We start from the raw sequence: 72089 nt of genomic DNA, 5'->3' as shown, positions 1-72089 counted from the left end.
CATCCATCCATTTATTTATTTATTTATTTATTTATTTATTTATTTATTCGATGTCTATGCTGCCCAATCCCAAAAGGCTCAGGGCCACTTACAACAGTATAAAATACAAAAATATAAAAAAGAAGTCAAATATAAAACTGAGTTATAAAACCATTAATTAAAACACTAATAACATAAAAACTAACGCAACAAGCATACCAAACATTCATACAATTTGGCCATTGTTGTTGTTGGTTCATGGCTCCCAGGCCTGTCAGCAAAGCCAGGTCTTCATGGCCTTAAGGAAGGCCAATAGGATGGGAGCAATACAGACATCAGGGGGGGGGTTTTGATTCCATAGAGCCTGGGCAGCAACAGAGAAGGTCCTCCCCCGCGGTCCCGCCAGCACGCATTGCTTGGCTGACGGGACCTGGAGGAGACCAACTCTGTGTGATGGTCTCTGGGTAAGAGATGGCCCTGAGCCATGTAGGGCTTTATAGGTAATAACCAACACCTTGAATTGTGCTCGGAGACTAATAGGAAGCCAGTGCAGCTCGTGGAGTGTAGGTGTTATATGGGTGTAGCGAGGTATACCCATGACAGCTCACACAGCTGCATTCTGGACTATTTGCAGTCTCTGAACACTCTTCAAGGGTAGCCCCATGTAGAGCACATTGCAATAATCGAGAAGGGAGGTGATGAGAGCCTGAGTGACTGTGTGTAGAGCCTCATGGTCCAAGTAGGCTGCAGCTGGTGCACCAGGCAAACCTGGGCAAAGGTCCCCCTGGCCACATCAGAGAGGTGGTGATCAAGGTTCAGCTGTGGATCCAGGAGGACACCCAAGTTGCAGACCCTATCTGAGGGGTAGCTTTTCCTGACTTTTCATAGAAATACCATACTATATAAACATCTTGAACCTGTTGCTTTCAGATATTTTGGAATTCAATGATTATTTTTCCCATTTTATTTACGTTTGACTCTTAAAAAATGAAACATGAGTATATGGTTGATGAAAAGACTACCAAAACTCAGGAATCAGGGAATGTGTCTTGATCAATAGCTGTTGAAAACATGTCATAACCTATTGATTGAGTCTGTAAAACTTACTCTAAGCATTTCACAGCTTAGTAGTTTAGCACTTAAAATTGTTCTGTTAGCAAGCTTCATTTTAGCGACACAGGTCAGGCAGTTCATCATCCAGACTAATGTTTTTCAGACTTGGCAACTTTTAAGATGTGTAAATGTCAATTCCCAGAATTCCCCAGCCAGCCCCATTCTCAGCTACATTTGCTATTTAGTGACTGGCTTTGTATCTTTAACTAGATTAGTTTAAAACTTAATGGCAGCATTCCTATTACATGCTATTGCAAGATTTGGCATTGAAGAAATGCTCATTATGATTTAATAGACTGGGCAATCTTGCAAAAACGAATTAAAGGCATTGGATGAACCTACTCATAGAAATAATCTATGTTTAGCATCAAAATATTTCTTCTGACTGCTACGGGAATTTATTTACAACATTTCAAATGTCAAATAATGAGGGGAAAACAGAAGACCGCATTACTAATTTATTTCTCCAAATTTTCCAAGGGCATTTTGGGCAGTTTTCTCTGGAGAGATTGGTAATTCTTCGAAGAAGAAAGTAAACTGCATTCCTATCATTCCTATCACCCATTTCTATCCCATTTATGACTGTATGACTATAACCTGGTGCTTGTATCCTTAAGATTTTTTATTAATATTGTTTCCTCCTTGCTTATTTGACCCATATGAAAATCATTAAGTGTTGTACCTCATGATTTTTGACAAATGTATATTTTCTTTTATGTACACTGAGAGCATATCCACCAAGACAAATTCCTTGTATGTCCAATCACACATGGCCAATAAAGAATTCTAATTCTAAATTCTAAAAATCTTTGAATTGTCTGTTCATGTTTGAAGGCAAGGTTATCAGCGGAAGTTATTATTATTATTATTATTATTATTATTATTATTATTATTATTATTAATTAGATTTGTATGCCGCCCCTCTCCGAAGACTTGGGGCGGCTCACAAACAGTTGTGTGATTGCTTCAAATTGTTCTTAATAGAACCTAAATGAGGCTCAGAGAAAGTTACTTGTTTGTTGTTCTTATCCATTCCTAATAGCTGGTAAGGTTATTTATTTATTTATTTGTTTTATTTGTTTGTCAAACATGTACAAGATAGCAGATATAGGTTATAAATATAAACATAAGCAAAGTTAAGTGCAGATAAATGAGGACAAAGGACAGTAAAACAAGGATGTTATGCACAATGGTGCGCTTATGCATGCCATTTGAGCCTCCGTTGTTTTGCTATTCTTTTTGTTCTTTCTTCAAAAGCAGGTTTGATCCAAATATTGAATTAATTAAGCAACTTCTGAAAAGGAAGGACTGGAGCACATCAATTAATTGAGTTTACAGATACTGTTTTCAACAGTTTTCAGAGGCTGACCAGATAACCAGTGATGGTGAAAATATGACTGTTATCACTTACATCAGTGATAAATTAATGGAAAGGTGATTTGCTAATTGTTGAAGCTGGTAAGAGCATGATTTCAGAAAGAAAGTCTCCATGCATTAATACGTGACTTTTTATAATTTGATGAAATAACAAAGGAGAAGATCAAAAAATCTCCTGAATTTTTCCTATTGGGTATTTCAAATATAAAGTATGATTTTTTTTTTTACTATTTAATAATACATATATTGGTGGCGGCACGAATAACATTTGCACAGAAATGGAAAGAAAAGACGATACCGAAAGATACGGAGGTATTTAAAAAAATTATAGAATGTGCAGAATTAGACATGATGACTAAACGTTTGAATAACCAAACTGAAACAGAATTTTACAAAATATGGGATAAAGTATATGATTGGTGGAATGTTAAAAATAGTACAAAAAATTAAATATATAAGAATAAATGACTATTTGAAAATTATAAGATAGAATTAAATAGTTTATATGATAACTAACTTAGAAGTGTTTATTTTATTTTCTTCTTGTATTACTAATAATTTGTTTATTGTTCTTCATATATATGTATATATATACAAGTATATTATCTTTTAAAAAAACATAAAGAAATTTAATTAACGATTTTAATCTTAAAAACACAAAATTAAATTTAATGATAAAGTAATCTGCTAAGATTTGGTAATAGTTAGAGTTTTTATATTCTGTATTAGGTAGACTTCTACGATAAGCGGAGCAATGGTAGCTCCTTAAATGTTCAATGTTGTATGTTTTTGTTTGTCTTTTTTGAAAATAATAAAAAAAATAGAAAAAAAAATTGATCTCATTTATTGAACTCACATTTTCACTCAAGACGAGTAATGCATTTTATTCCTACGAATGTTTTCTTTTGCAAACCAGCAGTAAAAATGAAGTGCTAGACATATTTAAAATGAGCAATGGGTAAGATTTTCTTTATAATCAGAACAAAAATACTCTTTTTTTTTGCTTCCTATGTGCATTTTGACAATTTAATTGCAGAAACATTAAACAAATATATTATTTAACTACAAATGATGTGTATGATTATTGTTCCAAAAATATTGTTATTTTGACTTGAGTATACAGTACTTTGTAAGTTAATTACTCTAGTGGCAATCACATACAGAGACAAATGAGAACATTTGCAATGATGTAGAAAACTGTGTGTAACACATTGGATGTGATAGATATATACTGCATTACAGTGTTTCCCAACCTTTTTTGAGCCGCGTCACATTATTCATATTTTCAAAATCCTGGGGAACACTGAACGGGGGGATGGGGGGGGTGCTAAAGAAAAATTTGGACAAAAAAAATCTCTCTTCCTACATTTCGCTCTATTTCTCCCTCCCTCTTTCTCTCTCTTCCTTCCTTCCCTTCTTTCTCTCCATCCCTCTTTCTTCCTCTCTTTTTTGCTCTCTTTCTCTCTCCCTCCCTCTATGTCTTTCTCTCTCCCTTGCTCTCTCTGCCTCTCTTGCTATCTCTCTTTCTCTCTCTCTCTTTCTCTCTCTCTTGCTATCTCTTTCTCTCTCTGTCTCTATTGCTATGTCTCTTTCTCTGTCTCTCTCTCTCTCTGCCACTCTTGCTATGTCTCTTTCTCTCTCTTGCTATGTCTTTCTTTCTCTCTCTGTCTCTCTTGCTATCTCTTTCTTTCTTTCTCTCTCTCTGTCTCTCTTGCTATCTCTTTCTCTCTCTCTTGCTATGTCTCTTTCTCTTTCTCTATCTCTCTCTCTTTCTTTCTCTCTCTCTTTCTCTGTCTCTATCTCTTTCTTTCTCTCTGTGTCTCTCTTGCTATCTCTCTTTCTTTCTCTCTCTGTCTCTCTCTCTGTCTCTCTTGCTATGTCCCTCTCTCTCTCTCTTGCTATCTCTCTTTTTTCTTTCTCTCTCTCTCTTGCTATCTCTCTTTCTTTCTTTCCCTCTCTCTCTCTCTTTCTACCACGCCGACAACAGCGGCATCAGGCAGTAGCCAAGGGTGGTGGCAGAGCGGCTGACTGCGAGCGGGAGTCCTGACGGTGGCAGGTGGACGTGCTGCTGGATGCCGTATATCCTTTTCCCCGCCTTCCTTCTTTGGGGCCCAGCAGGAGAGCGCCAAAAACAGCGGCATCAGGCAGTAGCCGGGGGACAGCTGTGAGTGGGAGCTCCAGGTCAGAGGCACCGGCAGCGCCCTGCCCAGCTGGAGCTTCCCTAGGAGCTTCGCGGCACACCTGACCGTGTCTCGCGGCACACTAACGTGCAGCGGCATACCGGTTGGGAAACGCTGCTGTATTATATACATAAAGCTATATTTTATTTTTGAAACACGTTGTTTAATTTCATGCTGCGTCATTATTTTTTCTACATTTCTATGTAGAAATGTTTCACTGTTTTACATATACAATTACATTCACATTTTTGCACACATTTATACACAATGACATTATTTTACAAGAGTCATAATATATATATATACATATTTTGAAGCAGAAAATTTATTATTTAAATACATGGCATAAAATCAAATTGGGTGAATATATTTCTTTAAAACTGAAGTACTGTCATATATTTCATTGCCCAAATGTTGGCACTGTACAGATATTGACAACAATATTTATAGAACTGGCTATCACTAGCCACTTTTGCTACAAAATGCAAGATTAATGTGAATTACTGCTCCTCGCTATTGTTCATATGTCATCTGTTTGAAAAAGAATATTTACATAACCTGATACCTCTAGTAATATAGGAATTGTACCTGGCTGGGGAAGATGGTTCACACTATTTTTCCACATGTAACGAAGGACTCTTTTTTTTTTTGGTGTTGAAGGAAATACAGACAATTCAGATAAAAGTTTCAATTATAACGAAAGGGTGACCTTCAGTTGATGTAGATTGTACAATATCTCAGAGATCGCATCAACCTATTTTATCATTGTAGTTAGTTTGTACTCCCCCCTTGTCCCACAAAGGATTAGATGCTAAGAATATTTTCATTAAAAAAAAATCTTTTCAATTGTTTATACATAAAGGCATTTGTTTCAAACTTCTATATACAAATGCACTTCATATGTTGATAGTCGTTATCATACACTTGTTTTCCATCCCACGCACTAATTTAAGGGGTGAGATGGAAGTGGAATTAGCTTGTGTTGCATGCAGTTTAGACTTGGTTTAAAATAGTAATCTCTAAACGATTTTTCCAGAAAGAAGGTTGCCAGCTCCAAGACTAAAATACCTCTCCAGAGTTATATTAAAATACACTTGCTTCTTAGCTTTCAAAGAATTAGCAGCAGAACACCAACCTTTGTTATCGCCCTCAAATCAGCTCTGATTCTTAGAATCAAGCTGTAACTCTTACTACCCTCATTACTCATCTGCTCCCTTCATGTTCAAGAGTCTTTGAGATCTCTTCAGCAATGTTTCAAACTTTTGTTTCTCTTCTAACAAATTATCCCGCACAGATTTTGAACTTCAAGAGTTCCATGTATGACTGGTGATGCAAGAAGAGTCTTTGAAAAATGGTTCATGTTTACTTAGAGCAGTGATGGCAAACCTAAGGCACAGGTGCCACAGGTGGCATGGAGAGCCATATCTTATGGCATGAGAGTCGTTGCCCTAGCTCAGCTCAGATGTGCATGTGTGTGCTGGCTAGCTGATTTTTTTGGTCACACAGAGGCTCTGGGAGGATGTTTTTGGCTTCCAGGCAGCCTCCGGGGGGATGCGGGAGGGCGTTTTTACCCTTGTTCACCTCCAGGGAAGCCTTTGGAGCCTGGGGAAGGCAAAATATGAGCCTACTGGGCCCATCAGAGGTTGTTTCTGGCCTCCAGGTGGCAGGGGCTGTTTTCGCCATTGAATTATGGGTGTGGGCACTTGCGTATGTGCGACAGGGTACACACACACTCTTTTCACCCGAGGAAAAAAAGGTTCACCATCACTGACCTAGAGAGTTCTGCCATTAAGGTTATATTATACCTCCAAACATTTCAAGATTCTCTGTAATAAATATCAGCAGCAGTAATGGGACTGTCTACCAGAGATATCTTAAGAGGTCAGGTAGAGCCTCATTTTTTAAAAAGAATTTTTAATTTTCTCACCAACTTTACATAAACGTCCATGTACTTTTATTTCCTGTCTGTTTTCCTTCTATATTTCATGCTAACCCACCCTTCTATTTTCCTCTTTTCCCTCTACCTTCTTTCTCTCTCTCTCCCTCTCCCCTACTTCCTTCCTCCTTCTTCCTTTCCTTTCTATTTCCTCTTCCTTGCTCTTGTCCTTCCCTGACTACCTCTAATTACAATCCATTCTATAGTTAACAGATGAACAATTCAAAACCCTGACTACATTCCAACATTGATACTACTCTTATATCTTTTCCTTTATCCGTTTATATAGTATGTTCTAGGTATATCTACTGTAATTCTAATGGGGCTTCCTTGCCTCCTAATTTGGTTGCCAGGGTCTACCAGATTTAATTTTTGATTTTCTTCCAAATTAATCGCTATAGTTTATCATCCAGAATATTCATTGTCTCTTGTACCTCTTAATTTTAGGCCATACTACTCCCTTTCCCCAATTTATATCTTTCATTTTTAAAATTCTATCATTTAATTAATTTAATTTAATTTAATTTATTTGACTTCTATGCCATGCAATCCCGTAGGACTCAGGTCCTTCTAAATGCTCTAAATTTCTGATCTCTTTTCCCATTTCATATCTCATTTTCATATCTCCTTTTCAACTTTATTACTCAATTTTTTTATTTTAACTGATTCTCCATATTTAAACAAATTATAATCTTGTCACTCACTTCCATACATTGGTTAATAACATTACCAACTTTCCAATATACAATAATAAAGAAAAAAAAACCCCTAATTATCTAAACTCTGTACCAGAAAAAATCCAATTTATAAATGCTATAATCTTATACAAAGGCATTTGTATAATTATACAGGTCTTAAAACATTCCACCTGCCACCTGCTAGACTTGCAAAAATGTATCCAAATTTATCACCATTATGTTGGAAATGCAGGGAAAAACCAGGTACATATTACCACATCTGGTGGACATGTGAAACCACCCAAAAATATTGGGGAAAAATTAAAACTATGCTAGAACAAATTACTTCTCAGATCATCCATGCGAAACCCGAACTATTTTTACTAGGAATCATAAGACAAAATTTTAGTAAAGAAAACAGATATATTATAATCCATATCATTACAGCCGCACGGATTTTATATGCACAATTTTGGAAGCAAGAAAAAAATCCAACTGCTCTATCACTCTTGATTAAAATAATGGAATGCGCAGAAATGTCCAAACTAACAATGGAACTGCAAAACAAGGATGAGACAGATTTCTACAAAGCTTGGGATAAATGGTACCTCTGGTTAAAAAAAAGGAATTATCTAAAAATTATTCATCAAGAAAAATATCCAACAAAAACAACTTGAAAAATTAGCAATCTACATCACAAATCATAACATCAAATTGAAACAACAAACTGTAAACATCGATCAACACGGACTACAATTTTACAAAGAAAATAAACCCCTAAATCACTTATACATATTGGCACTAAAAACTACATTCAAAACATATCGATAAAACTTTAGGGTAAAACACACCAACTACGAGCTCAAACTACAGGCCGCAAATCATGAAAGACCCAGCTCTAACGCTGGTTTTCGCTTCTTTATCCCCCCCTCCTTCTTTGCCCCTTTTTCCTATCCCCCTTCCTTCTATATCTACTTCCCTCCCTTCCCAACCACCCAACCTTCTCCCACTCCCCAATTACTACATAAGTAGATTGTAAATGTTAAAATGTACAGTATGCATATCCCTTTTGTCTTTCTGTATTTTGTTTTTATTGTATATATATTCAATAAATTTATTTTCAAAAAAACCCCATTCCAACAATTTCAGTAATTATCTAAATCCTTTACAACATTAAATCAAATTTATAAGTTATACAAATAGTTTATAAAAATAAATCTTATAAAGAAAAGTAGTAATTATTGAAATGTTATAATCTTCCAACAATTAACTTACTATAGACTAATTTCTTTCTCGTCTTTTCTTTATTCTTTTTCCCTTTCATCATCAAAATTTAATTCAAGCCATTATGTACCAATCTAATATAGAATTATTAATTTATAAAAAAACCCTTCTCCCTATTACTCCCCTTATTTTTTAATTGCTTCTGATACCCATGCTCCTCTCTTACTCTTTTCCTTTCACTGTAAATCCCAGTGTAATCATCAATCTGTTTTTTTTTATTTTCAGTCCCTTTTTAATCTGTGTAATGATAGTAAACTACCCATAGTTTACATCCTATTCATTCAAAACCTGCCATAGTGAATAGAGATAAATCTTTGACAATCATATACACCAGATTTCAAACTGCTTCTATAAACACATTGGTAGAAACATGATCCTATATTTCTTTCTGCTTTGAGCCCTGGGTGAAAAGCTATTGTGCTTGCCTCAATATAACCCTTGTATGCTGAGCACATTGAGTAATTCCAATAATGTCTTTAAAAATCATCACCTCACCTAAGCTTTGAGGATGCTCACCCTATTACAGTTCTTGGGAGGAAAAGTCAGATCTCCAGTGCTTTTGAGAAGGCTAGGTGGATAGTAGGCTTGTTGAAATTCAAGAGGAAGGATATTTCACAGGGCAGAGGTTGCCACAGAAAAGGCATGTTCCCTAGCTTCCAACAATGGCAATATTTACAAGAACAAGCCCACCAGAAGTGAATTGGGCCCTGCCCTTGCCATGCTTTCATTCAGTCTATTCCTGAAGATATGGATGAATATGTCATTTCTTAAGGATAGCTGGCCAGAGATTCAGACCGATTCTATAGAACCGCTAGCAGGAATTACTCCCTGCTCGCTGAACCGGCAGCGATAGCCAGCTCGACACATCCCTGAAAAAGCATCTTGTTTTTTTCTTTCCGTGCATGTACAGAAGCTGGGAATTCGCACGAATCCCAGCAACCGATAAGGTCCCACAGAGTTGGCCTTCTCCGGATCCCATCGACTAAACAATGTCGTTTGGCAGGCCCCAGGAGAAGAGCCTTCTCTGTGGTGGCCCCGGCCCTCTGGAACAAACTCCCCCCGGAGATTAGAACTGCCCTCACCCTCCCTGTCTTTGTAACCTACTCAAGACTCACTTATACCTCCAGGCATGGGGGAGTTGAGATATTCCTTCCTCCTAGGCCATTACAATTTATGCATGGTATGTTTGCGTGTATGTTTGGTTTTATAATAAGGGTTTTTTAGTTGTTTTAGTATTGGATTGTTACATGCTGTTTTTATCATTGTTGTTAGCCGCCCCGAGTCTATGGAGAGGGGCGGCATACAAATCCAATAAATTATTATTATTATTTATTAATTTAACACTGCACATGCGCAGCACTTGAGGAAGTGAACTGGCACTGAGCTAAGCCAGAACCCAGCCCTGTAACTGGCATGTATCCAATCCAAATTCAATCCAAATTCCGATAATGTTTATTACTGGAGGCTTTTCTACAGGTTACAATAGAGCATTATATTGAGTGGTGTGGTGGCCTAGATGTGGAATTCCCGCCTCACAACCTCACAGGAGGCTGTGAGTTCAATCCTAGATAGTGGCAGATATGTCTCTCTTTGGGAGAGTAATAGTCTGCTGTCTCCAAATAGGCATCAGGAAGGCCATCTGGTCTGTAAACGCTCAGCTCCAATAAGTCGCCTTGACCACCGCACCGAAGCAAAGGGTTGCAGGGTCATTCAATACAGAAGATCTAGTGCAGTGTTTCCCAACCTTGGGGCAACTTGAAGATATTTGGACTTCAACTCCCAGAATTCCCCAGCCAGCGAATGCTGGCTGGGGAATTCTGGGAGTTGAAGTCCAGATATCTTCAAGTTGCCAAGGTTGGGAAACACTGATCTAGTACATGCTCTTTCAAAGCCCTCCGAACTGGGGAGAATCTGCAAACTTGATTTTGCCATGAATGAACAATCAACTACTTCAGAGCTGCACATAGTTTTTCCCACTCATTGCTTTCCATTTTTTTAACAGGGTTTCTCAAGTAAAAACACAAAATATTGTGATGCTTGTTTTCTGTAGGGATCTTGTATAATAAAGAGATCAGCTTTAATTGATTCTCCCCACTCTCTGTTAAGAAGATGCAGAGAAAGGATCAGCACCATTTACCAATCAAACCCACAAAGCGCCTTCTTAACAGTCTTGGTTAGAAATTTAATGGCAGAAACGCTCACAAGGGACAGTTTTTGTGAGTTGTTAAATAACTTAAGCCTGAGTCTTTCAGTAGATTTAAAGAGTGTTAGGTGATAGAAATAAACAATGCCAGGAAAACAAAAGGGTGAAAAACCATCTTTGGATTTTAGCAAGTCACCCTAATGCCTTTTTGTTTATCTGTAAGAATAACATTAGGAGTAAGATATATTTCCTGCCTTAAATCCTGGCTTGAGAGCAGAATATAAAAGTAATCAGTAAAATAATGTGTTAATTTATAGAAATATATTGTGTATATACTTTTATGTCTAGTTATCTCTTCTTATGGGAGAATCCTATATTGTATATGATTAATATCAGAAAATATTATTAAAATATTAATGATAGACATAGTAATAATAGCTATACTATTAATAATAATTGCCATACCGCATTCAAAAGACATTATGATTTGAAATGTGGGTCCAAATATATGTGAGTGCGTTGAACACTACACAATAGCAATCAAAGATAATCTAATGTATTGATATTTGCCTTAATTTGACACACTATCTTATTTCTTCAGCTGCATGAAAATATATTGTGGGACGACACAATGACTAATTTAAAGACAAATATACAATAATTGTTATAGGAGCTGCAACATGGTTTAAAAGTTGCTGCCATCTTCTTAGCAAATTATATACAATTGAAATTTCCATTATGTTGGTTGGTCCAAAGAACAAGAAGGTAAATCCAAGGAATTTACTGATCTTAAAGAATAATTTATATTATAAAATTAATTATCAAATCTGACAATTATTAAGAGCAGATTTGAGAAATAAAATGATGAATTTAGCAGATCCTTATTAATCTAGAGTAGTGATGGTGAACCTATGGCATGTGTGCCACAGGTAGCATGTAGAGCCATATCTGCCAGCACGTGAGTCATTGCCCTAACTCAGCTACAGCAGTGTTTCCCAACCTTGGCCACTTGAAGATATCTGGACTTAACTCCCAAAATTCCCCAGCCAGCATTTGCTGGCTGGGGAATTCTGGGAGTTGAAGTCCAAATATCTTCAAGGGGCCAAGGTTGGGAAACACTGAACTACAGTGGGCATGCCAGCCACTTTTTGGCTTGCATGGAGGCTCTGGGAGGGTGTTTTTCACCTCCAGAGGGCCTCCAGTGGTGAGGAAAGCCATTTTTGCCCTCCCCAGGTTCCAAGAAAACCTCTGGAGGCTGGGGAGGCTGAAAATGGACCTAGCGGGCCCACCCAAAATCAGAAAATGGGGGCGTGTGCATGAGTAGGAGTGGGGCAGCACTGGGGGAATCAACCTCTACCCCTGCCCTTCCCCCCTCCCCGCCCCCTCCCTGAGTGTGTATATGGATCTGTGTTTGTGTGAATGAGTTTGTGTACATCATTGTATCGTATGGGTATATAGATAGTAGGGTTGCATGTATCCAGTAATGGGCAGCCAAAATGTTTACTGCTACACTGTGGGTGTGGCTTATTTTGTAGGTCATGTGACTGGGTAGGAGTGGCTTGCCGGCAATGTGATCAAGTGGGAGTGGCTTGAATGATCATCATTGTTCAAGTGAACTGTAAAGTCTTCGACTTACAACCTTACCATGTTGCTTGCTGGGGTGACAATTTGCTTCGAGTTTCCCCTGCTCTCCTTCCTGGGTGCCCCCCCCGACTCAGGCTGGGTAGCAAGGCGAAAGGGTTCTGCCAGTAGCATAAATGCTGCCAGCGCTGCTTCCATCCATGCCTTCTGCTTGCACCTCAGGTGGGAAGTGGCCATGTGAGGCTGGAGGGGAGCCAGGCAGGAGAGAGGGAAGCTCATCTGAGGACAGGAAGGAGGAAAGAGGAAAAAAGCAAGGAGCACAGATGCAGCAGCAGCAGGGAAAAAAAGGAGAGCCGAGCAGACACCAGTAATCCAGGAAGTGACAGCTGCCGATCACCTGGAGCTGCACATATCCTGCCTGCTGCCCACCCCTGGATGTATCCCCGAAGATCCAAAGGTGCTTTTGAACAAACAAGCCCTGGATGATTGAGAATCTCCATAGACATGTATCCCTGAAAATGATCTGAAGCATTCCTTTAAAGCGACCCACTTTTATTCACAGAATGAGCCACTTGATTTGTGAGACAAGTGAGTGAAATTCAGGGACTTGGCAACCAACATTTATTTATGATAGTTGCAGCATCCTGGGTCACGTGACATCCATTGGTGACTTTCCATGATGGCTTCTGAAGCCAGATTCGCTTAACAAACATGGTATTCACTTAACAATTGCAATGATTTGCTTAACAATCATAGCAAAAAAAGTGTATGAAATTGGACTTGACTCGTTTAACAACTACCTTGCTTAGCTGTTCTGCCTGGCGTGTCAACCACAACACTTAGCAATGGAAAGTCTGATCCCAATTGCAGTCATAAGTCAGCAATTGACTATATATATTTACAGGTAGTCTTTAGTAAAGGTAGTCCTCAACGTATGGTCACAACTGAGCCCAAAATGCCTATGGCTAAATTGAATAGTTCTCAAATAAAATTTTGACCCATTTTATGTCTTTTCTTGTCATACTTGTTAAGTGAATTACTGCAGTTGTTAAGGTAAGCCACAAGGTTAAGTGAATCTGGCTTCCACATCGACTTTGTTTGTCAAAAGGTTGCAAAAGGGGATGCCGTGACTTTGAGACATAGCAATGATTATAAGTATGAACCAGTTGCCAAACATCTGAATTTTGACCACGGGATCATGGGGATGGTGCAAAAATTGTAACTGGGAAAAATGGTCATAAGTCCCTTTTTTCCCCTTGGACTTTGAACAGGCACTAAATGAACTTTTGTAAGTGGAGGACTACCTGTAATTTTGCAGGGCTATTAAATATTGGAGAACTGGTTATGAGGAAGCTGCTATTTCACATAAGGTCACATAGCCCAGTGCTCTGATTTGGTATAAGAAGTTTCTGAATATACAAAATTCTAGAATGCTGAAATAACAAGCATTCAGTAAGCCAAGACAATCAAAGAAGCATCTCTTCTGTTTTCAGCATATTGAAATTAAAACACAATGATACCCATGCAAGAAGCAACTTGAGGAGTTCTCTAGCTCCCCATCATCATAGTCGGACTGGCAAAAAAAACCCTTCCTAGTGCATCTGGATAAGTCTTTTCATCTTTGTGTATCACTTCAGCCAGGGAAAATAAATCGGAAGAATTGTATAAAACTTCCAGAAGCTACAATTCGGTCAAGACCGTGACTTCAGAATTCATGTCATCTCCAGGAGGAATTCTTGTTTCCAAGGTCGACATCTCCACTTCTAGTCATACCTGTTGGTTAGTCCTGTCCATTGTATGGGCACTGGAGGCACGCTCCCGGGTGTTCTGACGGATGCGGGTGGAGTTTTGCTGGTCGATGGTTGAAGTTGTTGGGATACAGAATTCTCTGAAACATCTTTTGAAGTTTTCATCTAGGAAGGCATAAAGGATGGGATTGAGACAGCTATTGGTGTATCCTAATGCAATGCAGAAGTGCCAGGAGATGGTTTGAAAAGTAGTTTCTGGAATATGGACCAAGGCTTTGATGATGACGTAAATATGGATTGGAGTCCAGCAGACAATGAAAACAGCCACCACCACGAGGACCATCCTGGTGATCCTCCGAAGATTTCGGTCCTTTTCCTTGGAACCAGAGAGCATTCGTACACTCTTCAGACGTAAAATCATCAATCCATAGCAGACCGTTATGATTAAGATGGGCATGATGAAGGCAAAGATGAAAACACAGATTTTCAGTAGGTTCTCCCAATACCAGGTTGGATGCGAAAACTTAAGCGTGCAATCAATAGATCCTATGGAAATTTAAAAAAAGAACAACACACAAATAAATTTAAGCAAATCATGGCAATTTCTTTCACTGTTATTGTCTCTCCATCCCCTCACAAGCACAAGCGATAAGAAACAATTGCTTTTATGTAACGTAAAAGATAAACTGTTAAAATAGAATATCTTCTTTAACTTTGACTCTTGGAGACTTCCTGGATATCAATATAGAAATGCTTTCTCTTTTGCAATATTCTTCTGCAATGTTTTGTGTGATTTTATTTCCCAGTGTAATGTATAATTGTATTATTTTCTGACAAGTCTACCATTCAAAAACTACCAGGCCAAATGATGGTTAGTTTTTTTTAAAAGTCAGTGTTGTTTAAATGCTGCCATGTAACTGGAGTAAAATGTGGTTTCTTTTTTCAAATTTTGCATTATATTTCTTAGTCTAAAATGGCCTAATGAGCTTAAAAATTTCCATATGAAAAGTTCTTTACGTATGGCTACATTTATATAAACATAAAAATAAATGCATAATGTGTGGAAACCCCACACATTATCTAAAATACTTGTTATATTAATTGTGCAACTCTGAATGCATGAATGTAAGATAGCATCATTTTATCCATGAATGGATAAATTGAGAGAAGCACAAAAAGCCTGGTTTATCTATTAGTATTTTTAAAATATCTGACATTTAGACGATTGTCTTATGTACAGTTAGTCCAAAGTAGAGCCTCATTAAACACAATGGAATTTACATCCAATGCTTGAGTAGTCCTTTGCACCGTTACATTTTGATACGTAGTTAAGCACTTGGGAGTATTTTCATTAATCTCAATAGTCTAATTGAGGAGACAGAGATGGATTTGCACCCCTTAGTTTAAGCGAAAATGCCAAATCTGAGACTTTTTCTAGTAATCAATGCTTATTTTAGGTAGTGTTAGCATTTCTGCATATTTGTGAAACTCTTGGTTCTCTTCCTTTCCTTCTTTCTGGGTCTTTCGAATTATAATTTTGGTCTCAGATTGAAGGGTCATTCTGAAATAAATTTTGAACCAAAGTTAAGAGAGAGTTTGAAGGAATGCTTAGGAATATCTTTCTGAGAGATGGGGGAGAAAACTCAAAAATTGAAAAAGAGACCCATCAGCCCAGGAAAGGTGGGAAGCATGCAAAAACAACTTAATGTAACTCTGCCTTAATTAGGCGTAAATTGATCTGCCTTTCAAGATTAATGCCAAGATTTGTAAGGCAGATAGTTTTGGAAATCAGAACCACTTGAATTTCTGGAAGTATTTTTACTGCTAGTAAAGCAATGTACAGTATACAATCAGAAAGAAAGAGAGAGAGAGAGGGAGGGAGGGAGAGAGAAAGAGAGAGGGAGGGCGAGAGAAAGACACAGAGAGAGAAACATTTTCAAAAGGCACATTCATTCTTTATTTAAAATCTGATAAGCTGTATCACCGTAGACCAAGTACAGTACCTGATTAAAATTTAGCAATAGCAATACCACTTAAACTTATACACCACCTCACAGTGCTTTACAGCCCTCTCTAAGTGGTTTACAAAGGCAGCAAATTGCTCCCAACAGTCTGGGCTCTCCTTTTATCAACCTCAGAAGGATGGAAGGCAGAGTCAACTCTGAGCCGGAGAAGATCAAATCCCATGCTGTCAGCAGAATTATCCTGCATTCTAACCACTGATCCACCACGGCTCTTCCAATTCATTTTGGAACTACCTTAGGAATTTGTTTCTTCGTAAACCTACCCCAAACTCAGTTACAGAGGTTCAGATAAAGAAACATTTAGTGTCCATTTGTGTTCTGCTGAATTCTCTGGTAGAATCCTCCCAAAAAGGCACAGATACAATTTCAGACACACACGCGTTTGAAAATTCAAAACAATGTTCTTTATACTGAAAATGCAAATAAACAGAGCACTCTTTTTTTATAGCAAAGAGCACTCGTCTCCAAACAAACTGGTAATTTGTACAAGTCCCTTATCAGTTCTGTGATACTTAGCTTGCAGCTGTGAGGTAATTCACAGTCCTTCTTCTTTCACAAAGTGAAACACACTTTGCTCTGGTTTAGTTTCAAAATGGGGAAAAATCAGCACACAAAGGTCAAAGTCAGCAAGGCAGGCACGAAACACAACAATCAGATAATCCTCCACATGACCAAACCCACAGGCTGCTCTTTATAGCAGCCTCATTAATTACCACAGCCCCACCCAACCACAGGTGGCCTCATTTTCTTTGATAATAATCTCTCAGTTGTTGTTGCTGCCTATGCATCGCTCTCCCGCATGCGTGGCTGTATCATTAACTCTTGTTCCGAATCCAAGGAGGAGAGAGATAATTGATCTCCTTCTGAGCTGTCTGCCACACTCTCCTCCTCCCTGTCACTCATGTCTTCTTGGTCAGAGGAGCCTTCATCATCAGATTCCACCGGGAGCAAAACAGGCCTGCAGCATGTGGATGTCTCCCCCACATCCACAATCCTTGGGGCAGGAGCTGGGCCAGAGCTAACCACAACAATTTGTAGGCAGGAAAAGAAATTCTAACTCACCATTGCTCTCTTTGGTGGTTGCCATCACCATCACTGGAATGCCGATTGCTGAAGAAATGATCCAGTTACAGACATTGACAATCTTGGCATTTCGAGGGGTGCGGAAATCCAAAGCCTTGACCGGGTGGCAAACTGCTATGTAGCGGTCCACGCTCATGGTGCAGAGGGTGAAAATACTTGTGAACATGTTATAATAATCTATGGATATTACAATCTTACAAATAGTGGTACCGAATGGCCATGTTCCCAGAAGATAATTCACGCTTTGAAATGGCAGCGTACTTGTTGCTAAGGCATCGGCCAAGGCAAGGTTGAAAATGTAAATGTTGGTGGCAGTCTTCATTTTGGTATATCTAAAAAATATATATCAACAAAGTTGAGGCATGAGACTGTGAACAGAGATCACATGAAATTGCTACAATAGAAAAGCTATAAGCAATTTTTTTTAACCTTAATATGTATAATTACTGTTGGATAAAAAAACAATTATTTGTATGAACACAATTTAACTTGCAGTAAATTGTAAATTACAATTTCTGTTGAGTTTGATTTTTGAGCTTTTGTATAGTTAATTAGGCATGCTGGTTTCAAAACTGTAGTTAGTTTTCTTCTACCACATCAAGTTTTTCTCTACACCTTACACATATAATATAGTTAATTAGGCAACATGAGCATCGAATTGCATTTTTTACATAGCCATCTTGCTAACTTCCCAGAAAATCTTGGTGCAGTCAGTGATGAGCAGGGTGAGCGATTCCACCAAGATTTGAAGGTCATGGAGGCAGGGTATCAAGTTAGATGGGATGTACATATCATGGGTGACTATTGTTGAAGCATCATGCGAGAATGTCCACAAATTAAACACTCCAGAAAAAGCTATAAGCAAATTTTTTTACCTTAATATGTATAATTACTGTTGGATAAAAAAACAATTATTTGTATGAACACAATTTAACTTGCAGTAACTATTATAGCCTTTGTATGAATAAAGTTATTCTTTGTAAACAGTATATTTGGTAAGTTTTTACTTTCCTTTCCTTTATATGCACAATTTGTATGACTTTTGAGGGTATCCTGCAGCTTAAAAACTTGATGTGATAGACAAAAACTGTGGTTATTTTTTGATCCAGAGGCCAAAGGTTAGTGGAAAACAACTCACAGATATAAGACAACTAAATTGCTGTTCCCCAGTGAATTAACCCAGCTGCAAAAGACAAAGCTTCCCTTGAATTACGCGTCTTTGTATGAAGTATCGACAACATGGTTTTTAATTAACACACAAAGTTGACAAGAAGGATCTTTCCACCATGAAAATATGTCAGCTCCTTCTCTATCTCAGGGGAAAAAAATAGAAATGCTTTCATTTTTTCCCTTTGTCTAGCAAGGTATCTAAAATGCACAGTATTTTAACATTAAATCATCTCTTAAGGCAAAAAAGGTTTTTGTATCTTTATATTAAAACCCAGATCTTCAATAGGATGTGTGGCAAACAAAACTAGTATCAAAAGATTATAAAAATTGGTTTAGCTCAGCACAGCATTTGCACAAAGAATTAAGCACATTTATATACAAAACCCCCTGTAAAATAATTCACAATTACTGCCTAAACGAATAAGAAACTGAATTGCCTATTTCTTACAGTTGAAGTGGCTTTATAGCAACACAAGTCTAGGCATCTTCATATAAAAGGACCTTAATATAGGCATATAGAGTCAGGGCTTTGCCGCACCAGACAGAATAATATTAATGTTATATTAAGGTGCTTATAATATTAAGGACCTTAATGTAGGGATGTAGAAGCAGGGCTTTACCACACCAGACAGTATCTGGAGCAGACTGTGCAGAAAGGCCTCAGAGACGGTCTAACTAGTAGTGGCAGGGTGTAATATGCAAGCAGGTAGACCATAAGTTGAACGGTACCACCAAATAGCTGGCATTGTGTACAGGAACATGTACCCAGTGACTAGACATTCTCAGGTCCAGATGGAAGATTCTGCAGACGTTCATGGAGAATAACAAGGCAATGTAGGGCTTCCAGATACAAGTGTACAGGCAGATATATTGTGGTAGAAGCAAGGTGTTACTACACAAGAAAAATATCATGGTAGTAGATAAGGACCAGAAGACAGTGCTGGTGATGGATGTAGTGATGCCAAGCTCAGGAAGAAGTGGGAGAAGCTGGAGAAGTACAAGACCTGAAAGAAGAACCAGAAAGCTTATGGAAAGTAAGGGCCAAAGTGGTCCCAGTGTACTCAAGATTGTGACTCTTAAGGTGAGAGAGTAGCTCCAATAGATCCAACAAGCAACATCAGGCCTCTCTATGCAAAAGATTGCAGTGCTAGGAACAGCTAAGATGAACCAAGTGTTGGTTATGACCTATAAAGCCCTACATGGCATTGGACCAAATTACTTATGGGACAGCCTCCTGCCGCATGAGTCCCAGCACCCAGTTAGGACCCACAGAGTTGGCCTTCTCCAGGTTCCATCAACTAGACAATGTTGCCTGGCAGGACCTAGGGGAAGCGCCTTCTCTGTGGGGCTCTGGACCTCTGGAATCAGCTCCTCTCAGAGATCTGCACTCGCCCCACACTCCTTGCCTTCCGCAAGAGTTTGAAGACTCATCTGTGCCCTGGCTGATGAATGAAATGTATGTTCATTTGTTTGTATGGGAATTATTGATTTTTTTAAAGTAACTTGGGTTTTAGATTAGCTATTTTTAAATTTAATTGGATTTAGGATATTTTTTATTGTTTTTATATGTTGTAAGCCACCTCAAGTTCTCAGAGAGGGGCGGCATATAAATCAAATAAGTAATAAGTAAGTAAGTAAGCAAGCAAGTAAGTAAATAAATAAAGATACTACAGAGAACTTTCAAGCTCCCAGGTCTCTGGCAGAGGACATGAGATTAATGAAGGCATATACCAGTCATAGGGATGAGAATGGTTTGGTTTTATGATTGACACATATTTTAAAATACACAAATGGAGATAACACCATATTCTACTAGCAACAAACTTTTAAAATCAATGCATATATTCCCGAGTTAGATTTACATAGGTAAGATCTTATTCCAAAATCTGAATATTTATGAAGCCCTCCTTAATAGCATTTTTGTCAGTTTCCTGAGGTTTTCTAATCTAAGAATAAATTTATGGTTGGAACATTTCATCCTTCCTAGCTGTAAGATCCACAGATATGGTTTCACTGCATTATAATAAAGGAATTAAGGTCAGCAGTATAGAATGCATCTTGACAACTTAGTCGTTGGTCCTCTTCCCTGAATCCTTCGTTTCTATGCTTTGTCTCGAATCATTAATATTCTTATTCAAATTAAATTGTGCAGGTGTTGACTCATCTTGACCCAATGCAAATTAATTTGACTGAATCCTTCAGTTCTTCAGTCCTTAAGAGAGAGAGAAAACTAATTTCAATTTGGAGCAATAAGAAATTAACTGCTTTAAAGTCTAAGGTTATTTTTTTTCCCACTAGCGTAGGAAAAGTACACCTTGTTTTAATTTATTTTGTTTGCTTTTCAAGAGAAAAGCAAGTACACCTTGTTTTAATTTATTTTGTTTGCTTTTCAAGAGAATAACAACATTCAGATGTAGATCACCCCACTTTAGAGAAAAAAGTAGGTTGGCTTGCACAGGAGACTTTTATCATCATCATCATCATCATCATCATCATCATTTTATACCCATTCCACTCCTCCTCCTCCTCTTCTTCTTCCTCCTCCTTTCTTGTTTTATGATAGAGTTAGATAATAGTTGCAGGCAATTTTTCCTCTACTGTAGAAATGCACAGTGTTTTTAGAAATATCAAATAGTTAAGCACAGCAAAAAAGTGGGAGAAATTCCCACTTTTCAGGCATTCAGAAATTCTCTACTGGACTGTGTTAGAATCATAGAATGGATCATTGGAAGGGACCTTGGAGATTTCTTAAACACCTCTAGTGAAGGGAATACTTCATTTTCCAATACCATCATATCCACTATTGAATAGCTTTTACCATTAGAAGAATATTCCTGTTCTCCAACCAAAATCTATTTTCTTGAAATTCAAACTTTTTGTTTCTCATTCTGTAGATGAATTATTATGGTAAAGTAGATTGGATTGGACAAGGCTTTCTACTTTCCTAGGAATCCTGCCTGAAATTAGTGGGTTGAAGAGCAATACATTATGTCTGCAATTGGGGAAATCTTTATTTAACAAGCTTTCCATTATTCCATTACTTGCCATATCCATTTCCAGGTTACTTGGGTCTCTGCAAAGCTATGAGGCCCTGTATTTATCCTTAACTGCATCAATTGACTCAAGATTATACATTTCCCCTTAGCCCTTTCTCAAGTCATAAAACTGAATTCATTACATGTCTAAGACAAAGAAGCAAGCAAATCTATTTTGCAAAAATTAATTCCATTTCATATAAAAGGAATAGCATCTATCACAATTCACTAGCCAAAGTAGCTGATTATACCTATGATGGTATAACCTATGATAGTATAACTGAGTTAGGAATATATAATGTAACTGACTCATCTCTATTTATTCTAATAATACTTTTGATTTTTGAGTTAGTGTGTTGCACTAGAAAGAAATCCATTTTAAGATATAAAAGTTGTCTTGGTGACTTGGGGCCAATCAGCTCTTTTTCAGTTGAACCTACCTATTAGATGGGGGTCTTTTGAGGGGAGAGTGAAATGTAGGATGAAGCTGCTGGAGGAAAATGTAGAATATAAATCTAACAAATTTATGGATGAATACCATTTTAATGCTCTTCCCCATTTTCTCTATATTGCATTTTATATAATTGGTTCGGACGTATTCCATTTGTCCTGTTTTATATTAGTAAACTGTCTGCTTCTTTCCTCCTAGAAAGAATTGTGGTAGTCTGTTAAAATAGATACGACTTCCTCTTTGTAAAGCAATGGATATATTTTTTTATTGCTACCAGGTTGGAATAGGAAAAGATAAGGTAGCCAAGTGCTGCATTTGAAAATGGGTTTCCTTTGAGCAGAGTTTTTATGTAAAGAAACACATTTTTCCCCATTAATTGCTCACAATTTTGTTTCATGGGTCTTGTTGTGTACTCATGACAGGAGCTAAATGACAGGCAATACTTCCTCAATGTATTTCTTCATTGCAATTCTAGCAGCGCAGTCGTGCACTGAGGGAAATCTGGCAAGATCCTGGAGAAGATAAATCAAGCAATGGATCTGCAAAACACCTGTGGTAGAAACCGTGACTTCATCAAAAACATTATCATGTTAGACCAGTGATGGTGAACCTTTACTTCCTCAGGTGCCGAAACTGCATGCGTGCGTTCTATCGCACATGCGCGAGTGCCCACACAGATAATTCAATGTTTGGGGAGGGCAAAAACAGCTTCCCATGCCCTCAAAGGCCCTCTGCAGGCCAAAAAACTGCCTGTTTCCCAACTTCTGGTGGGCCCAGTAGGCTTGTGTTTTGCCCTCCCCTAGCTTACCCTGGCTTCCCTGGTAAAAATGCCCTCCCCCATCTACCCGGAGGCTCCCTGGAAGCCAAATATGCCCTCCCAGAGCCTCTGTGTGAGCCAAAAATCAGCTGGCCAACACACAAATGTACGTTGGAGCTGAACTAGGGCAACAACTCGGGTGCCAGCAGATACGACTCTGCATGCCACCTGTGGCACCCGTGCCATAGGTTCGCCATCACTGTATTAGACCAACCTTATTAAGGTCTTTGACAAAATGACTAAATTAGTGAATCCCAGCCTACTTTGGAATAAGAGTTTTTTAAAAATGTACTGGTGGTATCATTACCAAAAAGATTCATAACTGCTGACCAACAAAACGTAACGTGTATTCCTCAGTTGGACTACATCTACATGGAGGGTGGCCAATGCCACTTTTGGTCATCGTGGTACAAAAAAAGATGTTGAGGCTATAGAATGAGTGTATAGAGAGAATAACAATAATGACTGGAGGACAAAACACATGATGAAAGGTTGCAAGAGCTTGGTATATCTAAATGGACTAGGAATTACTTGACATCAGTCTTCCAATATTTAAAGGGATGCCAGAGAGGAGGGTTTGCTCTATTGTCTGAAGCATCTGAGAGAAGGGCAAGAGTATCATTTGGGAACTTATCAAAGAGAGTTAAAACCGAGATGAAATGCTACTGGTTCGGCCCAGTTCGAGCCTACCAGTAGCAGTGGCGGCCAGTGGTTGGAGAACTGGTAGTGGCAGCAGCATGAGGCTTCACCACCCACTGCCATTTTATTTTTTAACCCTCTGCACATGTGCAGAGGGTGAAAAATCATGCTTCCGAACCAGTATGGAAGATAAATAGATTTCATTACCAGATCCAACCTAGATTTAAGGAGAAATTTCCTGACAGTTAGAACAACTAATTAATTAATAATTAGTCAGTGGACAACTTGCCTCCAGAAGCTTTTATGGTAGGTAAAGCATAAGAACTTTGTTAGGCTTATCCAATAAGTTGTACAATGAATTTTATGTGTGACTTTCACTGAAGATGACTAAAAAGAAAAATAAACTGAGGCAGAAAGCTTTGATGCTGGTCTCCCAGTCCCAGGAAATGACAAGATGTCAAACCATATTTGAAATCTGCGCTTGGAAATGTTTATTTTTATAGTGCTTTATGTTTTAGGAATGACCTGCTATGGAGAACCTTCCTGTACAATTTTAAACAGTATATCTGCTGTATAAAGGCTCATTCAGTTTAACTAGTCAGTATTTCAGATCCTCTTTTTTAAAATCTCACAATGTAAACCTTTGCATACACCTTGCCATAAATAGCCTTTCAAAGGCCTATTTATTTTGGAATACTTTGTGTGTTGAGGCAATTAGTAGATGGTTCTTAATTTAAGTGGATTAAGTTTTTGTTCCTGAAATGGACAGTAGAGTCATGAGAGAGAGAGAGAGAGAGAGAGAGAGAGAGAGAGAGAGAGAGAGAGAGAGAGAGAGAGGCAGAGGCAGAGGCAGAGACAGAGACACACAGAGAGAGGCAGAGACAGAGAGACAGAGACAGAGAGAAAGACAGACAGACAGAGACAGAGACAGAAAGACAGATACATGTCAGTAATTATTTGAGTTTCAAGATTGTGTTAAACCGGATTTTGTTGAACTCTGTTTTCTGAAATAAATTGCAATCCTACAATAAATTGTGGAATCCTACAGCACTTTAAATCGTAAACATCATTTAGAAACTATAGTTGCTCTGCCAACAGCGTAGCAGTTTAACATGATACATGAATCCAGCCATCAAAATTGTAACTACAAGATATGGTTATAGCAGCTGCCTTGAAAGGCTTTAAAAAGGTCTGATGTAAATTGATGGAAGATGAGTCCATGATTTCCTGTTCCTATCTGGAAATTTTTATACTCAAAATTACCCTCTTATCATTTGGGAATAAAATCAGTCATGTGGGTCATAAACATCATGCTTTACTTGTGAGATTTCAAGAGACATTAACATGTCCTTGCAAACAGAAGATTGGATGAAATGGCCTATGTAACTCATCAATATATCTTCCTGTTTTGTAAAATGTTAGACGGTAATGGAAAGCCAAGAACTAAACTTCACTTAGATCCAGATTATCTTTTCGTGACTCATAGAACTTCTATGAATAAAGAACTGAGTTGCAATGGAGCCTTTAACAAAGAAAGATTATTTTCCCCAATCCTTCCTTTCTCTATAGTACTGCACCAGTATGGTTCCAAAAGCTTCTTCATTCAACAAGAACAATGTGTGAGGAAGCACAAATCTGTGAAATTCCCTTTCTCTCGTTTGAATGGGTGTGTCCCATGAGTAAAATTTCATTCATTGGAACTCTGGATGCAATCCATATAATTTGCACTCTCTGTCCTTAGCTGAACCCGTCTTCCAAGTTACATGCTTCAGTTTGAACCAAGGCTTGTACATGCAAACCAAGAGGTGTGTGTGTGTGTGACATTTTAGCCATGGTGTTTGTGTATTTGAAACCTATATTCTCTGCAATTTATAATGGGAAATCAAGTTCAGAATTCTCAGCAGGCTGTAGTAGCCTTTAAAACCTAACATTTAAACATCATTGGAATTATTTGAAATCTGAGTTTTGCTAACAAAACTGCCTTTAAATATAACCATGAATTACATTTTTTTAAAATAAAGCCAATCCAAATTGTGAGCTACTGCTTCCACAGAAATAATATCCAACTCCTGCCCTTTTAAATCTATGTATTACTAAAGAAATATATATTTAAAATATATATGATCAACTAGCCTCGTGGTGCAACCAGAACAATCTGGAACGGAACACTCTCAAAACCGTAGCAATGGTGGTAGACTTTAGGAGAAACCCTCCCATTCTACCACCTCTTACAATAAATTATCAACAGTAGAGACCTTCAAATTTCTAGGTTCTATCATATCTCAAGACCTAAAATGGTCACCTAACATCAAAAATGTCATCAAAAAAGCACAACAAAGAATGTTCTTTCTGAGCCAACTCAGGAAGCTCAAACTGCCCAAGGAGCTGCTGATACAGTTCTATAGAGGAATCATTGAGTCTGTCATCTGCACCTCTATAACTGTCTGCTTTAGTTCTACAACCAAACAAGACTGACAGTCTTCAGAGGATAATCAGAACTGCAGAAAAAGAATTGCTGCCAATCTGCCTTTCACTGAGTCTGCACGAGTCAAAAAGAGGGCTGTGAAAATATTTACTGACCTCTTGCATCTTGGACATAAACTGTTTCAACTCCTATCCTCAAAACGTCACTATAGAGCACTGCACACCAAGACAACTAGACACAAGAACAGTTTTTTCTCAAATGCCCTCACTATGCTAAACAAATAATTCTCAATATTGTCAAACTATTAAGTCTGCACTACTATTCCTACCAGTTTTTTTCTCACCATTCCTATCCCCCATCTCCTCCCACGTATGATTGTATGACTGTAACTTGTTGCTTGTATCCTTAAGATTTTTATCAATATTGATTATTTCCTGATTGCTTATTTGATCCCTATGACAATCATTAAGTGTTGTACCTCATGGTTCTTGACAAATACGTATTTCCTCTTATGTACACTGAAAGCATATGCACCAAAGACACTTGGCCAATAAAGAATTCTATTCTATTCTTGTAGGCAGTGTTGGAGACTAATTCTCAAAGTACAGTATATGAGTCTGTTCCCAAAATGATGAGGTCAAAATAATAAAAAGTGTATGTCATGATTCAAGCTCCATCCTTTCATATTTGCATTACAATACCCACCAATATACCATGGACACAGTCTTTATTGTGACATTGCAACAACAACACACCACTTCCCCACCTCCTACGTGTCTCAAAAGCATCCCCCCCCACATGACAAAGTTTTCCTAAAATTAATTGGTATCTTCTAGAGCAGTGTTTCCCAACCTTGGCCACTTGAAGATATCTGGACTTCAACTCCCAGAATTCCCCAGCCAGCATTCGCTGGCTGGGAAATTCTGGGAGTTGAAGTCCAAATATCTTCAAGTGGCCAAGGTTGGGAAACACTGCTCTAGAGATACCTTAAGATGGAGCCTTTGAGACACACAGGAAGAAGGCAAGTGGTGAAATATGTGTTTCAATATCATAACGGAAACTGCCATAAGACTGTATTCCTGACTGAGGAAATGATGTGGGCTTTTATGTCTTATGTATTTCTTATGTCCTTTGGCCAGATGGTAACTTTGAGTTCTGGAAGAAATAACATTAGCTACAGCCATATGGATGTCTCTTGAGGAAATAGAAGTAAAATGAGGGATTGAAGGCATGTGAAATGGTGTTTCTGTGTTAGGTAACAGAGTAGGTTTTCAACTTTATAGTGGCACAGCAAAATACATAAATGCACAGCATCCTCCCTGTGTATAGGATTTAAAAGTCACCAGAGAATCTGATCAGGCTTCTAGCAGAGATACTTTTAACTAAATCAGACATAGGCAATATATAGCCCATGGGTTGGGTGCTTTTAAAAAAATACCACTATTAACTCACTATGGTAAAAATAAATGATGAAAAAAAGGGGGGGTCGTCATGTAAACCTTTGCCTAAATTTAACAGATATTGTCTAATAAATCTAGAGATCTCATTATTCCCTTCAAAGATGAAATGAAGGAAGCCCTACCCCTTTCCACTTCAGTGACTTAACCTGCCATCTCATTTAAGATACTTCATTAGATCTTGGTTTTTGAAATGTTTTGATCTAGATTACCAAGACATAAGAAATGGAAAGGAATAGGAATCCCTTTATTTCAATAGGAATTCCCTTTATTGCCTTTGAAGGGAATAAGGAGATGTCTAGATTTGTCACAAGATAGCTGTTAAATTTAGGCAAAGGTTTACAGTACATGACCCCCCCCCCTCTTTTAGTTTAGTTCTCCTAGATTAGATGAAAGGTGTATGCAGTCTGGTCTGGCATCGTGTTCAGTAGTGGGTTGCCCCCAGTTTGGCTCTGTTCAGTAGCTCTAGTGGTGGGAGGCTCTGCCCACCCACCTGGGATGCTTCTGTTCATGCGCAGAAGTGTTGTGCATGTGAAACAGTAGTAAAAGTTTTCAGAACTCACTACTTTATCCTGTTTTTGTTAATGCAATCTAGTTGCCTTTGGGAAGTTCTTAAATAGGGTATCAATACAACTGATCTTCTTATCTATATTTTTATCTACAGTGATACCTCTACCTAAGAACGCCTCTACTTACGAAATTTTCTAGATAAGAACCAGGTGTTCAAGATTTTATTGCCTCTTCTCGAGAACCATTTTCCACTTACAATCCCGAGCCTCCGAAACTGTAAGTGGAAAAGGCAGGGAGAAGCCTCTGTGGGGCCTCTCTAGGAATCTTCTGGGAGTAAACAGGGCTGGAAAAGGTGGGAAGAAGCCTCCGTGGGGCCTCTCTAGGAATCTCCTGGGAGGAAACAGGGCCTCCACCCCCCCTTGTGGTTTCCCCAATCGCACACATTATTTGCTTTTACATTGATTCCTATGGGAAAAATTGCTTCTTCTTACAAATTTTTCTACTTAAAAACCTGGTCATGAACAAATTAATTTTGTAAGTAGAGGTACCACTCTATCTATCTATCTATCTATCTATCTATCTATCTATCTATCTATCTATCTATCTATCTATCTATCTATCTATCTATCTATTTCAATTGGTATGATGCCTAACTCCCTAAGAACTCTGGGTGGCTTACAACCAAAAATAATAAGACATCAGTCATTAATATTAGAACATCAAAAAGAAAAACAATTTAAAAACAGTTTAAAACCCACAATATAACCATACGTATCGCTTATGGGCAGATCTCGATGGTGTATCCTCTAATCAATGGCCCCAGGCCTGCCAGAAAAGCCAGGTCTTTACAGCTTTCCAGAAGGCCAGTAGGGTGGGGGGAGTACAGATCTCAGGAGGTAGCTCTTTTCAAAGAGTTGGAGCCACCACAGAGAAGGGCTCTCCTCCACAGCCCCACCAGGTTTCACTGATAGGACCCGTAGAAGACCAAACCTGTGGGACCTTATTGGTCGCTGGGAGCTATGTGGCAGTAGGTAATCTCAAAAATAGTCTGACCCTAAGCCATGTAGTGCCTTAACACCTTGGGGAGGGAGGGCTTTAACCCCCCAGCATCTTGGGGAGAGTTGATGTAATGTGGGTGTATCTAGGTGCACCCACAACAATTCACACAGCTAAGTTCTGGATCAACTGGACCACTCTTCATGGGTAGCCCCATGTAGAATGCATTGCAATAATCTAACCGTGAGGTGATAAGGGCATGAGTGACCATAAGAAGAGCCTCCTGATCCAAATAGGGTTGCAATTGGTGCACCAGGCGAACCTGTGCAAAGGTCTCCCTAGCTACAGCTCAGAAGATGTTGGTCCAATCTCAACTGAGAGTCTAGGAGGACACCCAGATTGCGAACCCATTATGAGAAGGATAATTTTTCCCCTCCCAGAACTAAGGACCGACAGTTAGCATAGTCCTTCTGGGGCAGTGCTCATAGCCACTTGGTCTTGTCAGGGTTAAGCTTGAGCCTGCTATTTATTTATTCCCGTATATTGATGTCTAGGGGGAACATTGTGACTAATGGCATTGTTATGCTTATCCCCAAACAATTAGTCCAGAATTAATACTGTGAATTAATGATCGATACAGACTGTATTAGCATATTCCATGGTTTAATTATAGTTGACATTATGAAATACTATTATACAAAAGTGTTCACCTATCCTGACTTACCAAGTTTCTATGCACCCTTGCCCAAGATTTTTACCAGCATTGCACCAAAACAGCCTAAACATTAATCTAAATGAATTTTGGTAACTTCAGCACATATTTCCACAAAACCAATATGCACACTATACAGTTGCTAAGCTGTTAGGATAATCCTTGCTGAATTTGCAGCAAGTATTTGAAACACCAAGTAAATAATTCGTTTCGTTAGTGTCCAGAATAGAATTTTTAGCTGTGTGACAATATAACCATTACATTATTTGACATGGCACTCCATATTTCTCAGATATAAATCTATAAATATGGTTCTATCATACAATTGTGGGCATTATCCTTACTGAACTGAGTGCTACGGCGATGAGAAAATGATTTAGCAGGTTGTTTTAAATTAAAATATATAGGACATTAACAAACATTTATACAGAATTTTAGATACCTGCATATGTATGCACATATATTCAGGGTCACAAAATGTTACTGACATTCATAAAACAGTAATTGCCACCATTTATTACATCTTATATCTATATTGTTAGAGTAAAAGTAAGCCAGGCTCAAGCATCATGCAAACCTTAAAGCTGAGATATCGTAGGTGAAGCATTATGTCTTAGAATATATCTGTGGGGAAGATAAAACTTACTGTAAAAGTCTATAGAACCGATTGGTAACATGATGAAAAACAGCCATAGGTAGCTTTATGAACAGGAAGGAAGGGAGATTAGAGCAAAAGGAAGGCGAAAGGATTATTGGATCTTTTCCCTTTAGGCTGCTTTTCCACTCCAAAATTGCTTTCTCCTCTAGAAGACAGAGATGTAAGTCCCAAATATTTGTTTCCACTGATGGAAAATTAACTTGGCCAGGCAAATGGTAGCAATGGCAAAGAAATGGAAACATTAAACAGTCCTTTCCCATGTCTCATGCTCTGTGCAGTGGTGGTTTCTCATCGATTTTTTTCTTAATGGAAGAAAGTTGTATCCTTTTCAGTGTCACATGTCATTTAAATATCAAAACATTAAAAAACCCCACATCTTAGCACTCCACATCAATATTCAACTTTCATTTTAGAAATATTTTTTCCCCAGGTGATTTTTATACCCATTCCATTCCAGGCCTACTTGCTTTATAATTAACTAATTGTGCGCAATATTATTCTTTCCTGAATATTTCTAAAATTGCCTAATCTTTTTGCACATCAACCTATATCGGAAATCACTTCTGATGGATGGTTTAAAGGTCTGCAAAGCACCCATTCACAACAGTCAATGAGCATTATAGGCTTTAATTGCATCCCCAGTGAGAGCTATCAAATCTTTAGCCAGCAGTCTAATTGCTCCCTGTTGTGATTTCCTGATTTAATCAGAAATGAAAATGGTCCCCTATAAAGTGTATATAGATTATGAAACTGGAAATACTGACTACTGGAAGTTAACTGTTTACTGTATTTATTTTTATTTATTTTAGAGAATTGGTGTCCCCTTCTTGCAAACCACGCAACATGCCATGCTCATGATAGTCTCGCATTTCGCATCAGTGTCAGAAAAGGAAATGGACATAAGATTAAATCTGATCTCTCCATTTCTTGCCTTTATATCTGAAAAAAGATGCTGTGTTAGGAAACTCAGAGTTATTTATTTATCTATTTATTCATCCCCCTTCCTCCCTGCCTCCAAAGAATTCTATTCTATCTTCAACAATCCTCTATCAGTGGCCAAGAGTAAAAAAAACAAGATCTAGATGGGAACTTCGTTCTTTTTTTAAGTGGCGAACTGACCCTGAATATCTCAGGTACCCTAATAACTTTTTAAAAAAGCATTTGTCTTATGCAAGGATGGGAAAAAATAGGCCTGCAATAACTTCTTTTATTGCAATGTCAACTAATTACTTTAAGATGTCAATGAGAATCTGGTATAATCATCCAAAGGCTCATTAGAAAGATAGTAATCTAACTGCAAAAGAAAAGTTTGTCAATAGTTCTACAGCCATTGTGGACCTATTGAGGAAGTCATCAAAGGCAAGGAAGAACAACGTGGGCTCCATTCAGTTATTGAACCTGAACTCCCACTAGCCTGCTTAATGGTGAGGCATGATAGGAATTGCAATTGAAAAATGTCTCCCAATTGTTTCCTGTTCCTTGTTCCTAGGAGAGCAAAAGCAGGGGGGAGACATTTAGTCAGAGGAAAAGGAAGCCTGCTCAGAAGCTTCAAAAGGTTCAGTGTCAAGTGAAAAGAAAAATAGAAAACTGATGACATAGAAAAGAATGGCCTAGACATGCTCCTTGTGCCTGGTGGCATCTTCATTCAGATGATGCTATCTACATGCATTAAGCGTCGCTTTTTGCCAGCCAACAAGGTCCTGCTGGCAGCGAAGATAAGGAATTAAGCAGCTGGCACCAGATTGGGAAGTGCCCGCTTCTTGTATTCTAAAGGATGGCAAGAACTCTCATCCCTCAATATTTAATCTGTTGTTATGGGTTGCAATTTATTATGAATCAATGCCCACCTTGCTATTAAAACATGGATGAGAAAGATAGAAAGAATTTTTTTTCCTTGGGAAAAAAGAAGTGGAGATAAATGTTGGATAGTCAACATCCCTTTCTCCCCTCCCTTTCTTTTCTTAAGGCAAAGAACTCTTCCCCGCTTTCCATTTTGGTTCCCAGAAGCAACAGTTTCCACCTGTTGTTATCCATCATTTCAATAGATGGTGCTGTGTTCCCATAGATATGGACTGTAACTCATTTCTCTGAAACATTTGTGGCATGTTAGAAGTAAATTTTTCTCTACTTGGCCTTCAATTAAACAAATCCAATTGAACACCAAACACCTATTAAAAACATACAAAATACCATGGTTCCTTTCATTAAGAACAGCCAGCCAATATCCTTAAATATGTGGCAGTTTCCACTATCAGAAACTTCCAAAGGATATAACTATCTTTGTGGAAGAAGAGCAGTTTGTCATTTCTTTGGCTGAGGAATACTCTGGCTGGGAAAATGAACATAAGCTCTTATGGTAGAATTTCTTAAATGATACAAAGAAAGGGATTTGAGGCATGAAGTTCAGTTGAGGATGGAAATAGGAAAGTAAACATCTGATTTGATTGTTGGAACTGTACTGCAATTCATATCTGTGGCTTCCCATGCCACTCTAATGTATTTTACTTCCTTGTATACCTCTTCTACTCTATTTCAATATATCTGGTTACAAAAATAGTCTGAGATACTCATTTTAACTTTGTTTTTACATTATTCCCAGCCAGAAAAATAACTTTATTAACATGAAATAACTTTTGCTTGCCTGGAATGCTTATGTTGCACAAATGATCATTTGAATCAGCATGATTTTTTTTGCCCCAAAGCACACATTTTTTTTGTAGTTACATTAAGAAAAGAACAGTTATATTAAGCAAAGAGTTTTCAATTTCTTGCTTCCTAATAAACACCCATATCCTTTCTGCAACATAATTAGACATTATTCTTCAGAACCATCCTCAAAGAACTCCTGGTGCTTTCAAAGAGTTTTTGGATCTTAAAAATGCACTTAGCTGACAATCAAATTTGTATTTTTCTATTTGCCAGGATGGAGATGCTGTAACAATCCTCTGGGAGTGAAATCAGGAGTAATCATTTACTCAAAACATGTAACAATATTATGGAGACACATAGATATGCCTCTTAGTAGGATTTGATCCCAAATGTGTTTAGCTTGCTTTTATGGGGAGAACTGTGGGAAGAACGACTGGATAATTTCTTTCTGGAGAGAAAGAGAGAGAGAGAGAGAGAGAGAGAGAGAGAGAGAGAGAGAGAGAGAAAGAAACACACACAGAGAGAAACAGAAACAGAAAGAAACAGAGACAGAGAATTCCACAAAAACAAGCCTTTGGAGTTTTAGCAAGAGAAGAACCACAGGTCTTTTTCTCTATCACTGAGCTTGTACAGATCCCATAGAGCCAACTACAGATCCGTTTCCTTGACTTTGGTGGTCCATCATCATCATCATCATCATCATCATCATCATCATCATCATCTTCCCAAGCCTCCCTCCGTGCGTACTTTGCTTCAGCAGCCCTTTAGCTGCCCCCCTCCTCGGCCAGCTCCTCCTCCCTGCCGCTCTTCTTACCTGATGATGACATACATGACCAAGAAGTTCCCGAAGAGCCCCACTACACATACGACGGAATAGAGGGCCATGATCACTATGGCTGTGATCATGGAAGGGCTGACCTCCGAACATAAACTGTCTCCTGGTCCCCCAAGAGTCCCATTGGGTCCGCCGCAAAACAGCTGGGTGCTGTTGGGCTCGCTCTGGTTCCAGCTCTCCTCTTCCATAATCGTGGCCGACCTTCACTCCCCTCAACCGCCTGGCGTCTGGCTAGCAAGCGCCTGGAGTCAGAACGCAGGAAGGAGGCGCGGGAAGAACGGGCGCCGAGAGCTGTCTCTGGTGCTGACCACCCAGTTAGGTGCGAAGCCGCGTTCCTGGGCGAAGAAGCCACCCAAGGCAGGGGTCCCATCCAACGATCTCTTTAGCCAGTTTCCGAAGGAGGACGGGATCCCTGCAGTTGCCTGACGCGGCTGAGAGAAAAGCGAAGGACCCGTCGCACCTTGAAACTGAAGCCTTGGGGAAACGTTGCCTCCTTCTGCGGCTTCCACCGCATTCCCCCCATCGAGCGCCGAGGGAGAAAGAGGTCGAAGGGTGGCGGTGGTGGGAGGAGAACGGAGAAAGAGAGAGAGAGAGAGAGAAAGAAAGAAGTGTGTAAAGAAAGTCTTTGCAGGAATAAACCCACTGGAGCCTGTTCTCCCTTCAGATGTGCCCGCGCGCGCACACGTGTGCTCATACAGCTGACTCTGATACACGCGCACACGTGCGCAAGTTGACCGGGATAAGTCTGGAGAGGAGGAGCCTCTTTGGCGGAGGGTGGTGGTGGGACGAAACTCTTTTTCACCCGATCTACTCTGCCCCAGCGTCAGATCCTGGCCAGCAGGTGAGCAACAAACCCCTCCCTCCCTCCTTCCCTACCTCTCTCATTAGCTTTTTCTTTCTCAGATTTCAGCCTTTTCTATACAGTTGTTTACTTACTCTCAAGTCGGCCACAAGATGTTGCTGTCTTGGATTTTGCAAAGAACAAAGGAATTTACGTCTTTCTCTTCGTGTAGTTTTCCTGATAGAACGAGGTGACAAAACGTTGCCCTGACTACTAATGACCACCGCTCATTTGAATAATAAAAGCAAATGATGGAGACCTTCTCCAGATTAGTAAAGAAGACTGTTGCATATTAGGCACACCAAAAGTGTATCGAGTTTCTCTTCCCTTCTTTACAGATATATCCCTGCAACATTCTATACAGCAGAATGGGAATGGTTTGCCATTGCCTTCTTCCAGAATAGATTACAATTCTGCTATTGCGTTGGGTGTTGCCCATCCAAGTGCTTTCTGGGCCCATCTCTGCTTAGCTTCTGAGTGCAAATGGGATGCCGAATCTCAGCAATTTATGTAAATTATATATTTATATATACTAGATATACAACGATTTATATAAACTATATCTGCACAACATGACTAGGATAGGTATATTCAATACAATTATTAATGTATCAAAGACTTTGTAATTAATTCCATTTGTAGGCATAGGATACATATTCATAGATAATACAATATGCCCTCAATTTATCCTGCCAAAATAGTTCTCCACTCATGTAGAACTTAGTTACAACTTCTGCATGAAAGGAGAAACCAAACTGAACAAAATAATGAGAGACTACTTATTCTCAGCTGTATTGTAGCAATAGAGAAGCTGTGTTACTAACCAGTTTCAGAGATCGACATTCCAATTATTAAAAATCCATGCTTCATTGGACTAAAACCATATCTGGGATTTCCAATCTGTTCTAATAAAATGATCATATTTCTGACACTCCTCCTTCTTTAACAATTCACAAATATACAGATTATTCTGATGTAAAAGTTGTAATGATTGCAATGCTGTACACAAGTCACAGTCTGAATCCTGCCTTTTGTGTTTGGCATTTGGGAGCTATGGAAATGATATAATGCCATATTTTGACAACACTCAGTGTTATAGCATCGAAAGTGATCTGTTTTCTAAATGTAAGCTCTTCTCTCTTTCCCTCCCTCTCTCTCTCTTTCCCTCGCTCCCTCTCCTCTAACCTCTCTCTCTTTCATCTGTCTTCTCCCCTCTCTCCCCCTCTGTCTTAATAAAGATATTGATGTTTTAATTATCATCAATTGCTGATTATTATGTGCTATCATGTCAGTGTCGACTCTTATTAACCACATCACTAAATTTTCTCCAGGAGAAATATAGCCTTAGTGATTTTCTAGGTAGTAATGGTTATGCTGTGTGTAAACTAGTAAGAAAATGTCAATGATACAGGCAAATAAACAGCATCTTATTCCATTCCTATTTATTTCAAAGATGGGGGACATGATCGAAACATTTAAACATCGAAACATTTAAATATGTTAAAGGGTTAAATAAGGTTCAGGAGGAAAGTGTTTTTAATAGGAAAGTGAACACAAGAACAAGGGGACACAATCTGAAGTTAGTTGGGGGAAAGATCAAAAGCAACGTGAGGAAATATTATTTCACTGAAAGAGTAGTAGATCCTTGGAACAAACTTCCAGCAGACGTGGTTGGTAAATCCACAGTAACTGAATTTAAACATGCCTGGGATAAACATACAGTATATCCATCCTAAGATAAAACACAGGAAATAGTATAAGGGCAGACTAGATGGACCATGAGGTCTTTTTCTGCCGTCAGTCTTCTATGTTTCTATGAAACTTCTGTAATGATTTCTTTTAAGAGCCTCAATAAAGTTTTGGGGACAAAGAGGGCTAAAGGAAATGTATCATAGGAATCTCAAATAACTAAGTTTCTTAAGTTACAAACAATCATTGATACCTCAAATCAGTACACAGCATTTGAGAAAGAGCTGCAGTGTTTCAGTTTATCTATACAAAGAGGAGCTTTAAGGAGATTTAAATAAGGGGAATATGTGATCAGCCTAAATATGACTTCACTGATCTAATTTTTCTATTCATATGCTTAATAATTATACTTGAAGGAGTGTGGAGGTAGAATTGCTGAACTGTGGAGCAAAGTATATTAAACTCAGGACAAAGGCAAGGGCGAATTGCACTTTTTCGGGGGACACATCAGCTTAATTAACTGAAAAAACGCAGTTCATTAAAAAAACCCTAACCCCCAACACTTCTCCCTTAGACTCTCCATGATTGACCACTCCAGGTTCCTAAGAGGTACATAAGTGCACTGGTGTGCCTTTCGTCCCCTGTCCAATTGTCTTTCCTTTCTTTCACTTATCTTGTATATTCTCTTCCTTTCATAAATCCTTTCCTCTAAGTTAACTTTCACCTTCATATATATTACTACATGTCTGTTTTTCTTCCTATGTATTTGTGTATTGGACAAATGAATAAAATAAATAAAAAAATAAAAATAAACCAACAAACAACACATACATACCTTTTCCAACAAGTGTATGGATTTACAAAGTATTTTCTTTGGGGATACTATATGGCTGCAGTGAAGAATGAATCAGCCGCATACTCTGAGCTGTATAAGTAGGACATAATGCTTTAGAAGTTGTGCTTTCTCTCTCCAAATGGCAAGCATGATCAAGTGAGGCCTAGAGCTACTGCTTTATTATGTCATGCACACTGCAACCATCTGGTTGCGACTGATCTGGCAATGTGTTAAAATGAAAACCCACCAAGTGTAAAGTGGTATGCAAGGCAAAACCGAACCTCCCAAAGGCCTCCTAATGGGGAGATTCACGGTTTGCTTCATCTCGGTTATAGTTTGCTTGAGATGGCAATCGATACTGGGTATGCTTCTTTGCATTTGCTCCAGTGGTACACTTCACAAAGTGTTTTGCTGACGAACTCTGCCTTGAACATAAAATCTGCTTTCATTCTTTGGAACTGAAAAATAATAATTTGCTTATGCTTTCCCCCCAGAAACAATTGCTGACCTTTATTTAATATGAGACACATATAAATCACAGAGACTGATTTTTTTTAAAGAAAGAAATCATACATCTACTTGATGTGTACAGGATTTTTTTCCAGTTCAAACCAAGTCATTGTTTATCTCTCTCTCTCTCTCTCTCTCTCTCTCTCTCTCTCTCTCTCTCTCTCTCTCTCTATATATATATATATATATATATATATATATATATATATATATATATATATATATATCTAAAGAATTTTGACTCTCTGGAATCTCTAATTCATGCAACAGCATGCATCTATTTGCAAAAATAATACAAATAGGGATAATTTAGGCCCAATTATTTGCAGGCAGTGATGCTAAGAGAAATGACTTTAAGCAGTCTCTCTGTCTCAGCCCAACAAGGTTGTTGTTAAAAAATAAAAGGAGGGAGGAATACTATGTATATTCATTGCCTTGATTTCCTTTATTACTTTACTAGTAGCTAGATACCCATGCTTTGTTATGAAACTATGTGACAGGGCTTGATCAATTGACAGTTAAAGCTTGAAAATTAATCAGCAGTAGGTAGTTCTCTTCTTTAGGTTTGCCTCACAGAAGCTTCTCCTATCCCTCTTCTCTCTTTAGGCTGGTCCCATTGATTCTCTCCTATCCTCTTCTCTCCCTCAAGATTGCCCCACAAAAGCCTCTCCTGTCTTATCCCCTTCTCTTCCTTTCAGGTGCGGAGGGGGAGTAGGAGTCTAACTCCTTAGCAAGTAGTAGAATCTCTAAACTCCCAGCTTGCAGACCAGATGAGTCACACACACAGGCCATGCCCACTGGCAGTTGGAACCAATTTCTTTTCAGGTGGGGAGGGGGAGTAGAAGGTCTAAATCCTTAGCATCAGCATGTGTTATTAATAATATAATAAATAGCTACTGTTCTGATGGTCATTTCGAAAAATCCTTTCTTACTGAGCACTTAGAAGCCAAGAGGAACGTACATGCATATATGTGTGTGCATGTGTGTGTGTTTATATGTTTTTTCTGTTGGATCACCCTGGTATATTGAAGGAACGTCACAGCTCCTTTTTGCCTCTAGGCCCAACCGAGGACCATTTCAAGGCAGTTAATTTATTCATAGCTAACAAACTATGTTGTGTATGTATCACATGTTTTTGCTGAATTTTTAAAATTAAGGGAGACTAGGATAGCGCTATTTTGGCCTTGTTGTGGCCTCATCAGCTAGCCATACCCCCAGGATCAAATCCCAGTAAGGGTATGGGGCTACCTTTGAAAAGTGTTCGGAAACTTCAGATCGTGCAGAATGCAGCTGCGAGAGCAATCATGGGCTTCCCTAAATATGCCCATGTCACACCAACACTCCGCAGTCTGCATTGGTTGCCGATCAGTTTCCGGTCACAATTCAAAGTGTTGATTATGACCTATAAAGCCCTTCATGGCACCGGACCAGATTATCTCAGGGACCGCCTTCTGCCGCACGAATCCCAGCGGCCAGTTAGGTCCCACAGAGTGGGTCTTCTCCGGGTCCCGTCAACTAAACAATGCCACTTGGCGGGACCCAGGAGAAGAGCCTTCTCTGTGGCAGCCCCGGCCCTCTGGAACCAACTCCCCCCGGAGATTAGAATTGCCCCCACCCTCCTTGCCTTTTGTAAGCTACTTAAAACCCACCTCTGCCGCCAGGCATGGGGGAATTAGGACTTTTTTCTCCCCCTAGGCCGTTACAACGGTATACATGGTATGTTTGTATGTATGTTTGGTTTTTATATATTAAGGGGTTTTAATTTGCTTTTATTATTGGATTTTATTGTATATTTTCATGATTGTTGTTAGCCGCCCCGAGTTTTTGGAGAGGGACGGCATATAAATCCAATAAACTTGAACTTGGCTAGCTGATGAGGCCAGAACAAGGCCAAAATAGAGCTATCCTACTCTCCCTTAATTTTAAAAATTCAGCAAAAACATGATACATATACAGTGGAACCCCGACATAAGAGCTGCTCTACTTAAGAGCAACTCGAGATAAGAGCTGGGAGGGGAGAGATATTTTTGTTCTACTTACAAGCCCAAATTCGAGATACAAGCGCCAAGGAGCTGTCTCCTGAAGCCAAACGCTAACTTCCGCGTTCGGCTTCAGGAGACAGCCGCGAAGCGGCGCGCGTGTTTTAAAAGGGGGCTCGGGGGGGGTGCTTGCAGCTTTCTTTCTTGCTCTTTTTCTTTCTCTCTTTTACCTTCCCTTCCTCTATTTCTTCTTTTCTTTCTCCTTCCCACCTTCTTCCCTCCCTCCCTCCCTTCACTCATTCCTCTCTTACTCTCCCCTTTCATAAGTTTCCTTGCTTCCTTCCTCTGTTCCTGTCCCTTCCCTCTTTCCTTCCTTCCTTCCCACCCTCCATCCATTCATTCACCCATTCCTCTCTTGATCGCTTAAAGCCGGTCCCTGGTGCAAAAAGGGTTGGGGACCTCTGTCCTACAGGATTGGGTGGCAGAGAAGTTGAACATATGTAAATTTAAAAGTTTAAGAAAGTTTACAAGTTAAGTGAAAGAAACTTCATTATTCATTTATATGTACATGTACATTTCTTCATTAAAAACATGTCTTTCTGCATAATTTAGACTAACTTTGTGAGTTTTTTGAGGGCTGGAACCAATTAAAATTATTTACATTAATTTCTATGGGGAAAAGTCGTTCGAGATAAGAGCTGCTCGACTTAAGAGCCCAGGTCCGGAACGAATTAAACTCGTATCTCGAGGTACCACTGTATACATATATACGTACGTACGTACATACATACATACATACATACATACATACATACATACATACATACACACACACACATATATATATAAATATATACTTTGTGCAGTATTAAATAAGGATAAAACTATCAAATGAGAACAAAATTAGGGGGAAAATCGGATTGTATAATAAGTATATAGAAATGGGAAATAAATTCTGGGAGAGAATTGTTCCCATCCAGGGAAGCCAATCACAATAGGAACCTATTTTTTCTTAAATCAAATGTGATTTGATGTAGGAATATGGAATTGTACTACCTCTTGACAGAAGATTGGTTTGGCTGATATGCCTTATGGTGAATATAGAAAAGGCTTCCTCTTAATGTTTCTTCACAAAAACTATACATGTTGAAGACATGTAGGAAGAAGTGATTTGGCAATAGTGATACCAACAGTCTTCAGAATGATTTTGAATTGTTTCCCAGTTTCAACTTTTAAAAAATAAATTATCGGTAAGTATAATGTACAAACTCCTGATGTTTGTGCATGGTGACTATTAAGTTGGCAATTTCAAGTATTACTTGGGGATGGGGGGGGGGATCTGATTACTATATAAATGTACTTAGAAGACAAAATTCTAACCACCTAAGTTCCATTAATTTATTAATAGATGATTCTATTCTATAGTAATTAATAGCTCTTGAATGTGTCATTAATTCATTGAAAGGATTGGAAAGAAAACAAAATCCTGAGTTTAGATCCCCACTTATAGATACAGTGAATATTTTGTGCCCAGTTTTTGGCTGTGAAATAAAGAAACAACAGTTGGTAGCTGTTAAATAGGATCTCCCTAAACAGAAACTGCCATTAAATATTAAATGCTGCATAAACTTCATGTCCTGCTTGTGTATATTCAGAGACATCTGATTGGTTGCTGCTGTTGACAATGGAAAAGGGAGTAGACAGGCTAATCATTGGACAATCTCTTGTTCTGGATTAATTAGGAAATCAAATCGACACTCTTGGTGTAAGTGATACAAACAGAATATTGCTGAAAATTATCTTCTTAAATAGATAGATGGATAGATGGACGGATGGATAGATGGGTGAATGATGACAGATGTAATGTAGCGTATTTTATTTCCATTGAAGCTTAAGCATAAGCATAAGCCATACCATAGAAAAAGAAAAAGACTGCACTTTTTAAATTTGTTAAGTTTAACTCTAAAGGGTCCTTGTTGTTCCCGTATACTGAAAAATATATCACTCCCCCCCCCAAAAAATGGGGGGGACACTAAAATAACACCTCCTAGATCTGAATGAATGAAATATTCTCATTGAATACTTTGTTCTGTACAAAGTTGAATGTGCACAACAGCATGTGAAATTGATTGTCAATCAATTGTTGCTTCCTAAGTGGACAGTTTGATTTCACAGAAGTTTGATTTACTTGGAGTTATATTGTGTTGTTTAAGTGTTCCCTTTATTTTTTTTTGAGCAGTGTATATACAAAACAAAGAGAAAGCCAAGCTTACAATTTTTATTGTACACTTTCTATATGAAATTATTACCTACTAAGGTACTCTTTCATGCACAAGTTTATGCCTCTTTATCTATTCATACCATCACTCTTATCTGAAAATCTAGTTAGTCTGACTAGATTTGGATTTAAGAAGAAGCAAGGCAGGAACCCATCTGTGCATTATATTCAGTCTATGTGATGTCTCCAAAATGCTATGATATCTATCCAAAGTTACAACTTTCTAGAAGTCTCAGCCTATCCCAAATAGCTGCACTTTGTAGTATGCCTCCTGGTATTCTAGAATATTACCCACTATGTCTCTTAAATTTACATTTGGGTAAGTTTTCCCAAAGTGAATTTTCATCGGAGTCAGATGACATTTGTGGGTTGCAAGGCTATCAGTAATCATTACCACAATTTCAGCATTTCAAGCCACTAGGCAATATGCTTCTGAACTTAGTTATGAAGTTTTGCTAGTATATGCATTCTGAGTATAACTTTTTCATAAGCAACTTTGGGAGAATTTTTAAAGAAATGCTATTGGGACCCTTATTATGCTCTTGCTTTTTTTCATTATAGATCTGTTTTTGTTACCTAACCTTTATATAACAAACAGATATTTAATCACTTAAAAAGACCTAGCAAATCTTAGCATTCTGCAATAATAGGGAAGATAAATGAGCATAAAATGAGTATTAAGAAAGCAAACAACATTTGCCAGTAAATGTGTTTGGAAATCTGCTTTGGACTAGTTTCATCACAAACTTGGGAGGATATCTGGCAAGTCTTTCTTGCTGTGGAGAAAAATTAGGAAGACACCAAGAAAAAGGGTGCTAAAATTTCATTTAGTAGATGCTGTTTTGTTCAAAACTGCTTTTTACCAAAATCACAGCTTTACCTTTTCAAACCCTTGTCAGTTTCCCTTCAGGAAGTCCTACGATCCCATTTCTTCCTTAGGGAGTGATTTGTTGTGTAGAAAATCCGAAATCATAAAGAGGTTTATAATCTTTTGGTATAAAAATTCAATTCCCAGGGTGAAAATTTTGAGCAATGTTCTGCTGAGAAAGACATGTGTGACTCACCATTGCTGGCAGCATTGTCAATCAGTCGGGCATTTCGTCTGATAAGAATTGTTCAGTGCTGCATCTAGCAGCCTTAGCGGTCCTAGTCCCAACTGAACCAGAGCCACAAAATATAAAACAAATGTTCAGGCATATATACAAAAGATTTAAAATATAGACGTTGTTGTTAAAAATCATATCCGATCCATTGTAGCTCCATGGACAATGTTCCTCCAGGCCTTCTTGTTCTCTACCATTGTCTGGAGCCCATTTAAGCTCACCTACTGATTCAGTGACTCCATCCAGCCATCTCATTCTCTGTGGTTCTTCTTTTGCCCTCAGTCTTTCCCAGCATTAGGCTTTCCTTCAGTGAGTCCTTCCTTCTAATTTGGTGGCCAAAGTATTTTGAGTTTCATCTTCACGATCTGGCCTTCTAAAGAGCAGTCAGGGTTGATCCCCTCTAGGACTGATCAGTTTGATCACCTTGCAGCCCAAGGGACTTTTGGGAGTCTTCTCCAGCATCGTAGTTCAAAGGCCTCAATTATTTGGTGTTCAGCCTTTCTTATGTTCCAACTTTCACAGCCATACATTGCAATGGGGAAAGCCATAGCCTTGACTATTCACATTTTTGTTGTCAGGGTGATGTCTCTGCTTTTTTAGTGTGGTGTCTAGGTTTGTCATAGCTTTCCTCCCCAGAAGCAAAAGTCTTTTAATTTCTTGGCTGCAATCCCCATCTGTGGTGATCTTGGAGCCCAGGGGGATAAAATCTGTCCCTACCTCCATTTCTTCCCCATCTATTTGCCAGGAATTGAGAGGTCTGGATGCCATGATCTTAGTTTTCTCTCCTTCACCCTCATCAAGAGGCTCAAAAATGCACATATAGAAATATATATACACACACACACACACAGGGAGAAGGGGGGGGAGAGAGAGAGAGAGGGAGAGCTCCAATATTAACTAAGACCTTGGATCATTTTCCAGGATGGTGAAATAGATGGACCCCAACTTCATGTTATTAAAAGGGTTAGTAATAGATCATTTCTGCAAATCCTGTGCTCCTACTTCTTCTGCCCTCGGGAATGGTAAAGATTAGGGCCATCAAGTGAACATGCTTGGATGGATACCAGAGAGTGTTTTAGATCAGTGTTTCTCAACCTTGAGAACTTTTAAGTGGTGTGGACTCCAACACCAAGGATTCCCAGCCAGTGTGCACTTCATTCCTCTTTACACTATTAACCATGGTCCTTGGTTCAACATCTCTTCCCTATGGTTGCTACAGACTACCACACTGGACACTGGAGGATCCTCTGAAGCTATGGCCATTAGGGAGAAGTCAGAAATGTGATCTTTCATTAGTGGGTATCTGAAGTGCCCTTTCCATGATTATAAACTTTTCCATACAAGTTTTGTTTCAATACGAGTGGGTTAGCCAAGCATTGCAAGGATGAATCACCAACTCATTGCTTCCTGGAGTCCATCCTTAAATAAAAGTGGCCAGCATAGAATTCTGAGCATGTAAAAATTTATTTGTCTATGGAAGTATGTAAAACAATAGGTCTGAGCTAAATGTGTATTATCAAGATTCACCTGTCTAACTTTAAATTTGAAAAGGCCAAATGATTTTAGTTAAAGAGATTCAATCTTCTATCTTATCCATTGAAAACACTAGCAGTAATGAAAAACAATGAAAGCCCTTATCAGTGACTGGAACATTTTAGAAGAGGATTCAATAAAGGTTTGCTTTCATGTATGTCCCCACCCTCATTTTATCTTAAAAGTTCCCCACTGCTTCTCAAGATGGCTTAATAGATTGAATCATAAATTCAATTCATAATAATAAAACAGAAATGGCTAGTAAAACCACAAACAGGCAAACACATATTGCTCAGGAAAACCAAAACCTTCAGCAAAATCAATGAAAACCATTTCAGCTTACAAGGACCTCTAAAACTGAGAAAGCAAGCAAGAACAAGCCTATTTTAAAAAGGCCTTCTACAAAAAGCTTCTTAAAGTGAAACCTCTTTAATACTTTGAACATTGTAGCTGCAGCTTTGAACAAGGAGCTGACCCTCAGAGAGTTTAGTTCTTATTGCTTCCTAGCTGCTTTCTTTTCAAATATTGGCATATGAGGTGACTTTGGACTAGCCATATGGGAGAAGATGATTCTTCATCAAACTGGGGTCAACATTTCTAGGACTGGAAAGGCTAACTGGAGATAACAACCACCACATCCGGTTCTTTGTATTGATAAGATTGAACTCATGCTTCTAGCAATTTTCAGGGAGTTGAAACTGCAATATTCCAAATAATTTTAATACCATTTTAAAAAGATTATATATACAGTGATACCTTGTCTTACAAACTTAATTGGTTCCGGTACAAGGTTCTTAAGGTGAAAAGTTTGTAAGATGAAACAATGTTTCCCATAGGAATGAGTGGAAAAGCGATTAATGCGTGCAAGCCCAAAATTCACTCATTTTGCCAGCCGAAGCGCCCGTTTTTGCACTGCTGGGATTTCCCAGAGGCTCCCCTCCATGGGAAACCCCACCTCCAGACTTCTGTGTTTTTGCGATGCTGCAGGGGACTCCCAGCTGGGGAATCCTAGCATCGCAAAAACGAGCTGGTAACGGAAGTCGAGGTGGGGTTTCCAAGCGAAGGGAGCATCAGTGAAATTGCAGCATTGCAAAAACACTGAAGTCCTCGAAACCCCACCTCCGGACCACTGTTTTTGCGATGCTGCGATTTCACTGAGGCTCCCCTCGCTGGGAAACCCCACCTCCGGACTTCCGTTGCCAGCGAACTTCCTGTTATTGCACTGCTGGGATTCCCCTGCTGCATCACAAAAACATGGAAGTTTGGAGGTGGGGTTTCCCATGGAGGGGAGCCTCAGGGGAATTCCAGCAGCACAATAACGGGTGCTTTGCTGGCAACGGAAGTCCGGAGACAGGGCATCCCAGCGGCGGTGGTAGGTTTGTAAGGTGAAAATAGTTTGTAAGAAGAGGCAAAAAAATCTTAAATCCCGGGTTTGTATCTCGAAAAGTTTGTATGATGAGGCGTTTGTAAGACGAGGTATCACTGTATATATATATGTCACATGAAGCTTACAAGTTCAGCCTGATGATGGTGAATGTGATTTCACCGAAACGTCGCATAGACACTCAAAATGTTACACGGGGCAAAACCCAAATTCAGAACAATCTACATACATATACCCATGAAAATCTACGAATATATATAACCTTTCCCTGGTGCAGAGGTGAAGGGATTGGATACTGTAGCCTAGAGGATAATTCTCTGCCTTACAAGGCAAAGGTTGCAGGTTCAAGTCCCAGTGGGTATGGCTAGCTGATGAGGCCAAAATAAGGCCGAAATAGATCTATCCTAGTCTCCCTTAATTTTCAAATTCAGCAAAAAAACATGTGACACACACACACACACACACACACACACACACACACACACACATTCATTCCCCTAGAAGAATGAAATATTCTGACCAATTTTAAAAAGGAAGAATATATTTCTCTGAATGAGAAATGGAGGAACATGTTTTCTTAAAGGGAGAAAACAGCCCCCACCTTTCTTAATAGCCAACAGAAGGTGTCAGCAGTTAAGAGATAGAGAGATAGATAGCTATATTCATAGGCAAAATTTTCCTGCAGCAAAGTCTGAACAAAGGCAGAATGGTATTAGTCCTCATTCAAGATGTTAATTTGCCTCTTTAGCTTGGCATTTCACAGCCCAAGTGTACCCATCCACTTTCCGGAGAGCTTAAATGACTTCTCTGCTAAAGGGTTTTACTTTGTGAGCAAGAGTAATAGTTATCCTTGTATTTTAACTATTTTAATTCCTCAATATGCTCTGGCAATCTGCTTATTTGTAACTCTGGTTTTCAGATATTGCTGAGGAAAAAGATGATATTCAGACAGAATGGTTTAGGTTTTCACAAAAAGCTGTGATTCATTGATCTTCAGTGTGTATTCCTCTATTTTTAATCTAATGACTGGTATTTTTATAAAGTGTAGTTTTTTTGTAAGCAAAGAAACTTTTTTATTTTTTTATGGGTAATCCTTGATTTACAACAGTTCATTTAGTGACCATTCAAATTTTAGTGGCACTGAAAAAAAAATGACATGGCTGTTTTTGATACTTATGACCCTTTTTCACACTTATGATCATTGCAGCATCCCCATGGTCGTGAGATGGCAGGTGAAGCAAAGCACCCCTGACGTGAGTGACATCGAGTTGGCCACACCCACCTAGTCACATGACAGCCCAGCCAGCCATAAGGGTCAGAGAAGTGATTGTTAAAAAAATTGCAGTCCACCACTGCAGCCAAGTATGATTCCCCTCCTTAAGAAGCTGTTGCTGAACTCACTGATCCTGGACAATTTTCTGCCAGTTTTAAACCTCTCTTTTTAGGGAATGTTGTGAAGAAAATAACTGAGCTTCAGTTCTATGAATCTTCAAAGATTGTCAAGATCTCTTTCACTGGGGTTCCACTGGGCTTCAGTACAAAGATAGCATTGATTGGACTTGTTGACTTGTGGCAGAATTGGGATGGAGGTAGTGCATCCATCTCCACACTCCTTGAACTGTCAGTGGCTTTCCATACATCAATCATGGTATTTTTTCTAGTCTGTCTGCATCATTTTGGCATGGATAATCTGTTGCAGTGTTTCTCGCTCTTTTTGTGTGTTGTTTAATAAACCATCATACTCACACATTCCCCTTTCAGTTCCAGTCTTCTACTAGAGTGGACAATTATTTCTATTACATAGCAAATTAGATCTTACTGCATGGTATGTTCTCAAATCATCTAATTGTGTTATTTACCAATAGCAATAGATTTATCCTTCCTTTCTAAACTACGTAGACCAAATAAATTGCTCAAGGAGGAATTTTACATTTCCAAAGGAAGGACATTCCACAATAAGATCGTCCTCATTGATTCTTTTCTCTGTGAGCTTATGTTCAGCTTACTTTATTAATTTATTAATTGGATTTATATGCCACCCTTCTCCGAGGACTCCGACTTAACTTGGGACATCTGGGCAAGGATTCATTTTTAGGGTTGCCTGAAAAATCATTAGCTGAATGATTTTTCAGGTAACTGGGCTCCAGTTCCCCTAGTATTTTAAACTCAATGGCTCTTTGAATTGTGCCATGAAATCTACAGCATAGATGAAAATGTAATATGATTGTAAAAGCCTCTCACATTGCTGCTTCAACTAGATTGGCTAAAATCACCAGACTATTTACACAGGTAGCCCACATGTAACCCATAATAGCAATGCTATAACTGATACAGATAACAATTTGTCATCAGTTGTGTTAGCTTTTAGTGACTGCATAGATAATTATATCCAGGAAGATCTGTCCCTTCCACCTGCTCCTTCAGCTCTTCCACAGGTATAATCACATCTGTAATTATATCCATTTACCTTGCTGATGGTTGCCCTCCATTTATCATTCTTTCCATCTTTTCTAAGATTATAGTTTTCTCCAGAGAGCTAATCGCACATTAATTTACTTAATGTGTCCAAACTATTATAATTCAATACTGGTTATTTATATCTTGGCTGAAAACTTTGCATCAATTTGTTCTATGATCTCATTGTTTGCTTTCTTGGCTATCTAGAAAATGGGTCAACATGTCGCTGTATCATGTGATGTTTCACGACATTTTCCTTCTTCACACAGCTGAGGTGGACATGGCCTGTGCTTGACGCATCCGGCCCCGGTCTGCCAGTTTGACACCTCTCATCTAGAATATTCTCAGGAATGTTCTGCAACAATGAAGATAACTGAGGTAAACAGAGCTGAAAGATTTACCTAGATAGGGTTGCAATCAATATTGACAAAATGAATTAAGCCATTTTTTAGGTAGTTAGCCAGTGACTCACTTGTTAATTTGTAGGTCCAAGAAACTATCTTCAGGGGATAACCAATAATCTCAAGGCTGCCATATTGAGAATGGTTGATCTAGATCAATGTCTTGTCAGATGTTTTGCAACTTTGGCATTTGCTCTGGATCTCTGTGAAGGGCTCCTGGGTGCTGAGAACATGGCAAGAACAAAACCAAAATAAGATGGTAGAACAGTGAGAAAAGGAATGAATGAATAATACCCTAATGCTGTGGAAGAGTTTGAATGTATGGTAGACTCTTGACACTCTTGTTGAACATCCTTCTTCTGTGTCCTTCCTATGGATCCATAAACAACAAAGCATTTCCTCTGTAACTATAGCTATTAAAAATAAACAAAGACATATCTGTCTTTCATACCTTATTTTCCACTTTTAGTACTCACTTCTTTTCTAGGGTACTTTTGCAAGAAGATAATTTAGGTGTCAAGATTGCAGCCCAGGTGGTCCTGAAAACAGTAAATCATTTTAAGTTTGGCTTCTCTTAATTCTCTGTGCTGAAGAAGTTGCCCTACTTGCCAATTTTGACCAGAGAATTGAAGTATTCCTTGTGTAAGTCAAATGTCATATGGATGGGCATGTCCAGATATGGCAGAAACGGGACATAGGTGCTTAGTTCACATTATGCTGTTAGCATAAGTTAGCATTTGTTTTGCTCAGGCTTTGCAATTATGGATTTGTGAGTAGGCCTGGAAAGTTCAGGGAAACTTTATGTTCTCATGAAACTGACAGTGCTGGATGATGTAATAATAATAATTAATACTAATAATTTATTAGATTTGTATGCCGCCCGTCTCCAAGGACTCGAGGCGGCTCACCACAATAATAAAATACAATAAACAGTGGTACAAATCTAATATTAGTAAAACTGAAGTTAAAATAATGATAATGATAATGATAATGATAATGATAATGATAATGATAATGATAATGATAATGATAATGATAATGATAATGATAATGATAATGATAATGATAATGATAATGATAATGATAATGATAATGATAATAATAATTTATTAGATTTGTATGTCGCCCCTCTCCAAAGACTCGGGGTGGCTCACAACAGCAATAAAAAACAGTATAACAATGGGACAAATCTAATAATAAAATATATAAAAACCCCAACAATTAAAAACCATACAACACATACACACCAAATGTGAAATATAATAAACCTGGGGGAGATGTCTTAGTTCCCCCATGCCTGGAGATATAGGTGGGTCTTGAGTAACTTGCAAAAGACAAGGAGGGTGGGGGCCATTCTAATCTCCGGGGGGAGTTGATTCCAGAGGGCCAGGGCCGCCACAGAGAAGGCTCTTCCCCTGGGGCCCGCCAAACAACATTGTTTGGTCGACGGGACCCGGAGAAAGCCAACTCTGTGGGACCTTATCAGCCGCTGGGATTCATGCGGTAGAAGGTGGTTCCAGAGATATTCTGGTCCAATGCCATGTAGGGCTTTAAAGGTCATTACCAACATTTTGAATTGTGACTGGAAACACTTTGAATTGTGACCAGAAACTAAAATCCCTTAATATTTAAAAAAAACAATCAATACTACACAATCACACCATTCTCAAGTGCTTTAATCAGTTCCCAATGATTGTAATGAGAGTACAGTACTAGCTGGTACCATTAAATACATTCCTTTGCCTGGATTTCTCAAAGCTTCCTGTAAACTCATATCATTATACCTGCAGTGTTATCTATGATATGCTGGCATGTTTATGAATTACATGTAGAACTGCACATGTGTATTAGCTGATTAGGTAATGGAGAACAGAGAATTATAAAAGGGTGCTGTGTGAAATATGTTTAGGATAAGCTAGGATAAGTTGATTCCTTTGCTTCTTTTGGTTCTTTTGGCTTCTTATCTTTTTCCATTAATGAAGTAAGGCCTTTTGATTTTTTCACTCCTGAAATGATCTTAGTCCATCTTTAAGTTCTTTTGCCAACACAACAAAGAATCTCATGATTTCATGATTTTTCTGAATCTTGGGGAAGAAATACCTATTGGACATTCATTTGAAAAAAGCATGCTGAAACAGTTGAAAGCAACTAATTGCCAAGCACTCAGAAAGGGAGTTTATTTTTTTTCTTTTGAGTTGGGTTGTAGGTAAATTACAGTGCTCAGATATTTCCTTGAAACTGGTGAATGCTTATTACTTATACTGTTTGCCGTAGGAACATATTTTACCTAAATTCTGCTTGCGTCCTGGAAAATAAAGCAAGTATTTTGGAGGGAATATACATTCCTAATTGGTTTTTTAAAATGATTCTTGGATTGTTAGTAGTGCTATTCTATTCTATTTATTTATTTATTTATTTATTTATTTTGTCCAATACACAATGAGGGTTTTAGTGGGTATATATCAATATACGCATAGTAAAATACATGATGAAGGTTATAGAGGAGATACTCATAGTAAAATATATCTAAGAAATAATAGAAAAGAAGATATAGGAATAGAATATATCAATGAAAGAATAGAAGAAGAGATATAGGAATAGAGGAAAGGTATAGGAGATATAGGAGAGCAATAGGACAGGGGACGGAAGGCACTCTAGTGCACTTGTACTCTCCCCTTCCTGGAGTTCTCAATGCCTAGATAAAAAAAACTAGAGCAAAACCAACAGTAACCGCTGAATATTGCTGTTGCCTAAATCAACTAGTACATATATAATGATTGAATAAATGGTAATCTTTCTGGGGGGAAAAGCAGCAGCATTGACAGAAACTGCAAATAAAAAGAGATAAAAAGTAAATAACAAGCTATGGTCTACTTTGCATTTCACAATTATTGCCATCTATATGAGCAACAGGTAGGAGATATAAAAAGCTGCAGTGGAAAATGTGTTGATAATAGGTTAGCACTAACATTGTAATAAATTAGCCTTTAAGGTAGTATAAAGCTCTCTTCTGCTAGACTGAAGTAACATAGTTATCTCAGTGCTAAGCATGCTTAAATCAACTGAATCAGCACACATTAACAGAGCCTAACTGGGCAAGGTAGTAATTCCTATGGTTACACTGACAATAATGTTGCAGAAGAGACGGAGTAACGACTCGGACACAAGAGCTGGATTTAAACTTGGGTCATTTTTATTATAATAAATTTGCATAATTTATTAATTAAATTAGCATGGATTAGCATAAATTTGCATAAATCAACATACTCAACTATGACCCGGAAACAGTGGACCTGCAGGGTCAAACAAATACTTCCGGGGCGGAAATGACGTAAAAGGTCAACATTCCTGGGCAACTATGGGCGTAGTCGATGCTGGTCCAGGTGAGGGACCTCTCCCTCACCTGAGACCCTGCCATGCCCTCGCATGAGGGGGGTCCCGCCGGCTCACCCCTACCCTGGGACTTCAATAGCGGGACCCAAAGACAGGTTCCCCCCAAGTGCGCAGGTAGCACCCACCATGGGCTTGGAGAGAACCTGTCAATCATCCCCAAAGATGCCCAAGGGAGAACGCGCAGTTGCTGAAACCACCCAGATTTCCGCCCCTAACCTGCCTACCCAATGACCAGAGGTAAGCCAATTAACCTAACTAAACACAAACACCCCCTAACCGCACATCCATCTCCCCAGTGTGGAATGGGCGAAAAAACAGCCTGGCCTAATGGGCGAGGCTGCAAAAAATTCCCATTCGGCCCCCGAAGGCGACCCACTAGGCACACTGCAAAATAGGGAAGGGCGGGTGGGTGTCTGCTCTTAGCATCAGGTCCGGGCGAACAGGCTTTCTTCCCGGCCTGCTGTCCCTTAAATAGGGCCAGCAGGCCCCGCCCGGACCCGACGTCATGCCCGGCCACATGGGAAGGGCATTCTCGGCCGAAATCTCGCCTCGCGAGATTTCGGCCAAAAACAAGATGGCGGCCGCCATCGGAAGGGTCCGAGTCTGCCCGGCCCTTCCGCAACAGCGCCGTGGGGCCGGTAAGTCAGCCGGCGATATTCTTGGAGGGAAGGAATTTTTGTATTAAATGGATGGTGCTATTTGCATTATTTTGAAAGATATATACTTGTGTTTCCCAATAACCTGCTTAGTTTGATTCTTCTAATCAGAATAATGTTTTCAGATATGAAATGTTAATTATTTAATTTCTGTTTCCATTCATTACTTTTCTTTAAATAACATAGAATTGCCTGCTGAGTCTATCTCTTCTTTTCCTTTTGCAACAGTGTTTTCCTGGCTACTTCTTTCAAATTAACATTAAATGCAGGTGAGTCAGGTAGCCAGAATATCAGCCTAAAATCTAGCAAATTACAGTAGTTCCTTTCAGTTACTGAAGGAAGGCTGGCTCACCTGTATCCTTTAATTTTTTTTTAAAAATGGCTCTCATCATTCCCTAATCTAATGCAAAGTGGGGAAAATGAAATAAGCATTTATAATTGCAAGTACAGTAATTGCAAATGATTGCAAGTGTGTGACATGCTTTATCTGAATCCTCCACCATATTTCAAGTACACTTTGAGTGGGCTCTAACCTAGGTCAGCAAAAGGACCTTGATTTAGCACAATGGTCCATGTTCTTAAGCATATTAATTTTAATGATAAAGTGACTGAAGTGCTCTTAACTCCATATGTTTGAGTTGTAGCTGCTAGCTGCCTGAATAACAAGAGATCCCCTTTTTATTTAATATGCATTTTCTGCAGATAACAACCTGAAATATGAATGCCGTCAGAATGAAAATGGTGATTCCTTCAGTATGGGTAGTGTTCTGCCTGGCCTCAAGCCACCCAAGAACAAAGTAATGAATCAAACACACCCACTCAGATTTGTAAAAATCAAACAAGGATTGTTCTTTATGTTCAGAAAACTGCAAACGATGAAGTTTCAGAGCAATGTGAGTTTAAGTAGGCAATAGGCCAGAGTTAATTAATCTAGTCCATGCAGGAGACTTTCAGGCTTACAGCAACCAGCAACAACTCACAATTGGAATGTCAGAATGTCACAGAGATCCAAAAGCCAAAATGAAACCACGATGCATTAATGTCTCTCTCCAAACCTGAACGACAATCTCCCACACAGATCTCTCCAACCCTCCCCCTTTTCAAGGTTTCAGCAGCGTCATTAAGTCTTATCACCTGTGCCCTATAATTTGTTTCTGCGTTTGCGCAGCTACTCTTGTCTTCCCAGCATTCTCCAAACCCGAGCATTCAGAATAGGATTACTCATTAACTCTTCCCCTTCTGATTCAGATGAACCTCTGGCTGGAGAGCTGACTGAATCTATTACCCTCTCTGTCTCTCCAGTCCCTTCCTGCTCCCCGTCTCTGCTTCTGGTTCACTGTCTGATTCATCCTGCAGCCAGACTGTTTTTTTGTGAACAGACGGACACCACTCCTCTGCGTCAAAATCGGCCACCACAGGACCTGGCCTGAAGCTAACCACAACAAATAGTAGGGATCACGATTGGTCTGTATGACAAATCGGAACTTTTTTATTTAACTGCCTACAAGGAGAAGATCATCTTGCTCTTGGTTGTGATTTAAATTGGTCAGATACCAGCTCAGCCTGATTCGGGCGTACTGGTAGTGGTGGGCGTTGGTGGTTTGGAGAATCGGTAGTGGCAGCGGAGCAAGGCTCCACCCAGATGCTGTCATTTTCTTTTTTTTAACCCTCTGCACATGCACAAAGCCTTCTGCACATGTGCAGAAGATGAAAAAGCATGCACATGCGAACAGAGCAGGTAGGAAATGTAAATAGATTACACCGCATGTCAGATACAAATGGCTTTTGAATAAATGCTGAAAATCCTAAGCTTTAAGATCCTAAATGGGATTTTTTTAATGTTTTGCAGCCTATTTCTTTACATCACACAATATAGGCTAAAAAAGTATGGTATAATGAAAAGAGCACACGTCTTTGGATGTGCATTTTATTATTCATGTATCAGCGATGGACCAGTTTATTATTATTACACTAAAGGAAATATTTCTCCTAAACTATCAAAGTTAATAATGTTGCTCATAAACAACTTGGGGACTTGGACTAGAGATTTCTAGAGGAACTTTCCAAGTTGTATGTTCTTTAAAGTTACCGAATGAAACAAATATCAAATACCCGATTAGTTAGAAATCATATTAATTATATTTAATCCTAATTAAATATATAGGATATGAAATAAATATATGATAATTTTGGTCTTGGTGCCATCTGCCAATTCCTGGAATATGTGGCTTGCCATTAAAAGTCAAGCATGTCTTTTGACCATAAAAATTGGTTCCCTTCTCACCCCATATTCCTTTTTCTTAAATTGGGAATACTAAAGATTGACACTCATTTTAGGCTTGTAACCAAATACAATCTGAAAGCTCCTCTTGCTGATGTTTTTCTCTCATTGAATTGTGTTGATAATTCTGACGGCAAGTCAGTCATGAGAGTTAGTGTAGAAGTCACTCATGAGAGTTGGTGTAAGGTCCAGCCTCTCCCCCTTAGTCAAGAAAGTAAGAAATCTTGAAACTTAGCATTTCAAAAAGAACTTTTTATTAAACAGAGGTGATAGCAGGATGAAAGAAAAGCAGGTTCTCAGATTTCCTCAGGAAATAATGTTAGAAAGAATTAAGGAATTAGAGACCATCCCAACAGTCTGATGTGGATTTAGTCAACCTGCAGGTGTGAAGATGTTATTGCACTGAACTCAATAAGGAAAGTTTCTCAGGGTCATCCTCTATCAACTTTCAGCCCATGCAACTCACATGGCTCTTGCACCCCTTACATTTCCCCAAAGATGTGATATATAGTTATAAAGCAATAAGGCACAGGATATAGGATACACAAATATACAATATAAGGTCCACCTTATATTGTCCACCTTTTCTCTGATGAAATGGCAGAACCACGGATCTGACTATTAGTGCATTCCTGAAAGATATCACCAGCCTGCAGAACTAGGAAGACAGATGACAAACATTCTGAAAAGGTAGGAATCCAGTCACACATGAGCTTAATATAGATGAATTTCCAGCTGATGCACAAAGATTCAGTTTGCTTTATTATTTAGTTGACTTAACTTGGGTAATATATCACATTGACTAATGACTACAGGCAAACTAAAAATGTTCTACTGAGACATGTGGGAGAAGGAATTTATATCATTAATAGGGTTACCAAGAAAACAAAAATCCTGGGTGTGAACACTAGGGATACAAAAATAAAACAATTGTTATATTGACGATTCCATAAATAAACAATTGGAAAATGATTTATGGAAGAATGCAAAGACAGTAGCAACAGATGAATGGATAAAATGGCTTGTTATACATAAGTACAATTGGCAAAGAATTGTTAAACTTTTCTACAAAAATGTTAAATTTGATGTCTGTAAAAATAAGAGGAAACAAATTTTAAAATAACCCTTTGAATTATGACCTTTCCACCATGAGTAGTCTGAATAGGAACCTTACAGAACTGTGCCATTCTCAGTTAATTATTTCAATGTGTATTTAAGTTTAATTATTATTATTATTATTATTATTATTATTATTATTATTATTATTATTATACACCGAATGTAGCCCCATGCACCCTTTGGCTTCTGCCTCCCAGCAATTTACCTTCTTGCAGCAAAAAGAACAAAGCCTTTTAAGCCAAGCAACTCATTATTAGTTTCCCAACTCTCAGTTAACTGAGGCTGCAAGATAAGCAGGGCCGCCGATAGGCCACTATTATTGCTGTCAGGGGCCCAGCCAAATTGAAAAATGGGGGGGGGAGTTTAATACATAATTATTGGTATGTCGCAAAATAAAGTAGTTTTAAAATGGCGGGGGGGGGCAGACACTTAGGCTATATGGGGCTCCAAAATTCCTCATGGCAGCCCTGAAGGCAAGCCATGTGTTAAAATGAAAGTGAGACTAAAGTGCAGCTTTAGCTGCAAGGAGGTAAGAGGAAGAGGCAGAATTTTATTTTCTTGTGCTGATCAGTTGCTGAATCTGGATGCAAAGAGGTAAGCAAGTAAGTAAGTTTCAAACATGCTGCTTTCTTGGGCAGCCGGCTTTGCTGGCCAGTGCAGGGCAGCTGCTGTGACAACAACCTCAGCAATGGCGTCGTGGTGGCCGCTGACACTGAGAACCCTGAGCCTGCTCTCAAGCGTCAAGGCTTCTACTGAGGTGAGCTGCGTGGCGGCGGTGGGAGGCAGAGCCAAGGGGAGGGTGCAGAGACAAGAGGAAGGCCTGCCAGCCAGCAAAGCCAGCTGCCCAGGAAAGGGGCATGCTTTTCTAACACACCGGGGAAGAGGCGGTGGCGCTGCGGCGAGCGAAGGCGAGGGGCGCGCAGGGAGCTGCGCCCTCCTTCACCAGCCTCCTTTCCGGCAGCTCCCTGCGCACCCCTCGCCTTCGCTCGCCGCGGCGACACCGCCTCTTCCCCTGCCGAGGCTCAGCTGCAAGCGGCCAGCGAGGCCGCTTGGCTCCGAGGCGAGCGGCCGGAGCTGCGCCCTCCTTCGCCCGCCTCCTTTCCGCTCGCCTCGGAGCCGCTTGCAGCTGAGCCTCGGCAGGGGAAGAGGCGGTGGCGCCGCGGCGAGCGAAGGCGAGGGGCGCGCAGGGAACTGCCGGAAAGGAGGCGGGCGAAGGAGGGCACAGCGGCGGCCGCTCACCCTTTTTGACTGCCCATCCACCCCTTGACCTGCCTTTAGCCAGCCAGCCGAGCGTCCGTGTCGCCGCGGAGTTGGCCTCCCCTGCCGAGAAACATTGCCGGGAGCGGCGAGGGGATGCTCCCCGCAACCCGCCGAACGTCGAGGTCGGCGCCCGCCTCCTTTCCGGCAGCTCCCCGCGCCCGAAGACGAGCCGGCCCCGGTGCCCGGGACAATGTAAGACATACCCCCAAAGTAAGACACAGTGGGGCTTTTGGGGGTAAAAAGATAGTAAGACACTGCCTTACTATCGGGGAAACACGGTATTTAAGTGGCATTTTGATACTTAGCAGAGTTGCCACATTCTGAGGTCACTGTTATAAATGCATAGTATTTTATTTTGAAATTCTCTGAGGCAAAATATAGTGGGTTTTTTAAAAACCAAAATATCTTTACTGCAGTTTAAGATCAGCCAAACGATATCAATCATCCAATTTCTTAATATCCTTTAATTTTCATGTCTCTCAGCTGCGTAAAATCCTTTGGTAACTTATAATTAAAAAGAAAAATAACAAATATCAAAAGAAAAATGCAGGCTACTGAAAAACAACATGGTTTCTTCCCTTTGGCAAGAGTGGTAGAAATTTGAGGAGGGATGATTGATTATTAAATATGGATTGACTATGGAATGATGGTAAAAGATATATTTAGATGTTGTTTAATATTAGGATGTATTAAATTGTAAAATTGGATTAGAATTTTAGAACTATATAGAATTAGGTAAAATTAATGGAAGATACATAGGATAAATAAGGGGGTTATGATATGTACTGTATGATTTTATGACTTTGCATTATGAATTTAAAATATACTTGGAAATGTAGAAGATTGATGAAAGTTAATAGTAGTAAATGCTAAGTGCCTGAAAATTAATTGAGCTTGGAAATATTGAATGAAATTATAGAAAAGTAAATATGGAGATTACTATAATACTATGATAAATATTTAAGAAATTAAGATTTTAAAGCATGGATTTTTTAATAGTTGTGTTTTTGGTTTTGCTGGTTGTTTTAGTTCTAATAGTAATAGATTTTGGTTTTGTTTTATTATTAATTTCTTTTAATAAAAAAGAAGGGAATTTTTTGTTTGTTTATTTGTTTGTTTGTTTGTTTGTTTATTCATTCACTCATTCATTCATTCATTCATTCATTCATTCATTTATTTATTCTATGCCGCCCAGTCCCAAAGGGACTGCTGCTCAGACACTATACTTTTCCGCCCATACTGAAAAAAAAAATTAGAGGGAACACTGTTACTAACTTAACAATTGCAGTGATTCACTAAACAACTGTGGCAAATAAGATCACAAGATAGGACAAAATACTTAATAGCTGTCTCACATAACGTCAGAAATTTTGGGCTCAATCATGGTTGTAAGTTGAGGACCACTTATACATATCCCTAATTTATTATTTTTTTAAAAGGAAGGCTGCCGGTGAGGAAAGAGGAAGGTTCCATGTGGTTTCCTATTGTCTACATAATTTGAAGCCCTACACATATTTGTATGAAAGAAAAATGCTAATTTATTTATTTATTTATTTGTATGCCGCCCCTCTCCGAAGACTCGGGGCGGCTTACAGCATATAATATAAAACAATAAATACAAAGACAAATCTAATTAATTAAAACTACATAACCTAAAATCCCAATATAATGTATTAAAAATAAATTGTACAAATTCAGATTACAGCCATACATCACATTCATTGACCAGGGGGCCAACACCTAATTGCCCCAAGCCTGATGACATAAGTGAGTCTTAAGACTCTTGCGAAAGGTTGGGGCTGTGTGAATCTCTGGGGTGAGCTGATTCCAAAGGGTTGGGCCCCCCACAGAGATGAGATGTCTGGTTGATGGGACCTGGAGAAAGCCAACTCTGTGGGACCTAACTGTTCGCTGAGATTCATATGGCAGAAGGTGGTCCCACAAGTAATGTTGTGTTTTCTATATTCTTCAATGACAAACCATTATGGAACTTTTTGGAAAAACTCAAAAGAATTTCATCTAGACAGCTTTGATGGAGCTCACCTTTGATTCAGATCTCTTCTGAATTGATTGGAATCAACTTCTTTTGTTCAAGCTTTCTCTCTAACAGATGCTTTTTGTCTAGCTCTTCACAGCCAGCAGTTGCTTTTGTGCTGCTTATAATTGAACAATTCCATTAAAAAGAAGTAAAGTGTGAAAAGAATAAATTCAAGGGAGCAGATGATGTCTCAGGTACTTCAGTTGCTGGCTGGTTTTAGGCATGGCTGAGAAAGAAACCCGAATAAGGGACGTGTTGTTTGATTCCTGCAAGAGCCAAAAAGCAGTCACAGCTCAGTCTTTTGGGCTTCGGTTTTCAGCCAGACTACGTCAGTGACAGATCATTGGACCAACTGAGCTTCTGATTTGATGGCCTGTGATGCACAGCTGCAAGTCAGAAGGTGAGGTTTTTAGCCTACGTTTATCTGGGCAAGTGTCCCAGCATCACACTGCAGTGGCGGTTTGTTGGCTTGCTCTGCAAATCAATTTGTAACATATCTTTGCTCGTTTCTGCTGAAAGTAATGGGAATGGCAGGACTTAAGCAAAGACTAGTGATTAAGCCTCAGGAAAGCTTCCCAATTTCTGATTTTAAAATCTAATGCAGCTTTTCCCTGGTAGCACTCTCCACTCATTTCCCTCACATCACATTCCTCATTGGAACTCAGTCTCATTAACTTCAATGGACTCTGTAGCTGTCCCTGAGGATAAGTTACACCGGCCTGAGCTGGTGAAAAGCTATTTGGAATACTATCTGGACTTCTGTGGCTCTCATTATTTTAAAAAGTTACACCATTCAAAAGGTGAACAGGTGAACTGTAATGGTTCTGAGAAAACTTTTAAGTGGAAGGCTACGGTAGTCACATTTTGTCTCTCAAATCCTCCATGGTGGCAGATATGTACACGATGAAAAATAAAGGAAAGCAAGGAGATGCAACCATTAATTTGGATCCAATCAACAGAGCTGCTGCGGTGCCATAAAGTAAGCCCAACTCATTTATAGTCAAAGCTGCAATGATATATTCCATCTATCTTTCCTTCTAATGGCATGTTTTGCTCAGCATCTCTGTACATTACAATAGGATTAGCTGCTTAACTATAGGATTGCAGAGCACAACAATCACCTAATTTGTATTTATGGGATGTCATGACATGCCCTGAATCTGCAGGGGAAGACAAGCTGAGCTGACAGAAATTGAGGGGGAGGCTTCGTTGGCTTCAGAGGAAGGGCAGGATTAGGACAGCTTGTAGACAAGGGCAGGATGAACCTCAGAGACAGATCTCAGGCAAGGAGTAAGAACCACCCCCACCCCGATCTGAGAGCACGGAAAGGAGAGAAGGTGAGAACAGCATAGACTGAGTACCGCAGGAGAAGATTGCCCCAACCATCTTCACAAGGCACACCTGGGGAATGAGACTTAAGGAGATGCTGTGTATCGGGAACAAATGCTGAGATCTTGAAATGTTAAATTATGTTTGAACTTTCCAAGAGAACTTGCATTCTTTCTGGCTTTCTGAACTAATTAACTGGATCCTTTGCTTCCTGAACTCCTTGATTTGTCCTGCTGGATTTATTAGCAAAAACTTCAGAAGAGAAGGATTTAGGGGTAGTGATTTCTGACAGTCTCAAAATGGGTGAGCAGTGTGGTCGGGTGGTAGGAAAAGCAAGTAGGATGCTTGGCAACATAGCTAGAGGTATAACAAGCAGGAAGAGGGAGATTGTGATCCCCTTATATAGAGCGCTGGTGAGACCACATTTGGAATACTGTGTTCAGTTCTGGAGACCTCACCTACAAAAAGATATTGACAAAATTGAACAGGTCCAAAGACGGGCTACAAGAATGGTGGAAGGTCTTAAGCATAAAACGTATCAAGAAAGACTTAATGAACTCAATCTGTATAGTCTGGAGGACAGAAGGAAAAGGGGGGAAATGATCGAAACATTTAAATATGTTAAAGGGTTAAATAAGGTTCAGGAGGGAAGTGTTTCTAATATGAAAGTGAACACAAGAACAAGGGGACACAATCTGAAGTTAGTTGGGGGAAAGATCAAAAGCAACGTGAGAAAATATTATTTCACTGAAAGAGTAGTAGATCCTTGGAACAAACTTCCAGCAGGCGTGGTTGGTAAATCCACAGTAACTGAATTTAAACATGCCTGGGATAAACATATATCCATTGTAAGATAAAATACAGGAAATAGTATAAGGGCAGACTAGATGGACCATGAGGTCTTTTTCTGCCATCAGTCTTCTATGTTTCTATGTTTCTATTGCTGTGCAGCCTTGGTGGTTTTCAACCTGGAGGACCCCTTCAGGGGTCAAATGAGCGTTTCATAGGGGTCGCCTAAGACCATGGGAAAAACACATTTCCCATGGTGTTAGGAACTAAAGCTTCCATTCTGGTGCCTTGGAACATATTTTTTACAATTCGACCAATTAGACTTTTACAATGGGGGTGGCCATCTAGCCTTCTTGTCAATCAGCTTAAAACTGTTGGGAGAATTAGCGCTAAACGTATGGTTGCGGGTCAGCACAACATGAGGAACTGTATTAAGCAGCTGTAGCATTAGAAAGGTTGAGAACCACTAGTATACACAGTACTGGGCTGTACTGTTTTCAGCCAGAGGCTGCTTGAGGAATATGCGTGGGGGTTTGTCATCACTTTTGGGACTTGCCAGAAATGTGGGAGCATTTGGGGAAATAAAGACGTGGTTTGTACTGCCAGCTGCCTGTGTTGTCCCTGTGCCATGCCCCAGGACATCACACATCCACCTTCAAAATTAAACATTGGAACATTGATTTGATATTTTTTTATTTTTTTAAAAAGGATTCCACAGATGACTTATGGCAGCTACAAGCCATCCTGAGACGTTTTCAAGCAGAGGCAATTAGACTTTAGAAAAAACAAAGTCCAGTTGCCTTTGAGGAAAAAAGCACCTTTGGGACAACCATGGCCTGGATGATTGAAAAACTCTATAGAGATTTTCAAGTACCTTATGCCTTTAATCTTTTGAAATTGACAATTGTCAAGGGTTAGACAAGCATTTGTCAAGTTTCTTTGGAAGCAAAAACCTTCCCTTTGGAGTGCTCTTTTTTCAGTGTTCCATCCATCATGTCATACCTCCTTTTAGGATGCTCTATCTCAGTCAGCTGCATCATGGGAATTCTCCAGTAGGAAATAATTTCCACTGATCTCTTGCCAGGGAAGCCATTGTGGAGACTTGTGGAAGTTCTCATTCAGAAGATGACAAACTTTGGAAGGGTCTTCTATCTTTTCCTCTTCTCTGTTGCCTCTTACAGAGGTCATTTAGGACCCTGTGACTGCTGAACATGCTTGTTACCGTAGGTTGCTTTTGAAGAAGGCGTGCCCATATTTGTTTATTTCCTTGCTTATAGGCTGCCTTCAGTCTCTTTTTCCCTAAACATTTTTTATTCTTTTGAAAACATTGTCATTCCTGCTTGAAGAATATTGAGACTTTCCTCTTTATCCTTGGTAGTCTCAGGTAGTCTTTCCTCTTTATCCTTGTTCAATGCCAAATCCAGATTAGAACATTTTTGATGATTTTATTTTGAATCAGAAATTCATTGTTTTGTGACCTACGTTTTGAAAAGATAGAGAGATTTTCTCTCTGAATCCCCCCCCATATACTTGGAAAGGGCAATCATAACCCCTTTCAATTTTCTCAAGGCCAAGCATACACTATTTTTCAATCTTTCTTCACAGAACATTGCTTTCTCTGAATCTGTTCCAGTTCCTTTAAATTCTTCTTAAAGTATAGTAGGAGTATTAGACATAATAACTTGAGTTATGTCTGCCCAATTCAGACTACAGAGGAACAATGGCTTGCCATTCTTTGAAAACTGTACTTTTGGTAATGCAGCTTAAATTTTGCCTTTCCCACTTGGTATATTATATTTACAATCAGTTTGAAGTTAACTACTTCCCAAAAGTGTCACCCTTTCCAATTCTATGCATTTAATCTCTGCTTCTTAAGTGAGGGACTTGGCATTATTCTTAAAATTCACTTCTTTTAGCTGATCAGCATAACTTGTCTTGATCATCAACCTCTTTGTTTTTATTTCCGTCCCCTATGATAATAGTGTCACTCATAGATACGATCGACCCTCCTTCCACTTCACACTAGTCACTGTTAAAAATGTTAAAAATAACAGGGTTAATATTAAACTTTGAGGCACCTCATTTGATATTTCCCTTTTCTTTTATAAGCTATCATTGATGAGCACTTCTGAAGTGCAGAGTTAAAGTCAGCTGTGCATCTATGTAAAGATACTCGTCAACTTACAACAGTTCACTTAGTGACCTTTCAAAGTTACATAAAATGGCTCTGAAAAAATGTGACTTACATCCATTTTTCACACATGGCCGTTGCAGTATCCCTATGTTCATGGGACTTACATTTGGCTGCTTGACAACTGATTCACATTTACAAAGCTTGCAGTGTCCTTGGTGCCCCTGGTGCTTTTCTTGCTCAGATAAAACGCCATGCAAATGGGTAAAACATACAGATTACATTTATTGTCTGACATCCACATAGACTTACATAGACAAGTTGATGTTCTTCAGAAAATATATATGTATTCATAATCTGTCCCACTACATATAGGTGAAAAGAGATTAATTTATCCTATCCGCAGGCTGCAGCATGGCTCTTTGTAAGACTTTTAAAATGGCTGTTGGAGAGCATGGCACAATTATTCAGCTGCCTAGGTATAGGTCAATGGCCAATAAGAACACGCTAAAGCTGAACAGGAGGAAGGAAGATTTATTTATTTATTTATTTATTGGATTTGTATGCCGCCCCTCTCCGTAGACTCAGGGCGCTTAACAACAATAATAAATACAGCATATAACAATCCAATATTAAAACAGTTAAAAACCCTTATTATAAAACCAAACATACATACAGACATACCATGCATAAAATTGTAAAGGCCTAGGGGGAAAGAGTATCTCAGTTCCTCCATGCCTGGTGGCAGAGGTAGGTTTTAAGAAGCTTACGAAAAGCAAGGAGGGTGGGGGCAATTCTAATCTTTGGGGGGAGTTGGTTCTAGAGGGCCAGGGCTGCCACAGAGAAGGCTCTTCCCCTGGGTCCCGCCAAGCGACATTATTTAGTTGATGGGACCTGGAGAAGACCTACTCTGTGGGACCTAACTGGTCGCTGGGATTCGTGCAGCAGAAGGTGGTCCCGGAGATAATCTGGTCCGGTGCCATGAAGGGCTTTATAGGTCATAACCAACACTTTGAATTGTGACTAAGGTGCACTAAGTGGGGTGCAAATGAATGTGGCCCTTAGTAGTAGTAGTAGTACTACTACTACTACTAGTAGTAATAATAATAATAATAACAACAACAACAATAATAACAATTATTATTATTATTATTATTATTATTATTATTATTATTATTATTAGTTAGTTAGTTAGTTAGTTAGTTAGTTAGTTAGTTAGTTAGTTAGTTATTAGATTTGTATGCCGTCCCTCTCCGAGGACAAATCCAATATTAAAAAAACTAAATTAAAAACCCATTATTACTAAAAAACTAACAATCCTATACAGTCATACCAATCTCAAATGTTTAAGTCAGAAGGGTGGGGGAGAGAGGTTAATCCCCCCATGCCTTGTGGCATAGGTGGGTCTTCAACATCTTGTGGAAGGCAAGGAGGGTGGGGGCAATTCGAATCTCAGGGGGGAGTTGATTTCCCTAGGTCCCGCCAGATGACACTGTTTAGTCGACAGGACCCGGAGAAGGCCAACTCTGTGGGACCTAATCGGCCACTGGGATTCGTGCAGCAGAAGGTAGTTGTGGGTCACATGTCATGGACTACATTAACCAGAGTGCAATCACCAACAATAGTGCTATTAATTTAACAACTGCAGTGATTCACTTAACAAATGTGACAAGAAAAGTCATAAAATGGGACAAAGTCACTTCACAAATATTTCACTTAGCAACATAAATTTGGGGCTCAATTTTGAGTTGTAACTTGAGGACTACCTGTAGTCATGCCCACGCTTTAACTAATTTGCTAATTGAAACATAGAAACATAGAAACATAGAAGACTGACGGCAGAAAAAGACCTCTTGGTCCATCTAGTCTGCCCTTTTACTATTTCCTGTATTTTATCTTAGGATGGATATATGTTTATCCCAGGCATGTTTAAATTCAGTTACTGTGGATTTCCCAACCACGTCTGCTGGAAGTTTGTTCCAAGGATCTACTACTCTTTCAGTAAAATAATATTTTCTCATGTTGCCTTTGATCTTTGGAATGTTATGAGATAACTTTGTCAAATGCTTCATGAAAATCAGGATATACTATTGCCATAGTATTAGTCATATCTGATTAAATAGAGATAAGTTACTTTGCGACTTCCTGGTAATGAATGATGATTGTATTTTCAAAGCCTTGATAGATTTATCTTTTTCTGATCTGCTCTACAGTCTTCCCAGGTACAGGTACTGTATTAGCGAGGCTGACCTTGCAGGTCTCTGGATTCTCATTTCCCTCTTTTTAAACATTGAATATCCTCCTTTAATTATCTAGGTTTCACCATCAATGGTAATAAGTAAGAGAATAGCCAGAAAATTACAAAAAAGGACCCTTTTTCTATTCTATGAATATTTAACTCCCCCCATTCTAATAATTTCCTGAAAGTTTCCATAGAGCACCTATCTGGACACTGCAAATAAAGAAAATCCTAACCATCATAATGAACACAGCAACCATTGCTGCAAGCTGTATTTGAAGTAAGGAATATCTCTCATTTAAGATAATTAGTAATAAACTTTTACTGCAGGATTGAAACCAATTTTCGCTCTTTATCTCATGGATTTATGATTTGGCTGGGCGAGACTGGAGGTGTCCAGTCCACTAAACATGCTATTACACGATTCTTTGTTCAACACGCTAAAGCTGAACAGGAGGAAGGAAGATGCACTAAGTGGGAGGCAAATGAATGAGGCCCTTATTTCATTCATTCCACCAGAAGACCTAGGGAGCAGTAGTGGGTTCTAAAACCCATTGCTACTGGTTTTCTGCTCATGCACAATGCTTCTACACATGTGCAGAAGTGTCCCAGGTGGATGGGCAGAGACTCACGCTGCTGCTGTTACCAGTTCTCAGAACCAGGCTGAACCGGGAGCAACCCACCCTGCTTAAACCCGGGGTTTAAGATTTTTTTGCCTCTTCTTACAAACTATTTTCACCTTACAAACCCACCGCCGCTGCTGGGATGCCCCACTTCCGAACTTCCGTTGCCAGTGAAGCGCCCGTTTTTGCACTGCTGGGATTCCCCTGAGGTTCCCCTCCATGGGAAACCCCACCTCCGGACTTCCATGTTTTTGTGATGCTGCAGGGGAATCCCAGCAGGGGAATCCCAACAGCGCAAAAACAGGAACTTCGCTGGCAACGGAAGTCCGGAGGTGGGGTTTCCCAGCGAGGGGAGCCTCAGTGAAATCGCAGCATCGCAAAAACACAGAGGTCTGGAGGTGGGGTTTCGAGGACTTTGGTGTTTTTGCGATGCTGCGATTTCACTGATGCTCCCTTCACTGGGAAACCCCACCTCCGGACTTCCGTTGCCAGCAAAGTGCTTGTTTTTGCGATGCTGGGATTATCCTGCTGGGATTCCCCTGCAGCATCGCAAAAACACAGAGGTCCAGAGGTGGGGTTTCCCATGGTGGGGAGCCTTAGGGAAATCTCAGCAGTGCAAAAATGGGCTCTTTGGCTGGCAAAAGGGGTGAATTTTGGGCTTGCACGCATTAACCGCTTTTCCATTGATTCCTATGGGAAACATTGTTTCCTCTTACAAACTTTTCACCTTAAGAACCTTGTCTCAGAACCAATTAAGTTTGTAAGACAAGGTATCACTGTATCTGTTATCATATCTTACTTAGGGCAGAATTTAATTAAATTAATCTGACTTCTATGCCTCCCAATCCCAATGGGACTCAGGGAGGCTTACAATAGTAAATAGTACATACAATAAACAAAGTCAACTAATTGTTGATAAGAACAGTAAAACCCATAATAAACCCTAATGAACTATCCAATCAAACCCACATACATACAGAAACAGTTACAAATTGACATGATAAGACATTACATTCACAGCCCCCAGGTTTGCGGGCAAAGCCAGGTCTTCACAGCCTTTGAGAAGGACAGTAGGGTGGGAGCAGTACAGACATCGGGGGAAGTTGGTTCCATAACATCAGGGCAGCCACAGAGAAGGCTCTCCCCTGCGGGCCCATCAACCTGCATTGTTTAGTCGATGGGACCTGGAGGAGGGCAACTTTTTGTGATCTAAGTGGTCTCTGGGAGATATATGTCAGGAGATGGTATCATAAATAGTCTGGTCCTAAGCCACACCATGTATTGTGACCAGAGACCAATCGGTAGCCAGCACGTGGAGAATTAGTGTTACACCCATAACAGCTTGTGCAGCTGCATTCTGGACTATCTGTAGTCTCTGAACACTCTTCAAGGGTAGCCCCATATAGAGTGCATTGCAATAATCTTATTAATAATAATAAGTAGATTGTATTCTGCCATTCTTTCTATCTCCTGCTTTCTTTTCTTTCTCATCCTGTTACTGTCTTGCTGAATAATGTGTGGTGTTATCATCATCATCATCATCATCATCATCATTATTATTATTATTATTATTATTAATTAGATTTGTATGCTGCCCCTCTCCGAAGACTCCCTTTCTTCATGATTTAATATTACTGATTATAAGACTAAGCAAAACAAACTAAGTTAATGCATGGGAATTGTATAAGATCCTGATAGTGGCCTGGAATTATTGGATAATCCAAAAGAAAGGCCCATCTAAATATTTTAAGGAGAAAGAAGGCAAGGAAATGGAAGGGAATGACACATAGATATCTTATTGTATTTCACATTATTGCACATTGACAGCGAACAGTCTGGATCTGAATGAGAAGCATTCACTTATTTTAAAAATTGAAAAGTGCAAATTGCTGCATTCAAAGTACCCAGGGTATGGATTTTACATAATGACTTAATGGCATTGACTTAAATGATTCTAAATCAATCACTAGATGCAGAAGCATTATGTGTTTCCAGATTAAGCTTCTGTTGTATAATTTTCCTGTCTCATTTAGGGTGCTGATGTTGTAATTGTTTTGAATTTTTCCACATGTTTTCCAGTTTTAATTCTAGGCAGAAAATAAGACACTTCCTGAATTATACAAGAAAAGATGAAAAACTTTAATATGATACGACTTCTATGGGATGGCTTCTCCTTGAAAAGGAGAATAAGCTAAGGGTGGTTCTGGAGGGACTGGACCATACAGCATACAAATGGACTGGGAAAGAAGCAAACTAGTAAAGTAGAATATTTGTAGCTCAGGACTGAAATGAGGGATCCTTGATGCTCTCTGAGCTTGGATGTTTTCTTGGAGACATTTCATTATCTAAACTAGGTAACATCATCAGTCCTAGCACTGACGATATCACCTAGTTTGAATAATGAAATGGCCTCATCCCAGCTCCTGCCAGCCTAGCAGTTTGAAAGCATGCAAATGCAAGTAGATAAATAGGTACCACTACAGTGGGAAGGTAACAGCGCTCCATGATGTCATGTTGGCCACATAGTCATGGAAATATCTTGGCTCAATGTCTTTGAAAAGGAAATGAGCACCGCCCCTACACACGGCATCAACAAATGGAGTAAAATCCACAGGGACTTTCTTTACCTTTACCCGTTTTTTAATCTCTAGCTAATTTAATGCTGCTTTGGAAGAGAAATATAGGAAAATCCCATGTGAAACTCACTATTGCCCCTATGACTTGGGTGCTATAGAAGCCACAGCCTATGTTCATTTGTACTGTCATTTCTGCAGGGACATTTGCCATCAGTAGACGAGCCCCTCCCCTTTTTATTTCAATTTCTGGGGCCTTCTTATCTGTTAAATAACCAAGGTAACTTCGTTTCTCTTAAAGTAGCAACATTTTGTTGCAAAATGCATCACCCAACAAGTGCTTGCTAAGAATGATTGATTTTGGGGAATAATTTTGCTTTGTGTGTTTCATAGAACATATTTTTATTGGTCAAAGTTTTTGTTTTGTTCCACTACTCCTCTTGTAGCATGATGTTAAGGTGATTAACAGCTTTGAATTCTGACCCAACAGGATAAGCTTTACTGTTTTCCTTCTGCTGAAAATATCACATGTACCCTGGATTGTGGGTTACAGTTAGACTATGGTTTTCTCTATGATGCTTTTCCTTTTCTGCTTACCCCCCAATACCTGGACAGAACATAGAAAGACCCAATACTCTTTGCCTCCATTTATTTAAAGATCAGGGCAATTCTTAATTTCCTAAGGGAGAATTGATAGTCCTTTCTTCTCTATCTCCTGTTTCTAATCCTCCCAGGCAGTGAAGGGTACCAGAATTTTTACTACTACACTGTGGACATGACTTAGGCATTTTCTTTCAACATCTTTTACTAGCCCACTGTCCGGGCAGTAGCCTACTCCTGCGTTCTCCCCTGTCCAGGCAGTAGCCCACTCCCACGTCTTGTTTGAGAACTCTGCAGAAGACCAACCAGTTCTGTCCCAGCGATGAGCCCTCCAAGAAATAGGTCCACACACAGATTTGACAGGATTTAAGCATGTAATTCTAATAGTTTAGTAGCAAGGATGTTTAACTGTGTAAAGTGTATCAGCAAAAGCAAGAAATAAGTCCATGTCAGCTGTGCATTAGAGCCTCAAGCAATAAATCAAACTCCCCAAATAGTTCTCTTTGATCCAATCTCTAATTAACATGATTCACTCTGAGTGGACAGGAAGCCCAGAAATCAAGATTTCACCTTCTTATTTTGTAATTCACAGTAGTGGGAAGCAGAGAGAACTTGAGAGACTTTGTTTAATTTGACCATTTCCTTACCTGATTGTTTGCACTTCCCTTCGATAGAAGTTGTTAAAAGAAACCTCAGCTTTTATAGCCTCTCTTATCTGCCTAACTGGCTTAATGATTGCGTTTTGCTTTGTGAATAATGGGAGAGAGTTAATAACTTGCATTGCTCTCTTTCTCTCTCTCTCTGCTCCTGACAGTTACTGTAGCTCCAGTCCATTTATGAAGGGAAATAATTAGACATAGCCATCTCTGCTTCCCTTTGCACAAAATCCTTTAACCCATCTGTCTGAAAGTTAACAAAGATGCTTCTCTCATAAGATTCATTTATGTTTCATATTTTATTATATTATGCTTCAAAGCAAAAGGAAAAAAAGCTATGGTATTTTATAACCAGAATTGAAAAGTGCATACTTTGAAAACTTCTGTATCAATTTCTGTGCATTTTAACATATTCATCCCTTACTAGTGATGCAGCTTCTTTATAAATGTAATTCAAGTGTGATGAAAGAACCCTGTAGTTTAAAAAGTATATATTTAAAGCTACATTGCTTAAAAAAAAATCAATGCATTAGTTTCTATGGAATCTAGCTTGCTTCCTGCACTTCTAAGATTTATTAGGTCCTGAAATTTCCGTCCTATTTTGATAAACAACACAACATTGGTAGTCATTTCTTTATGTTTTCTTCAGAAGATTACAGCTGGGCGGCGCGTTTTTGCAATTGGTGGTGGCGTTTTCAGCCAATCTGGAGGCTGGAAAGGAGGTGGGGAATCCCAATAGGGAATTCCATGGGTGGAGCTTTGACGTCACGAAGATGTCCTTCCTGGAGGCCGAATTCGGGAGAACGCCGAGAAGCCCCCGGCTGTTTCAGAAGGTGACAGCCAGGCGGCGGTGCTTCTCGGTAGCCTCCCGAACCCAAACCCGAAAAGTTCAGGTTTGGGTTTGGGTTCGGGAGAATGCTAAGAAGCCCCCTGGCTGTTTTAAAAGGTGACAGCCGGGTGGCAGTGCCCAGCAGAGTGCCATTTTGCGATCTGCGGTGGATTCGTAAGCCGAAAAAAGTTTGTAAGAAGAGGCAAAAAAATTTCGAACCCCGGGTTCGTATCACAAGGGGTTCGTATCACGAGGGTTTTGGATCATGAGGGGTTTGTGTCACGAGGTACCACTGTATAAAACTAGCCTATACCAATAGTTCAATTCATTAGTTCAGTTCATTCAAGTCATTTTTGCTTTCATTATATCCATAACTAGTTCATACACTGCTTTTTGTTCTTTAAACCTCTTAAATCTTTCTTTCTGAGGATCTTATCAAGTCCATCCAACAACAACTTTCTTTGTCTTGTCTCTTTTCTTGAGACCATTTTTTTCTCTTTTCCTATGGTGCCTTTTCTATTTGAAAATCACTTATGTCCCAATCATTGTAGTATTCTTCTTGAAACTGGCTACTTATTTTTGTATTCAATCTATTTTCATTCGGCATTCATTTATTATTATTCTCATCTCTTCTCAAGATTAGCAACTCAATAAGTGCCTCATTTCCACCGCATTACATTTCTGTTAAGTTTCTCCCAACATATCCAACTTTCTCCTGAGGAGAAGCCTGCTTTTAAAGCCAGCTATCTATTTGCTTTTACTATTTATACACAATTTGCATTTTTTTTCTTCCAAGCACAACTACCTTGGTCTTTGATGTATACATACGAGTATACGGAGAGGGACGGCATACAAGTCAAGTCAAGTCAAGTCAAGTCAAGTCAAGTCAAGTCAAGTCAAGTCAAGTCAAGTCAAGTCAAATAATCAAATCAAACCAAACCAAACCAAACCAAACCAAACCAAATCAAATCAAATCAAATCAAATCAAATCAAATCAAATCAAATCAGTAAATTATCAGATCCTTTCCTTAATGTTGTCAATCTGCCTAAAGTTCACTGCAAGTCATTTTGGTTCTCAGAAAAC

At 39.2% G+C, this 72089-nt stretch overlaps 1 protein-coding gene across 1 annotated transcript; it reads right to left on the bottom strand.

The window, feature by feature from the left end:
* Positions 1-14037: 14037 nt before the first annotated feature.
* Positions 14038-33667, bottom strand: OPRM1 (opioid receptor mu 1). Its single transcript, XM_070740110.1, has 3 exons — positions 33459-33667; positions 17105-17457; positions 14038-14564 (listed from the first exon to the last, which is right to left on the bottom strand). Exons 1-3 carry the CDS (start codon positions 33665-33667, stop codon positions 14038-14040), a joined length of 1089 nt encoding a protein of 362 aa, XP_070596211.1.
* Between the last annotated feature and the right edge of the window lie 38422 nt (positions 33668-72089).

Source organism: Erythrolamprus reginae, chromosome 1 (assembly GCF_031021105.1).
Source record: "Erythrolamprus reginae isolate rEryReg1 chromosome 1, rEryReg1.hap1, whole genome shotgun sequence".
In the NCBI taxonomy this organism is placed as follows: Eukaryota; Metazoa; Chordata; class Lepidosauria; order Squamata; family Dipsadidae; genus Erythrolamprus; species Erythrolamprus reginae.
The sequence above is the reverse complement of the archived record's forward strand: the minus strand, read 5'-3'. Positions and strand labels throughout refer to the sequence as shown.

Coding starts and splice junctions, on each gene's coding strand:
- OPRM1 (XM_070740110.1), bottom strand. CDS start 33,667: ATGGAAGAGGAGAGCTGGAACCAGAGCGAGCCCAACAGCACCCAGCTG. Junction 17,458..33,458: donor GTCATGTATGTCATCATCAG/GTAAGAAGAGCG, acceptor TATATTTTTTAG/ATATACCAAAATGAAGACTG. Junction 14,565..17,104: donor AACCACCAAAGAGAGCAATG/GTGAGTTAGAAT, acceptor AAATTTCCATAG/GATCTATTGATTGCACGCTT.